At 45.0% G+C, this 66293-nt stretch overlaps 2 protein-coding genes across 2 annotated transcripts; one reads left to right on the top strand and one right to left on the bottom strand.

Annotated features, from left to right (window-relative positions):
* Positions 1 to 26347: 26347 nt before the first annotated feature.
* Positions 26348 to 26833, bottom strand: LOC310824062 (uncharacterized protein; the record flags this gene model as incomplete). Its single annotated transcript, XM_083696948.1, has 1 exon — positions 26348 to 26833. The coding sequence occupies one exon, from the start codon at positions 26831 to 26833 to the stop codon at positions 26348 to 26350; it is 486 nt and encodes a 161-aa protein (XP_083553074.1).
* Positions 26834 to 44922: 18089 nt separating this feature from the next.
* LOC310824060 (nectin 1a-like) lies at positions 44923 to 47379 on the top strand (the record flags this gene model as incomplete). The annotated part of the gene is made up of 3 exons (XM_083696946.1): positions 44923 to 44995; positions 46472 to 46854; positions 47320 to 47379. The coding sequence occupies 3 exons, from the start codon at positions 44923 to 44925 to the stop codon at positions 47377 to 47379; spliced, it is 516 nt and encodes a 171-aa protein (XP_083553072.1).
* Positions 47380 to 66293: the final 18914 nt, after the last annotated feature.

Here is a 66293-nt window from a genome sequence, read left to right as displayed (position 1 = left end):
ATGCTGGAGTGTCTCTGAGCAATGATGGGTCACTTGCTACTGCATTGATTTTTACAAATATATTACATACTGTGAATCTTATTGTTAATAAGACTGTCTACTGATCCTGTCAATTCAGAATTATTATTGTTTACAATATTTCTTTGGGGAAGATTGACACAATAACCATGTCATTTGAATGCATTTTTCTAAGAGAGTTAATAGAGATGAGATCTGTCTTATTTCAAGTCTGTCCATGTAACTGGACGTATGTACAGTGGGGGAAATAATTATTTGATCCCCTGCTGATTTTGTTAGTTTGCCCGATTACAAAGAAATGAGCGGTCTATAATTTTTATGGTACTTTTATTTTAACAAATAGAGACAGAATATCAACAAAGAAGTCCAGAAAAAACACATTATAAAGTTATAAATTCATTTGCATTTGATCGAAGGAAATAAGTATTTGATCCCCAAGCAAAACATGACTTAGTACTTGGTGGAGAAACCCTTGCTGGCAAGCACAGAAGTCAGATGTTTCTTATAGTTGGTCACCAGGTTTGCACACATCTCAGGAGGGATTTTGGTCCACTCCTCTTTACAGATCCTCTCCAAATCCTGAAGGTTTCAAGGCTTTTGCTTGGCAACTCGAAGCTTCAGCTCCCTCCACAAATTTTCTATAGGATTAAGGTCTGGAGACTAGCTAGGCCACTCCATGACCTTGGTGTGCTTCTTCTTGAGCCACTCCTTTGTTGCCTTGGCCGTATGTTTTGGGTCATTGTCATGCTGGAAGACCCATCCACGACCCATCCTCAGTGCTCTGGCTGAGGGAAGGAGGTTCTCGTCCAAGATCTTACGGTACATGGCCTCGTCCATTGGCCCCTCAATGCAGTGAAGTCGTCCTGTACCCTTAGCAGAGAAACAACCCCAAAGCATAATGTTTCCACCTCCGTGTTTGACGGTGGGGATGGTGTTCTTGGGATTGTAGCATTCAGCATTTCTCTCCCTCCAAACACGAAGAGTCGAATTCATGCCAAAGAGTTCAATTTTGGTCTCATCTGACCACATCACCTTCTCCCAAGCCTTCTCTGAATCATTTAGGTGTTCATTGGCAAACTTCAGATGGGCCTGTACATGTGCCTTCTTGAGCAGGGGGACCTTGCGGGCACTGCAGGATTTCAATCCGTTACGGTGTAGTGTGTTACCAATGGTTTTCTTGGTGACTGTGGTCCCAGCTGCCTTGAGATCATTACCAAGCTCCTCCCGTGTAGTTCTGGGCTGATCCCTCACCCTTCTCATGATCATCCTTACCCCACGAGGCAAGATCTTGCATGGAGCTCCAGGCCGAGGGCGATTGATGGTTATTTTGTATTTCTTCCATTTTCTAATAATTGCACCAACAGTTGTCTCCTTCTCACCAAGCTTCTTGCTGATGGTCTTGTAGCCCATTCCAGCCTTGTGCAGGTCTACAACTCTTACCCTGATGTCCTTTGAATGTTCTTTGGTCTTGCCCATGGTGGTGGAGAGGTTGGAATGGAAGAGATTGATTCTATTGACAGGTGTCTTTTATACCCATAACAAGCAGAGATTAGGAGAGTACTTTTCCTAAAGTGACAGGACTAATCTGTGTGCCTCATGGGCATATAACCGGTCTGTATGAGCCAGAATTCTTGCTGGTTTGTAGGGGATCAAATACTTATTTCCTTCGATCAAATGCAAATTAATTTATAACTTTATATAATGTGTTTTTTCTGGACTTCTTTGTTGATATTCTGTCTCTATTTGTTAAACTAAAAGTACCATAAAAATTATAGACCGCTCATTTCTTTGTAATCGGGCAAACTAACAAAATCAGCAGGGGATCAAATAATTATTTCCCCCACTGTATATCACCTTGAAACTTGCAAAGGACCTGCGAGGTTGAAAGTGCAGTCATTATTTAGGTTGGTAATGTTTGCAGAAACATGAACACGGAAATGAGCCAGCGGAGACACTCACATTCACTAAACCCGAAGTTTCTAACAAATCCCCTCATTCCCCAAACAACTCAGACAAGGCTGTAATGTGAAGCAGGACGTTTACTAGGAAAATCTTTTGAATAAATTTGACAAACATATCTGCACACGAAGGCTTCCGTTGCATTGGTCGGTTTCCAGTACTGAGAAATGCTTGCGGCTCCTAGGCAGTAGTTAGCCAGCCAATGAGCCACACACACACACGTCACAGGTTACACACCCACAGCAAGTGGTAGACACTCAGAAACGTCCCAAACCTTTTGGAAAAGCAAATTCAGGTAGATGGGCAGGTTGACTTGACAGGTGCACGCACTGTCACAGACTGCCAATGCATTATAAGTAATGATTCAGTATGGTTATTTAGTGACATTTTCAAGGGGAAAAATGCTACATATTGCACCTTGTTAATTTTGACATTATATGGATCTGTCTCATTACTTTTGCCCTGAAATAGGGGTACTATGTATAAAAAGTGTTGTGTACATATTGGTTTCACCATTTGTAAATAAATACCGTCAAACAAAAGCATGTATGGTCTAATATTTCATTGATCTTAGATGATAATTACAGTGCCCTGTGTACGTAATGGGACAGTGAAGCATTTTTCTTCTTTTGGCTCTACACTCCAAAAGTTTGGATTTAAAATCAAACAATTACTGTTTGGTTAAAGTAGAGATTCTCTTTTATGTGATGGTATTGGTGTACATATTGGTTTCACTATTCAGAAATTACACCACTTTTTATCCATAGTCCACCTATTTCAGGGTACCTGAAAGTAAGGGGACAGATTCATGAAATGTTGAAATTTCAATGAAGCACTTAGTATTTGGTCGACAATCCTTTGCATGCATACAACTGTCTGAAGTCTGCAACCCATTGACGCTGGGTATCTTCTCTTGTGATGCTCAGAGAATATAGTATACACTTTGTGACAAAGTGATGACGTCACATAAATTTAATCATCGAAAATAATACTTGAAAATTATGTCCCCGCCCCTTTGGGGGCGGATGTGGTAGGCTGTTGAGGCTTGCCCAATGAGACGCGTGTTTCCCGGGCATAAGGTGTATATATATATATATGAGCATGTGTGAGATCTGTAGTAGTAGTTGAGTCTATATGACAGGGTCTAAAATGGCGTCTACAAGTATGATGTGGGAATTGATGGATGGTTGTGTAGTGTATGTAGAGTTTGCAGCTGGAGGTGCACACCCCTATGTGGACATATACGCTTTCGAAAAAGAATCAGAGAATCGTCTGAGAATCTATTCATCAGAATTCGATACATTGAAGGCTTACATCCTGGAATTCATCCGCTACATGCAGTCTGTGCACGACACCCAAAACGTGGCCCTGGAGGGTATGAAAGCTTCTATAGAGATGGGCGTGGATCTCAGAGTACCGAGCCGTAACCTGCAGGAAGCTTTTCTTGTTGACTGTTCAAGATCTCACAAATGGCTGTTCCAGACAGAGGCAGAGTCTTCTGAAAGACCCAAGACGGTGATGGAGAAAGAGCGCTACTGGCCTATTAAACTGGCATTCAAAGTGGTAGACTTCTCAACCTTGAGAAATCTCCTGAAATCTATCACTGGGTTTTTCAAGCTGGAAAGTCAGAGACTGAGACTCCTCCAGCTGGCAAAAAGTCTGAACACGTGCTCAGGTAAACGGATCTCAGGCCCTTCCAGGCGTTTAACCCCTAGATCTCTGTCTGACTTAGAGTCATGCAGGCGTAATCTTTTTCCTGAAGACACGCTTGAAACAGACGGTGTTGAATCATAGTAAATCGTGCTAGACACCTCTACTACCCAGGCCTACTAGACACGCCTACTAGACACATGCCCCTTCCCCCGCCCCCTCACCTTCAATCTATATAAGAAGTTTGGAAAAACGAGTTTGTGCGACAATACTTATTACTTCAACATGGCTGATTTTTTCACAGTCAACGATTTGCCTTCCTCAAGTGAAGACGAAGGCTACTCTACAGTTGGGGAATGTAAACCCCTAGAATCTCAAGATGAAGAGTCTAAGCTTCTCAGCTATCTTCCGAGCCTTTCTCAGGAATCTGGCGGCTACGATGATTTGTATAAACCGGTTCTTGAAGACTACCGGAATGCACAGACGGACGACCTCACAAGGTGGAAAGCCCTAGAGCATCAGAGCGATTCCGAGGAGCCTATTAGCCCTGTCACCTACTCACCCGTCTCGCCCGACAGCGACGCGTCAAATACTCTGTTCGAGCCTCTTGAATTCCCCGTCAGAAGATATAGGCCGTATACCGGCAAGCCAACATTCGACAAAGCACCCGGTCTGTACACCCCCGGGGGCCAGGCTTCAGATTTTGCAGCACCCGTGGCTGAAGATCATTCTGTCCTCAACGGCTATCCAACACCTCCGACTTCGCCTAGCCTGCAAGTAGCAGGGTCCGCTGGGGTTCAGAACGAACCCGCTGCGGAAGCTAGCATCACTGCTCAGGGGACCCCTCAGAACCCTCCCTTGAATGATCCGATGGTTGTAGAGGTTAAAGAAATTCTAGAGAACCGGCTTCAATCTCAGCGCCAGGGTGGTGATGTTTTTCTGGACACGGTGAAGGCCGGCGTTGCCATGGTGTTAACATTGGTGATAGATGAACATTTAAAAAACGAATGTTATGGGTGTAAAACCGGTCATCCAAGCCAACGACGACATGCTTGTCTACCCTCTAGAGAGTGATTACTTTTACAACAACTTTGAGGCGCTGATGACCGCCCTGTGGACGTGGAAATTTCTCCCGACTCTTATGGTTGCTCTGGAGACGGTTGGATTAGGGGGAATAGCAACCGGCCGTGTTCAAGGAGCAGCCGAGGCCTTTCTATACGGTCTGAAGTATGAAGAAAACATCCAGGGGAAACTTAAAGAAATCATTGATGCGTATGTGGGGGTTAACATGGACCGGGATCATATGATAGATGAACTCGTATCCTACTGGAATAGTGTTGAAATAGTTCACACCCTCTTTTGAACAAGTCTAAACTGTTCAAAAATGGGGAATGCTTTCAGACTATTCTTTAACTTTTTAAATTCCGCTTCAGGTCATCCTGGGGTCAGCTCTCTTGTAAAACGGGCTATTGCTAATCGGGTTAATGATGAATCTTTATTTCAAACATGTAGCGATGTTGACATTGAACAAGTTGTCCGTTTTGAGAGGTCATTGGAAATTGTGAGAGGTTGTGTGTCTTTTAACCGTTGGAAGGAATTGGTGTATATTGGTTCAAATGCCTCGGATGCGGAGAAATTTGAAAAAACATTAGATGGAATTATTAGAGAAGTGTCTATGCATAGCTTCAAATTTAGTCATTTCATGGTGTTGTATACCTATATAATTGATGTAGCAACATATCGCTTTAAGAATGGTCTAGCATTTGATGTTGATAGGGCCCTAAATGTCTTACATACTTCTGTGGGGATGTATTAAAAACTTGTATTAATCATTCAAATGTAATGACATGTAATCATTCAGATGTAATGACTTGTAATCAATAAATAATTAAGCAAAATTGCCATTGTACTCAGATCTCGCATGATTGCTAGTCGTCATGACCTCAAAAAAGGCTGAGCGTGTAATGAAGAGAATATATTATGACCCTGCACACCCGGGATCTTTTGGGGGGGTAGAAAAACTTCAAAAAGCCGTCGAAGAGCAGACGGCTGAAAAAGTTAGCAGTGATCAAGTACGAGAATGGCTGTCTGGTCAGGAGGCGTATACCTTACACAAAACGGCTAGAAAAACCTATGCTAGAAATCGTGTTTTTGCGCCACGTCCTATGTATCAATTTCAAGCGGATCTTTGCGATATGGGTGCACTGTCTGAAGACAATGATAATTTTAAATTTCTGCTTACAGTAATAGATGTATTTTCAAAAAAAGCTTATGCACGCTCTTTAAAAAACAAGACGGCCGTCGTAGTTGCGGAGGCCTTTGCAGCAGTCTTAGAGGAGAGCGGTATACCAGTTAAAATCCAAACGGATGCTGGAAAAGAATTTTTTAACCGTATTTTTGAAAAACTAATGAAGAAACATAATATTCAACACTTTGCAACGGGTAGTGATTTGAAGGCGTCAGTCGTGGAACGTTTTAACCGTACGCTGAAGACAAAGATGTGGAGGTTTTTCACAGCTAAGAACACCCGCAGATATATTGATGTGATTCGGGATTTGCTTGATAGCTATAATAATAGTTATCATAGCAGTATCAAAATGAAACCTGTTGAGGTAACATCCTCCAATAGCATGCAAGTCTTTGAGAATTTATACGGGACTTTACCTCTGAACAGTATGACCCCTGTGTTTAAATTCAAAGAGGGTGACATTGTGCGGATTTCCAAATACAGGGGGATATTCGATAAAATGTACGAACAATCATTCACTGATGAATACTTTATCGTTAACGAATGTATCCCTAGACTCCCGCCCGTTTATAAATTAAGGGATATAAAAGGTGAAATTCTTACTGGCACGTTCTATGAGGCAGAACTGCAGAAGGTGAGAATCACCTCTGACACAGTCTTTCGGGTAGAAAGGATTTTAGACAAGAAAATTCAAAATGGACGGAAGATGGTTTTAGTCCACTGGCAAGGTTGGCCTAGTCAGTTTGACTCATGGCTGCCGGCTAAAGAGGTCATGGAGCTCGGGAGGAAGAAAAACAAGAAGCCAAACTAGAAGAAGCAAGCATGTCACAGCGTTTACCCTAGCAATAACAGTTCAAATTATACGATAACGCTGTCTCAGCCTATAGAGTTACATGGACCTTATGAGGTGGCGTTAGCAGAGATAATGTACTGTCATACATGGAATAATATTTTAAGTTTAGAAGATACCTATGACATGAAAGACCATTCGAGACCGAGGGACCCTCCAAACCACCTGAAAATCCCTACAGGTCATTATGACAATATCGAGGCGCTAGTGAAGGAGTTAAATACCGTATTTAAGAAACAAAAAACAGATCTACATTTACATTACTGTTCTATACATAAAAGAATTTCTATATTAGGACCAGACAAATATTCTCTCAGGTTCAAGGCTCCACTAGCCTACATGCTAGGGTTTGAACCTGACGCTTGGACACGGTCGGGTGGAAAACCGTTGAGTAAATATCCCAGCGATATTAATGCGGGGCAGTATAATTTTTTCGTCTATACGAATATCGTGGAAGCGCAGCATATTGGGGACTATGCGGTTCCTCTTCTAAGAATCGTTAAAAAAGAAGGATCTTACGGGGATGTAATCACTCTCTCCTACAGTAGGCTACACTACGTTACTGTTAATAAACAGCGCATACAGGATATACAGATTGAGCTAAAAACGGATTTAAACAAGCCGATTCGATTCACATACGGGAAGACAATTTGCAAGCTGCACTTTAAACCCAAGTCTCTCATCTGAATCTATAGAGCAAAGCAAAAACAGCAGCAAAAAAATAAATAAATAAATAAATAAATGGATTCACAAAGATTTGTGAATTATTACGTAAACCAAACAGGTCGCGGCAGTCTAAGTGGGTTTGTAGGTACTCCTGTGCAATATGGTCGAGGGTTAGGGTCTATCTTAAGTAGGGCGTTCAGATTTGTCCTACCGTTTCTTAAGCGAGGGGCATATATAGTTAAACCGCATTTGAAAACAGCAGCGAAGGGGATAGCATCTGACGTTGTGGGGGCCGTAACCCGTCATATCGCTGATCGCGCCAGCAGGTCTCAGGAAGGATCTGGAATAGGACGCCTTGCCAGAGGAAGAAGAAGAAAAAGATCTGTGGCATTGTTAGAGCATCGCACCTCTAAGAAACGCATATCAAAAAAACCCAGAAAGTCTAAAAAACAAAGTGACGGAAATATATTCTAAAAATAATAAGAATAAGAAGAATGTCTCTTGTACATCATCTCTCAGCAGAGTGCACCAAATCGGAACTTGACCTATTTGCACCGCCCATGACCCAATTGTCTATAGAACAAAGCGGTTACGTGGAGATCCATCCTCTAAACTCTATTGTGGATCAAGAGGTTCTGGATTTTCAGATATCAGGAAGTGGAAGTGCATATCTAGATCTAAACTCAACATTGCTATATCTACGACTCAAGATTACCAAGGCTGATGGAACAGATCTTGCTGGCGGTGATAATTGTGGAATAATACAATACCCCTTAAATACTATATTCTCCCAGGTAGATGTTAGTCTAAATGATGTTCTCATTAGCTCATCGTCCGCTACACATCCTTACAGATCTATTATTGAAACTCTGCTCAACTTTTCAAAAGAAACCTTGGAGAGTCAGTTTTCCGCGGGGCTATGGTACAAAGATGAAGGTGTAGATTTGGACTCTGTATCTATTGCCGCTGATGGTCCTAACACAGGACTTGTTAAGCGCGCGAGCTTCTGTCGAGGTTCACGCGCATTCGAACTAATGGGGCCTCTACACAGTGACATATTTTTCTCCGAAAGACTCTTGTTAAACAATGTCGATGTTCGTTTGAAACTGGTGAAAGCCAAAAGTGCTTTTACACTGGTGTCAGCTGCTGACCAGGAGTATGCATTAAAAATCCTATCTGCAAGTATTTTTGCGAAAAAAGTACAGGTTTCACCCGATGTCATGTTAGGACATTCGGCTGCTCTGATGAAATCCAATGCGTTATACCCTATAAACCGGGTAGGTCGTTAAGAATTATACAATCCCTAGAGGCTCCCGGGTGTGCGCGCAAGACAATTTATATTTAGGGAGGCTCCCTAAATATATAGTAGCGGGATTAGTTGATCATCGAGCTTTCGTAGGCGCAAGAGAAAAGAACCCATTCAGATTCCATCACTCGGATCTTGAATATCTCAGTCTCAGTGTAAATTCACGCTTTATCCCCGCAAAACCCTACCAACCCCACTTTGACACACATCAGAGTGTTCGAGAATTTTACAACTTATGTCGGTTTGTACCCACATATATCAGAGACTCTCCGCTCTGCATCAACCGTGACAACTTTGAAAATGGATACTCGCTGTTCCTGTTCAATTTGTCAAGGGATGATGAATTAGACAGTGAGGCTCTCTCACCCTCGGTGCATGGCACTTGTCGTCTGGATTTAAGATTCAGAATAGCCCTCCCTCAGACAATGACCCTGATAGTGTATGCCTGCTACGACAGTGTTATATTAGATTAGATTAGATTCAACTTTATTGTCATTGTGCAGAGTACAAGTACAGAGACAACGAAATGCATTATAGAGATAAACTCAAAGCGTCAAGTCCTGATCGACTATTAAAAAAAAGTGGAAACCTTTAAACCTGATAAAAGGATGGATAACCATCAGCTGGAGTCTATATTAAAGCCAATTTTAGGTGATGCTTTTGCAGGTGTTTGGCCTAGTGATTTACTACCCTCCAAGATAGCTAGACGCCCCAGCTATCTAGTCGTTAACACGCACGATCAGAACCGAGAAGGCGAACATTGGGTGGGTATGATTATCGAAGCTGAACCTGACAAGGCAACATTTTGATTCATATGCAAATCCTCCAGATCACAGATTCTACCCTGAAGCGTTTATGCGTTTTCTATCAAGGAATGCTCAAGAAATACTCTATAACAAACAGAAGGTTCAAGATGATTATTCAACGACTTGTGGAGCCCATGTAGTATTCTACCTATGTCATCGATTTAAAGGACTCTCCTTTCAAGAAACAATGCGATTGTATTCTGACCATTTAAAAAAGAATGATGTTATGGTCAGCAAGTTTGTCAAGAAATATGCTAAATGTATTTCACGGGTGAAGACTGTTAAAATGTATAATCAGAATGCCTGCTCTTTAAAACAGTTTAAAGAGTGTTATAATTGTCATGAATGAATACTCTTTTCGGACATATATTAATTTCAATAAATCATTTTATTGATTAAAACATCATACAGTCTGTTTGAATTCATTTTTTTCGATTGAAATCTAACCATCTAGGATGGATGGGTGTAGAGAGTTGCCATTCGGTGGGCGTTGACCATTCAGAGTCTGCAGATGTAGCCATCTGTAACATGTCCATTGGGGTTTTAGAAGGGGTCCTGGCGTAAGACATGTCTAATAATAATGATGTTGACAATGGAGATTTTTTTTTTTTTTCTCCACGGTTTCTCTTGCTATGACGTATCTGAGGAATTGATTCACTCGCGGTTTTGGAGGGTTTAAGTCGTAATTGCTGGCGAGCGTGTGTGTTCGTAACCGTTGTGATTGGAATATTTAATTCGGAAATTGTATTTAAAAAAACATCCCAGCCTCGCGGTAGAGTTCCGGAATGGAACCGGCGGTTTGACAGCGTCTTCATCAAATCGAAAATATGAGATCCTTTAATAGGGGTATCCTGGACAATTATCTCGCCTGAACGATTCCATCTTAGAAGGTTTGATTGACGAAGCTTCTGCAGAATGTAGGCGGCGTTTTTTCGATTGCGAGAACCTATATTCTCCAAAATCTCATCCTCCAGGTTGTCTGAAGCTTCTTCCTCCTCCCCCACTCTTATGTAACCCTCATCCGCTTCACCTGATTTCTCAGAGGGTTTGTCAGGTAGTTTAAAAACGATTTCGCGATCATGAGTCGCCCCCTTGCGGTGCAAGGTTAGATATTTATCGAGTAAATCATTGAACTGCTTGGCTTTAGTATGCGAGTCAACACTTGTCTGTTTCAGAACTCGTTCCATATTGTTTTGCAAGACATGTTGGGCTCGCTCACCAATGCTCTGTGAACTCTTTTGGGTTAAATTATCCAGCTGTTGTGGAGAAATCATGTACATTTTATTAAACGCTGCCATGCCCAGAGTGTCTATGACTATCTCTGACGAGAGAACAGACTAGTTATAAATGGTATTGCGGTAGCTAATAATGGCAGTAGGAAGCCCCCCGATTGCGTCAGCACTTTCCGCTTGTGTTTAAATCCGGTTTTACGCTGGGCAAAAAGCTTGATAAATTTTTTCTGTTTTTTTAATTTAGTGAACTGTCCAGGGGTGAGAGGTATGTTTCCCTTCAATATGTTTAATGCAATCTCACACAGGGCTAGTATGAGATCTTCCGACCCTCTACATAGAAAACTTCTTCTCTCCGAGGGTTTTAGAGCGAGCAAAGCTTTTAAAATGGGAAGGTTTCTTTTCATCCGTTGAGACATTGTTTATTTATTTAAAAAGTCTCTTGTCACTTTTTAGTTTGATAGACCACCGGCCACTCTCCAGGGAGTATTCCACTCCTCAGTCTTAGGGGTTCTGGACAATTAGGACGCAGGTCAACGATTAAATATGTATACGGTTCCCTTGTAGCATCTTCATAACTTTCTAAAAAGAATTTTTTCAGGCCGGGATACATTTGTTGAGCTAAAACCCGGATCTGCATTTTATCACGTGGTGATTTAAACAGCACCATGTAATTAGTGTTTAAACTAATCGTGCGCGAATGTTTCCCTTGATTAAACAAATTCTGAAGCAGATAAAATACGCTCAATTTTTTATGATGTCGATATTCTGTGAACGCTTTCATTAATTCTTCATGATTGCCACCCACATCCATGGAGTCATCTACCACTAAAAGATTGTGTTGGTTCCGTGGGAATAGATTTTCATCATTAAAGTTTGCGGGAATACCTTCTATAAATTCGATATTGACATTTTGACTGAGCTCGTCATACAATGGCTGGTATGAAGAGTATGCCCAGATTATACGAGCCGGCACTTTTGAAAATGTACTCTCCATGTTTTCAAGTAATTGTTTTACAAAAAAAGTTTTACCTGAGCCACTAGGCCCCACTATTAGCATGCTACATGGCATTTGGAATGCCAGATCGACAGTCACATCCATTCTTACAACTGTACTAAAACAGACTAACAGCATGGTTAACGATGAACCCTGATTATATCCAGCCCAGAATATGTAAAAAACGATGAGGTGGGGTGACGTATGAATAAGAATTTAATGAGATATACATTTTTCAAATACCATAAAACAGCATTAGGATACTTCGTAGAATACATTGCAGAATACATTGCAGAATACATTTTTCAAACACAATAAAACCCCCATTAGGACACTTTGTAGAATACACTGTAGAATACATTTTTCAAACACAATAAAACACCATTAGGACACTTTGTAGAATACACTGTAGAATACATTTTTTCAAACACAATAAAACACCATTAGGACACTTTGTAGAATACACTGTAGAATACATTTTTTCAAATACTATAAAACATCATTAGGATACATTGTGAACACAGGCTATTGTGAACCCAGGTAATAACAGATGATAACCGGTAATAACAACTCAGTAACCAAACGGCAATGTTCTACCCGAGGGGAGAAGGCGTCTCTTATCAAAAACAACTGAAAAGTTGATAACTTGATGTTTATTAGCGAGCGAAAAAGCTTTGATATCACGTTTAATTCTATTGTAACGGGCAGGGATCTCGCGTCGCGTGTTAGGATCTATAATATAGTCTTCTACCAGATCAGTCAAATTATTAAAGTTAAGTTTTTTACAATTTTCATAATTCTGGATAAAACCTTTGACTTTCAAACACACCTTTCCTTGCTGGGTGAGAAAGCCGTAGGATTTCGGACCCGCTGCGGTCCACTCACAAATATAATCATCAGCCGCTAATTCCGATGTCAAATCACCTAGATAATTGCCTGTCGGAGGGGTGTAAAGATCTTCAGGGGTGGAGAGGTAAACAATTGAGTCGGTGTCATAGTATAGTACTCGCTCTTGCAATAAATGTAACTGTTTGTATAATACACCTCTCGCATATGCTGTCGTAAACGCCGCTAAAAAAATATTTGATTCGCCGGGTGGTAAGACACACCTGGAATTATGACGCCATTGAATGATTGCAATATCATTATTTATGAAATGGAACTGGCTTATATCATACTTACTGCTAAAGAGGTACTGAAAAAACTCTTTGGGTTCTTTCACGATACTGGTTGTAAGTTGATTAGATCTTTGAGCCATTTTTCCCCAGAGGGAATTAAGTAAAAGTTTTGCGATCTGACGTTTCGCGGCATTGTACACAATTTTATGCGGGTCAAGTTGGATACCTTGATTCTCTCTATAATCGTTTATATAAGCCTGTTTACTAACCTCGTCTGTAGCATCATCAGGATACCCCGAGGCCTCCTGCTTCTGCTTAAGGAATGTATGGATGTAATCTTTAAACAATTTATCGGATCTCTGTTCAAAATGCCAGACCTCATAAATTTCAGCTATAATGTAACCTCTTTTTTGAGCTTCTAATAACTCAATGCTAACCCATACGCCTTGAAGCGCTCTCTCATCCAGAGAATGCAAACAAGCCGACGTTTGATTATTCTCAATCCCACATGTTCGACAGAGTGTAAAAAGCAATTTACCTTCGTCATTTTTCATAGGTAGCACAGGGAAAAACAAACACCTCGGCGGGTGAACTTTAGCATGTATAAAGCCAAAGTAATTTTCAACCGGTTTAAAATCTTTCCTGATTATAACCGGGTGACCAATTGGATATTCAAACTCTGCATTACAGTACGGATATAAGCTGGTAAAATCGACATATTGAATGGTCTGCCCTTGTTCAATTTTGCGTCTTAAGACAATAGCCTCCGTCCTGCCTCCAAATAGCGCGGCCCGAGGATTTAAAGGGCTCGGCTCCCGGTATCTCTCTAGGAATAATTTAACAGAAGGTTGCTGTTGTTTCATCGAATTCCATGTATGTTCCCATATAACCTCTGTTTTCAGCTTAAACTCTGTTTCTAACCGAGTTAGCCTTTTCAGAGTGTTAGAGTACATCACCCCAAACTCTAATCCTGTAAGCAGCGATATGTCATGAGGGTTATAACAAGTCGGACAACCATGAAAATAACATCCATAGAATTCTAATGCTGTTTTCACACCTTTTATCACGGCATATCCATCGACATGAAGAGGCCCAAAACAACGTTCACCTTGTGGTGTTAATGCATGTTCAATGTCAATGCAGCGTGAAAACGCTAGATACTCAAGCCACTGTATCGAAGCATGGGAATAGGCCTTGAATTGTCGTCTGTAGTTGTTAGCATCGGGTAATGCGATTGTGTTTTTGATTAAGAAGTTGGTTTGAAAAACAGCTAAAGCTGCTGACGCAATTGTCACGCTCGCAAAAGGATCGCATTGAGTTGTCTTTATAAATTCATTGCGGAAATTGGTGGCACCTTCGGCTAAAATCTCCACATCATTCTGACAATAAGCCTTTAACTCGGTTAAAAAGTCAAATTCCTGATCTTTTACTGTGTTATACCACTTAAAGAAACTGTTTCTCTGCTCTACAGACATCTCATCACACCCGTACATTTCAGCAGCTGGATATCGACCCTTGTACTTATTTAACATTTTTGAATAATCTGTCATTTTATGAGGGAAATATCCCTTTTTCGATTCAGTTTGACATCCTAGCGCTTTTGGAAACTGTCTTAAGGGTATGGGGATGAAGGAATATGTGTCAATGAATTTGAGCCGGAATTGTTTATCAATAATGAGTATGATTTTACTCCCTTGGGCTATGACGAACGGTGTTATCCCCTGTTTTACATATGCCTCTAAAATTAGATAACTGTCATAACCTTTGCTATAATGGGCTAAGAACACTGTGCCTTTGAATTTGTTTTGACGGTAATGCAATAAAAACTCTAGAGCACAATTAGGACCCTGGGCACACCATCGAGCCCCTTGCAGGGATTGTGTAGCCACATAGACAGGGATATGTGTTCCAGTTGTCTGGCTTGATTCAAAATCATAAAATACCAGCTTCTGATTAATCCTCTCCTCTGCTACACTAGGTTTAGATTGCATGTAACATTGATGAATATCCACGCACTCTGACACTTCTTCAGAAGTCTGAACAGTTGATAAAGATGGTGGTTTAGCGGGCTGAAGGTCTTGTTTACAGATGTGACAAACTTTAATTGAACAGACATGGGGTTTGGAGTCTATGAGGTTTATACGGTATGTAAATCCACATTTAAGGCATTTCTTATTTATTTGACAATTGCTAGCCATCTTTTTAGCTTTTGGGTGCCATCTGCACACTTTATGCGTCCTATAACACACACTATTTGAACAGTTACGATTGCAATCATTACAATGGACTTTTTGAAATGCAGCTTGTTGTTTACAGTCTGAAAGACAGACGTTGCAAGCTTTTTCACAATAGTGTCCTCCTTCACGGCTATACCCCGTGTAACAATGAATACAGAAAAATGCACAGCCAAGGAAGCCTTTAACATTTTTTATCCCGTAAAAATGATTGTCATGCAAAAGCATGTATCGGATTGTCTCTGACTCTGTTTCAGTATGGAACGTAATCAGATTAACTCTATCTGAGGCTCTGTAAAAAATAACGATTTTACAGTTTAACAGCTGTTCAAATTTGATCACATCTTCGAATGTGGTCCTATCATTAGGCCCGAGCCCGGCTTCGACATGAATATTGTAACCCTCCCTCCCAGCCTCTTCAATGGTTAAACCGGGATTTGCAAGTAGAGCTAGGTTTATTCCGAAGCATGCATGGTTCTGATTTGGAATTACAAATAAATGTTTGCTTTTTTTTTTTAGGGTCTCCGTAATAAATAATGTATTAATTTTCCGTCTACCTGAACCTCCTGGAGCCCTCACGAAATTCACAGAAAGTTCGATTCCGGAACCACTGAAAATAGCCATGTTAGACTGAACAAGGCGGTCAAGAATTTGGTTGAAATCTGTTAGCCTACCTTCACCGTAACGCACAGTCATTGAGACGTCATCTTGTAAACTATCAGCTCGTAAATTGAGCTGAATAATATCGCGAGGGTTTACACCAACTCTTTCGATTATCGCAGACATTCGGTTCTGAAAACCATTTACTACAGCGTGGTAAAACTCTCCAAAATTAGGGTTAGTATGTGCCCTATCTGGCATTGGGAAATTTAAAAATGATCTCACCTCAACATTATTGAAGCTATCTCTGTTTATTACCTGCATGCCATCAGGCGTGTCAAAAGAGACTCGGTCAATTTCCATACGCTCCGCAAAATCCTCCCCGTTACCTCCATTATAGGACGGTACAGACACTCCGGCTTCACCCTCCTCTGGTAATTGCTGGTTGTTATTACCCATTACATTATCAATAATTTCTCCATCTCCAACACCTCCGCCGCTCCCGTGTTGAGTTTCAACATCGTTGAGGGCTTGACAACATACATTATCAGCGGGACTCCAGGGGGTCTCATAGTCAGTTATCTGGGAAAGGGGTATTGGAGTCCAGGGGGTCTCATAGTCAGTTATCTGGGAAAGGGGTATAGGACTCCAATCCATGTCCATATCACGACTGGGCTCCATAACATCCGCTGTCGAATCAGCCCCTTCCCTCATACAGGTAGGCGACGGAAGCGTGTCAGATAAAGGATATCTATAAGCGGCGAGTATATCATCTAACGCCTCCTCGGTCGGGAGGAAGTAGTGCTCCTGAGGCCTGTTTACAGGGACATCGGGAAGCATCTGATGTATTGGACGGTCTACAGGATCAAACTCTCTAACAACACTAGACGTATTAAGATCATTGACCATTTGCCTGAGGTCATGAGGAATATCATGATGATTAACCCTGTCTGATTCAGCCATTTAAAAAAAAAAAAAATTTAATATTATTAATTTGAATGAAACTGTGACTTTTTAAGCAGTAAACAGACGTCTTGCGATACGTTTCAATACGCCTGTACGCCTTCGTATCTGTCTAAGCCTACTACGGCGATCAACAGGGTGTGCTATATTTCTGGATCTCACACATAACAACCGGGCCGTATGCAATCTCATTTCAATGCTGATCAAACTCTGCTCAAAATCTAGACTATTCACAGAATCAGTCTCTGAATCCTCATCTTCATCAGACACTTCTGCTAGAGCCAGACCTTCATCAAGACCTTCATAATAAGCTGAGAGAACCGCATCAGGGCGACCACCATCGTCATGCGCATCTTGACTGGGGACGGGAGACATTTGAACATCATCATCATCATAAAAACCTTGGCGATTCTCCTCAAGATGGTTCAGTCCAGGCAGCTGCGCATCCTCGCTGTGGAGAGAAGCTTGTGGTGACGTCGGCAAATACGCCTCACTGTCGCTCTCAGCCGATTGGAACAGCCTGAATGTGTCACGTGGTCCAGAATCTTCAACGTTGTAACCCTCTGGTTCCATTGTAAAAAGAAGAGAAGCAGGTTACAGATAGTTTTTATTTAATTATGTATTTAATAATTTGTTGATTTATTGATTTATTGATTTATTTAACATACCTGCAGCATCCCTCCAGGGACGATATGGAGAAACACGTGCTATTTGACGTTCACGATGAGGTGACGATTGAAGACTTGAAGAGTCAATTGTTTGATCTGGAAAGATTAAAGATTACCTCTCTTACAGAAACCCTCCCTTACACCCTCTGGATGGGAAACCCCATAGGAAAAACGTACGTACATCTTCCATGGCTGAGAGAGAGAGAGATTGGTCAGATTCAGCTGTCCCAAGTCTTCGGGCCTTTGTGACCAGCTCTCAGGGTCCCATATATATACATCTTTTTGTCCGGGAAACACATGCTCTTATCAGAGGCAAACTTTAGCAGGACCTCGGTCGGTCTTCAGACAGTTCAGGGCCCTGTGATTCCCCATAATCCAACCAATCCATTCTCACGGTTCTACATCCTACGGGGGTGACCCCATCCTCATAAAAATGTCAAGATGCTACAACTAATTTTACAAACAACAGAACACCTTAGCCTCACACCCACGTCTCATGGATCAATAAACACCCTTCCATTTCCCCCACCATCCATGTAGAAGCCATTTTAGACAATGTCATACAGCCACAACTACTACTACTACAGATCTCACACATGGGTCATATATATACACCTTTTTTCCCTGAGAAACACGTGATCTTATCAACGTCACGTCCGTGGCACTGGTCAGACCCACGTTTGAAACTAAACATTTTTAAAAATTGAACCTTTTTTTTTTTTTTTTTTTTTAAGCCCCCCTTTTACCAACCCTAACCCTTCATTATTGAACACAATACTAGCACTAGAGTAGCAGCCTAGCCATTTTTTAATTGCCTTTTTTTTTTTTAATTGCACATTTTAACCCCCAGTATTGAAGTTTTATTTTAAGCCTCATATGCAATTTTGACATAGCTGCCTGTATGCAGCATAAAGTCATCACCATCCCATCCCAACAGCCCTTATCAGTGACAAACTTTAGCTGAACCCCCGATGGTTCTTCAGACAGTTCAGGGACCCCTGGGGCCCCCCCCCTCCCCCCTAATCCATCCAATCCATTCTCACGGTTCTATAGCGCACGAGGGTGACCATATCCTCATAAAAATGTCAAGTTCCGACAAACCCCAGAACACCTTAGACTCTCACCCACGTCTCATAGGGCAATAAACACCCTTCCAATTCCCCCTCCATCCTTGTAGAAGCCATTTTAGACACTGTCATATAGCCACAACTACTACTACAGATCTCACACAGGATCATATATATATATATATATATATATATACACCTTTTGCCCGGGAAACACGTGATCTTATCAACGTCACGTCCGTGACACTGGGGCAGACCCTCGTTTGAAACTAAACATTTTTAAAAAATGAACCTTTTTTTTTTTTAAGCCCCCTTTTATTAACCCTAACCCTTCATTATTGAACACAATACTAGCACTAGAGTAGCAGCCTAACCATTTTTTAATTGCACATTTTAACCCCCAGTATTGAAGTTTTATTTTAAGCCTCATATGCAATTTTGACATAGATGCATGTATGCCCCATAAAGTCATCACCACCCCTCCCAACACCCCTTATCAGTGACAAACTTTAGCTGAACCCCCGATGGTTCTTCAGACAGTTCAGGGCCCCCTGGGGCCCCCTCCCTTCCCCCCTAACCCATACATTCCATTCTCACGGTTCTCCATCCTACGGGGGTGACCACATCCTCATAAAAATGTCAAATTCCGACAAACACCAGAACACCTTTAGCCTCTCCCCCCACGTCTCATTGGACAAGCCTCAACAGCCTACCACATCCGCCCCCAAAGGGGCGGGGACATAATTTTCAAGTATTATTTTCGATGATTAAATTTATGTGACGTCATCACTTTTTGTCACAAAGTGTATACTATATTCTCTATGCTCTGCCTGTACTGCAGCCATCTTCAGTTGTTGTTTGTTTTGATGTCTTTGTTGTGCTCTTTTAGATTTAGATAATGGTAAAATAAGAGATTTTAATGCTTATTTGAGATGCACTGACTTCCAAATAAGGAAAAATTGGATGACAACCACCAAATTGTTTGATTTCTCAGAAGTCTGAAACATGTCCCCGCAGGGTTTTTTGTGTGATTTGTTTGTGTGCCCGCTCCCAAATGAATGACAGTCACCATTTTGAAGATTGATGCTTGAATGGCTTTCCACCTAGCAGTATGCCAAAGTAACACTTCTTTTTTTGTATCTTAACCCTGATCTTCAGCTTCTTCTTTCCTTTTTCTTGTTTAAATTTTTTATTTGTTTTATGTAATATCACTCATGTAACAATAATATCGACCAGAAGACATTTTGACACACTATTAAGTTTATCCAGCAGATTAATTTCTTAACCAAGTCTGCCATTGTGATTGTGTCCTCCTCCTTGAGTTGGAATGTAGATTTATGATTCATATGTGTAGGACAATGTCAGAAGATGTCAGCCAACTATAAATCTACATAAGACATCAACCCAAAGGCTTCAAAGCTCAAGACTGCTCCGACTATAAATCAAAGAGAGGGCATGGAAACAATCCCAAGAAAATTATTTAAATTGATCAAATTAGTAGAAATGGTTATTCTATCAGGAGAGGACCGAATCAGAACAGACACCAATAACTCAACTGAATTGAGAGTTCAGTCTGTGTTTTCATGCCAAAATTCGTTTACACACTGGGGAGATTCTACTATGCAATCCTCTGGAGCATTGTTGCATGTGTATATGTATATTTAGTCATATGCACTCTGCTGCATGCTCTATGAGCAATCTGTGTTCGAATGAGATGTCAGGCCGGCATAATGTTAAGGGTTCACTCAGATGGTCATTAATCTTTTGCCCAGAACTTTGCAGACGGTGTGTACCCAGTGCTGGAGGAGGTCACGTGCTGACCTCTTTGTGCACCGCACGAGTAAGTGCACTCCGCAGCATGAGCCTCAGTACACCACTCCCCCCTGCATAATGAGAAAGGGACTTATCTGAGTGCTTACAGCTAATTGATTGATTTCACTGGTACAAATATCACATAATTTTGTTTACTCTGTGGAGGGGAAGCAGTGAAAAATAAGAATGGATCCTTCTCTGAGAAAGTAAAGATTTGATATTTGTATCCCTGCATGGGAAGGAACTATCCCCATCCCCCAGCAAGACTGACAATTAATCAAATAAGCACTACACGTTCCGATAACTTTTTACATGCTTGAATAATTGTCACCAATTCCCACAAGGAGGGGCACTACATCATTTGTGGGGGATGTTTACCATACACTTCCAAGCAAACATTTCAATGTCGATTGGCTGTTGTAGATTGGGTTCACCATTTAGACAGTACAATTTTTTATTATAAACATACTCCCCCCATTTCAGGGCTCCAAAAGTATTGTGTTTCGTATTTGGTCAACAATAACTGCCTGAAGTCTGCGACCCATTGACCCCACCAGATGCTGGGTATATTCTCTGGTGATGCTCTGTCCAATGCATGTTCAATTGAATTTAATTCTGAAGATCGGTGCCTTGAATTAGGGGGGCTTTGTATAAAAAGGGTTGTAATTTCTAAATTGGTTTCACAATCTGTGAAAGTAACTGTTTGATTTAAAATCCAAACTGTGCAGTATATGCAATCAATTTTATTTCTCTCTCGCTCTCTCTATATATACAGTGGGGGAAATAATTATTTGATCCCCTGCTGATTTTGTTAGTTTGCCCGATTACAAAGAAATGAGCGGTCTATAATTTTTATGGTACTTTTAGTTTAACAAATACAGACAGAATATCAACAAAGAAGTCCAGAAAAAACACATTATATAAAGTTATAAATTAATTTGCATTTGATCGAAGGAAATAAGTATTTGATCCCCTACAAACCAGCAAGAATTCTGGCTCATACAGACCGGTTATATGCCCATGAGGCACACAGATTAGTCCTGTCACTTTAGGAAAAGTACTCCTAATCTCTGCTTGTTATGGGTATAAAAGACACCTGTCAATAGAATCAATCTCTTCCATTCCAACCTCTCCACCACCATGGGCAAGACCAAAGAACATTCAAAGGACATCAGGGTAAGAGTTGTAGACCTGCACAGGGCTGGAATGGGCTACAAGACCATCAGCAAGAAGCTTGGTGAGAAGGAGACAACTGTTGGTGCAATTATTAGAAAATGGAAGAAATACAAAATAACCATCAATCGCCCTCGGCCTGGAGCTCCATGCAAGATCTTGCCTTGTGGGGTAAGGATGATCATGAGAAGGGTGAGGGATCAGCCCAGAACTACACGGGAGGAGCTTGGTAATGATCTCAAGGCAGCTGGGACCACAGTCACCAAGAAAACCATTGGTAACACACTACACCGTAACGGATTGAAATCCTGCAGTGCCCGCAAGGTCCCCCTGCTCAAGAAGGCACATGTACAGGCCCATCTGAAGTTTGCCAATGAACACCTAAATGATTCAGAGAAGGCTTGGGAGAAGGTGATGTGGTCAGATGAGACGAAAATTGAACTCTTTGGCATGAATTCGACTCTTCGTGTTTGGAGGGAGAGAAATGCTGAATGCTACAATCCCAAGAACACCATCCCCACCGTCAAACACGGAGGTGGAAACATTATGCTTTGGGGTTGTTTCTCTGCTAAGGGTACAGGACGACTTCACTGCATTGAGGGGCCAATGGACGAGGCCATGTACCGTAAGATCTTGGACGAGAACCTCCTTCCCTCAGCCAGAGCACTGAGGATGGGTCGTGGATGGGTCTTCCAGCATGACAATGACCCAAAACATACGGCCAAGGCAACAAAGGAGTGGCTCAAGAAGAAGCACACCAAGGTCATGGAGTGGCCTAGCTAGTCTCCAGACCTTAATCTTATAGAAAATTTGTGGAGGGAGCTGAAGCTTCGAGTTGCCAAGCAAAAGCCTTGAAACCTTCAGGATTTGGAGAGGATCTGTAAAGAGGAGTGGACCAAAATCCCTCCTGAGATGTGTGCAAACCTGGTGACCAACTACAAGAAACGTCTGACTTCTGTGCTTGCCAACAAGGGTTTCTCCACCAAGTACTAAGTCATGTTTTGCTTGGGGATCAAATACTTATTTCCTTCGATCAAATGCAAATTAATTTATAACTTTATATAATATGTTTTTCTGTTTATATAATATGTCTTTGTTGATATTCTGTGTCTATTTGTTAAAATAAAAGTACCATAAAAATTATAGACCGCTCATTTCTTTGTAATCGGGCAAACTAACAAAATCAGCAGGGGATCAAATAATTATTTCCCCCACTGTATATGCACTGGCAGAAAACTGTGATTATGGACAGTTACATGATGAACTTTTGCGGGACAGATTAGTTGTCGGTCTGAGGGACACATCATTGTCAGCGATAATGCAGTTAGGCAAAGATCTGACACTGGTTAAACCTATAAACATGGCGAGGCAATCTGAGGAAATAAAAAGGCAACAAACTGACTTGAGGAGTGTAATGGACAATGCTAGCAGAGCTACTGTGGATGCTGTGCATGCTAAAGGGAAGCAGCACAAATTCAACAAGTTCAAAAAAGGACAGGCCCACGGACAAGCTAAAGCTATGCGAGAGACACAAGGTGGAGCTGAACAGGGAACATGCTCAATGTGGAAAAGCCCCCTCTCATCTCCAGCAAAGAGTGCAGAATGCCACAACCGTGGTAAAAGATGACGTTATGGTAAAGTATGCAAGTCAGGTAAAGCAGTGAATGCTGTCACGGAGGACAGTAGCTTATTCCTAGGTACAGTTAATGCAGGACAAGATCCATGGTCAGTGGACATTTGTATAAGAGACATTCAAGTTAGGTTCAAAATTGATACAGGCGCTGATGTTACTGTTTATACCAGAGCAGGCGTACAGGGAAATAGCTCAAAAGGACAATGTGCACAAACTAACCACTGTCTGGGCCAGGAGGAGCTCAACTGAACATAGTGGCCGTGGCTAAGGAGATTCTGTGCTATGGAGAGAAAAGTGCAATAGAGGACATTTATGTAGTGAAAAACCTACACACAGCCCTGTTAGGCAGGCCAACTATATCTAAGCTGAAGCTAGTGGCTAGGCTAGATAGCATAGATATGGACACAGTAAAGCAGACTTACCCAAAGCTCTGTGGTGGTCTAGGTTTGGTGCAGCAGCCTTACACAATCAAACTCAAGCTAGATACCACACCATTCTCACTCAAAGTGCCACAACGGGTTCCCATAGAGTTTGAAAACTGGCCGTTGATGGAACACAGTAGAATGGAGCAGCTAGGAGTCATCAGCAGAGTTGAGGAACCTACGGACTGGTGCTCTGGGATGGTCGTTGTACCCAAAAAGACTGGTGCAGTTTGAATGGGTGTTGACCTAACTATACTGAATGAGTCTTCCATCAGTAGAGCAAACACTTGGCAGGTGCACAGCTATTCAGCAAGATAGATGCTAATATGGGCTTTTGGCAAATTCCATTAGCAAAAGAGTCAGTACACTACACTACATTCATCACTCCGTATTGGCGGTACTATTTCAACCGGTATTGCTTCTTTCAAAACAGGATGGTAACAGAGGGTCTTGATGGAGTCGTCTGTCCAGCCATGTTGGAACCAGCTCTTCCAGACATTAGAGCTGTTCAGAGCAAAGAAAGGGAGAGGAGGTGGATAGACGCTAAACACTTAAATCAGAGACATCGGGTGAGAGACCTTTCCAAACTCTTACCAGGAGACAATGTGTGGCTCACTGATGCAAAGTCTCAGGGCACTGTGACTTCTACACATCACAATCTGAGATCATACATGATCAGTGGGCCAGAAGTCACACTCAGGAGGGACCGCTATCACTTTGTGCCTATGCCTGCAACAAACAATGACTGTGGAGAAACACGAGTCAGAAGAGCAAAAGTTGCAATTATGCAATGCCCCATGATATGACAGCATATATTGATTCTACAGACTCTTCTGAGTATTTGCTACAATACACATCGCGGCGCCTAGAATAGTTTTTGCGCTATAAGCCCATATATATTTAATATACAGTGATTTGCATTGGCTGCATTTAATTTTAAGATGCAGCATAGAGTTTGAAACTGGCCTGTTAAGATGAGGCCCGACATTGAAGAAAGTGTTGAGCCCGAGCCCATAAAAAGCCAGAATTCAAGAAAACGGCGAAATTGCAGCACTGAAGAGTGGAGAGACTGACTACTTGAAAGCTGACCTTAGTTACTATTAACAACTGTATTTATTGCACCTGATTGTATAGAATACCTTATTGTATAGAATACCTTATATTTCCAGAAATGAGCCAGATCTTACTGTTGTTGCCTGTTTTGTGTGTTTGTAAGCGTTGATGCCAATAGTACTCCATAAAATAAGGCTTCAGGCAGCGGAGTTTGTTATGCTTTCAATTTATCTGGTGAACTATTTGTCAGGTGCAGGTGAAGAGAGCATGACAGAGCAGAGGCACATTAGCGAATTGGGAATGTTTACAACATGTTTTCGCAGCCTTGTAACAACATACTCAGGAGGCAGGATACAATTGCAGGCAATGGTGTTTATTAGGATCCAGGCAAAGGCACAAAAACACAGAGGGCAAATCCGTAGTCAGGGTTGGAAAAGAGTTTGGTAACAAAGTGGTCAAAGCTATCAAAGGCACGGGCGGAACCGTGAGGGAAACGGGCGTGAACGATAATACCGACGTGGGAAATTTAATACTGCCTAGGATGGAGTGAAACTGAAGGGAATACAAGGGGAGTGAGAACAAAGGGTGATGGGGAACTAATGAGAAACAGGTGAGGGTGATTAGTAGGCTAGGGATATGGACGCACGGCCCTGGCCGCAGGAGGACACCGGCCTGAGGGCCGACCCCAAGAGCATGGAGCGGGCCGATCTGGACGGCGCAGGTGGAAGTCCCGGATCAGTTTGGGATCCAGAACATCTGAACCCCTCCCAGTCCACCAGGTATTGAAGCCGACCCCCACGACATCTGGAGTTCAAGAGGGTCCTGACAGCATATGCGGGAGCTCCGTCAATGTCCAGGGGGGTTGCCGGGTTGTCAAGGGGGACAGCATCAGCCACGGGACCAGGAACCACAGGCCTAAGAAGGGAGACATGAAACGTTCTGGCGGCGGATGGCTCGCTGGAGTCGAAAATTAGCCATGCTCCACACCTCCTCGGAACGACGGAACCACTCATCCACCGCAGGGGCCTCCGTCTGGCTGGGATTCCAAGGGAGGCTGATAACTGAAGACACACTGGAAGGGGGTCAGGCCGGTAGAGGAGTGATGGAGGAAATTCTGGGCGTACTCTTCTCAGGGAAGGAACCGGGCCCACTCACCCTGGCGGTCCTGACAGTGGGAGTCAGAGGAACCTCCCTAGCTCCTGGTTGGTTCTCTCCACCTGCCCGTTAGACTGTGGCCTTCCACACTCGCAACGTGAATTGGGGGGCCACGTTCCGAGACGATATCGTCCAGCAGGCCGTAGCACCTCTGCAACCTGAAAGGCAGTAGGGAGACCAAAGAGAGGAAGAAAACGGCAAGTCTTGGAGAACCTGTCGACAATTACCAGTATCATGATGCAACCATTGGAAGAGGGAAGATCTGTGACAGTCGATGGATAGATGCGACCAAGTTCGCTGAGGCACTGGGAGAGGAAGAAGTTTCCCGGCTGGAGCATGCCGGGGGGACTTGGACTGTGCACAGACGGAACACGAATTAACATGGCTTGTGACGTCCTGAAAAGGTGGGCCACCAGTACCTCTCAGTGTGTGCTTGTGTAGTGCAGGTAATACCTGGATGTCCAGTTGCTAGCATCAACAACTAATCCCTTACCTCCATGGGAACGTAGGTGCGCTCTATAGGACAAGAGGCGGGAGCAGGATCCTCTACTTGAGTCCAGCGAATCTCCTCCTCCACATCCCACAGGATGGAGGCCACGATGCGTGGTTCAATGAATGGTTCCTCAGCTCTGTCACCCACATCGTAGTTCCTCTCTGCAGGGGAACGTTTTTTTAGAAAAGAAAGCACAAGGAAAACGGCTTCTGTGGGTCATCGCCAGGTCAGCAGCAGCACTGCTCCCACACCAACTTCCGAAGCTCCACCACAAACTGCAGTGTGGTATCTGGGTGTTTTAGTAGTGGAGCGGAGGTGAAGTACTCCTTCAGCCGGCAGAAGTCAGCGGCTGCAGCTCCGTTCCATCCCAGCTTGTGGGGACCACATTTGAGGAGAGCTGTGAGGGGAGCCGTTATAGAACTGAAACCCCAAATGAAATGGCGGTTGAAGTTGGCAAACCACAGGAAGCGCTGTAGCTCCTTCACAGTCGTAGGTTCCAGCCATGACAGGACTGCGTCGACTTTCTGCTCCTCCATCTTTACTCCCTCTGGGCTGATCACGTAACCAAGGAAGGAGATTGTGGACTGGTGGAACTGGCATTTCTCAGCCTTGACATACAGCTGGTTGTCAAGTAGACGCCCAAGGACTGCTCTGACATGTTTGACGTGGATCAGGATGTCATCGATGTATGCGACCACCTGGCGGCCAAGCATATCCCTGAAGACCTCGTTGACAAACACTTGAAAGACGGACAGTGCATTTGCCAACCCGAATGGCATCACCAGGTATTCATAGTGGCCAGATGGTGGTGCTGAAGATTGTCTTCCACTCAACTCCCTCCCGGATACGGACCAGGTTGTAGGCACTGAAGGTCCAGTTTAGTGAAGAAGCGGGACCCCCGGAGCTTTTCGATGGCTCCAGGCACCAGAGGGAGCGCATACAGGTACTTGGTGATGACTGAGTTAAGCCCTCGGTAATCGATACAAGGACGCAGACCACCATCCTTCTTGGCTATGAAGAAGAACCCTGCCGATGTGGAAGGTTGGATAAATCCCTGCTTCAGAGCCCCCTGGATATACTTCTCCATGGCCTTGGTCCCTGTGATGGACAAGGGATAGATGCGGTTGCGTGGAGGAACAGAGCTGGCAAGCAGGTCAATGATGCAGTCCCAGGAACGATGAGGAGGGAGATAGGTGGCTCTTGTCTTGGAGAACATCTCCCTCAGGTCCTGGTAGGCCTCTGGAATGACTGGTTGGAGAGAGGCCAATGGACTCTCCACTGTAGTGCAACCACAGGGTCGGGAAAGACAGGTTCTCTGGCAACGAGGTGTCCAGGCTGTGATCTCCGTCTTCGTCCAGGAGATGGTGGGATCGTGACGTTGGAGCCAGGGAAAAGCGAGGATCATTTTGTGTACCAGGGTTCTGATGACAAGTAGGGGGAGGCTCTCACGGTACACTGCTCCAACGGTGATGAGGGGATCCATGTGTGTGATGGTCCCGGCTCCCACTGGTCTGCCATCCAGAGTTTGGACAGAGATGGGAGAGGTGGGAAAGTGAAGAGGAAGGTGCAGAGACTTGGCGAGGTCCTTGTCAATAAAGTTCCCAGTGGCACCGGAGTCCACAAAGACTGTTGAGACAGCACATGGAGAGAAACAGGAACCAGGAAAGGATTAGTAGTGAGAGCTGAACGTGGGATGCTTGCCCTGGAAGTAGGAGCTTACGGTTTCCGAGGTGTGTGTCTCGTGCTGGTGAGCAAAGCAGGTCGCACAGGACAGTGCTGTAACAGATGATCCTCTGCGCCACAGTAACTGCATAGCCCCAGCTGGAATCTGCGACGCCACTCAGCCATAGAGGGATGAGTGAAGCCCAACTCTATGGGCCTGGGCTCTGACCCAGGACGGGTTGAGGCTGCAGGAAGGAGGCGAGAAGGACGTTCTCGGAGAAGGTTGTCCAGGCGCATGGAGTTATCTCCGATTTATCTCACACAGCCACACAAGATTATATCTAAAAAAAACTAAAAAACAGCTCTGTCACAGCAAAACCGAGCCAATACCCGGCCCGTCTAGTCCCGGCTGAAAATGTCAACTCTAATGCAGCAGATGCCTAGTTAGATCGCTAATGGGAGTGTTCAGGGCTGCAGTGTTGTGACACAGACTGTTTATTGGCCATGCAATCAATTCTCATCAATTGTTGGAATGTGGTAATTTTTGCACACACCCCCCTGAGACAACACACACGCACTGCACCCCCCCCCCCCCCTCCGAGACAACACACATGCACAAAGCTCTGGGCACAGGGTCAGCCATATTCTGGCCCCCCTGGAGCAGTTAGGGGTTAAGTGCCTTGCTCAAGGGCACGACAGCAGTGGTAGGCACCTGGATATGATCGCAGTAACCCTCCAGTCACCAGCTCACATCCGGCTGGAGCGGGAATCGAACCAGCAACCTTCCGATTGCTGGCTGGCTGGCCTCTCTAACCTCCAGGCTACCCCAGGCGTAAGCAGTGTGTGCCATTAGGACAGTCATCCCATGGCCCGGCTTGTCATTCTGTATCAGCCCAGCCCATGACTCACACATGGACCCCCTGAGTGCCAGAGCTCACCAGGAAGCCACTTCCTTAAAGACACTTATTGAAGTGAGAGGCGTAGCGTGAGTTTCATGTTTGGGGAAGCACATTTTTTTACGGGGGCCTGAGGGGGGGGGGCTACATTTTTTTCATAAATTGTAATCCATTAAATAAAACAGGGCAAAATTGGGTATATTGGAAATGCATTTTCATCCAATAGGCCTATGTTTTACATTGCTATTTGTTCCGTTCCATTTTGGCCACCGGATTCCTCTGAAAACAGAAGGGTTCCAATCCCGAAAACCAAAGATAGCCAAATTGCGTCCACTGCATGCTGCACACACTCGAGACCCGTTCACCAGCGGTTACTGTTTAAAAGATAGGGCATGATCAAGAACGGACAGAATTATAAAATGTCAGTCTTGCGGTTAAACTATAGGCCAGTCACCCTAACTACGTGAAGTTTGGTGAACACATCGTTTTGGAAAATCCATTGGTTCTGTAGCCTACACTTACAAATTACGTTGGTAAAGGAGACTAATGCAATGGTTGCGATAATAATGCCTCTGCGTAGTGTAAGAATAAATTACTGACTTTGATTATAATCACAGGAGTAATTACATAATTTGGGGAAATGTATTTTAATTTACTTTTAGGTCTATGGGACGCTACACCCATGACGAAAGTAGCCGCCCAAATCTCACTTGGCTTCTGTGATAGTCAGGCTGTGTGTGTGTATGTCTCTGTCTATCAGTGGCCTCTGATGCCTCCATCATGTGCACTGTGTGAGAAAACGTGTTCTTTATTTGAAGGAGAAGACAAACTACTTCTTACTTTTAGCTATTTATTTATATGTCAAAATTCTAGACTTGCACAAGGACCACTTTTGGCGAAGAAAATCACAGTCAGCAAGCTGTTAATCTGTAACCAACCTTCCAAAAATGGATGCATTCAAACAGTCAAACAAGGCATTTTACAGTAAACAGAATGATTGTGATTGGCTATTTGGTTGGGGAGGAGCCGCGGTTTAGACTTGGCTCTCCTCTCGTTGGTGTTTTAGGCTGGTCCCAGCCCCTGACACTCGATCCGTTCCAGGTAGAGATATCGCCGGTCCGTTCCCTCTGGGGAACGAGTTGACCTGCTGAAGAAAACATACACCTACTCTGATTTGTCCTTTCCTAGCCTAATATTTTCCATTACATCATTCTTAAGTTATGTGTGTGTTGCAGCATCTATCTTGATGACCTGACCCTTACCTCTTCATGTATTAATCCAAGTACCATGGAACTAATGCTTGATTCATCTCTCATTTATCAACAGGCCATCACATTAGTAAATTTCAGATGATTAAAAAACATATAAATTCAATTGATTTGCATATGGAATATCAAATACAATTAGTAAATTTAATCACCCTAAATAAAGAACTGAATAGCTTTATTTACTCGTCTGCTATTGAGCATTATAATGCAACTGTTTTTATAAAAATAATTTCTTATAATTTCTTATAATTCTAACAACTGACATGGCATAAACATGGCATACATGGCAGTCCTATCCATCAAAACTTTACTGGCTAACACATTGGCAGTGGTATAACATTATCTATCATCCAGGGGCCTTTGTTCAGCATCCTGTCCCAGCCAGCACTAGGGTGGCATTCTATCTGACAGGGCATGCACAGATGCTAAATGACAGTGACACAAAGAGGTGGCCTAGCATACAGGTCCTGACAGGGCTGTTTTCCACAGAATAGAGGCTTCGCTTGACTCTAGGCAGGAAAGTGGAGTTGGTTCTCCCCTTCTTTGAACCACAACAATGCATGCTAATGCTGTAATTCAGTTAAACCCAGAGAATGCAACGTTTCACTGTCCCTACTCTCCCAATACACTGCTGTGCTGCTCAGTGTGGTCAAATTGCACACCGTTTCAATACATGATACATGGATGGCTAGAACATGGCTATTTGTGACCTACATGTGCTATTATCTTGATCTTAATCTTGATTAAGAATGATTTTTTGTTATGATGGTCACAACCAACACCTTTAGAAACTGTTTGTATTGCTTCAATTCTTTCAGTATCCGTCTTTCCTTTGTCAAAATCTTGCGGCTCTTTCTCTGTGGTTGTGTCACACGTCTTGGGGTAGAGGGAAAGAAGAATGTTATTAATTTCTTATGAATTACACATTTTCCAGAGCCATATTACTCGCACTCTTCCAGTAAAAATATCACTTGACTGTTGAAGTGAGGGTTTAGACATCCATGTTTTATAATTTATCCTCAGCAATTTTGTTAAAGATTCTCTTGTTGAAGTTCACATAAGAAAGCATCTTCATATAACTAAACTGTTTTCTAAATTCCTATTCAAGCTAAACAGCTAACCCCATATGCAAAGACAATGAGGTTGGGTTTTCAGCTGTTTTAGTGTGTTTTATTCCAAATGTGTGGGTAGTGTCAGCATAGCCTTGAGGGTCATATTCATGGATTTGTTTCAATGAAAGCTTTCTTTATGCAACTTTGATGTCCAGTCACATTCTTTGTGATCTATTAGTAGAGTCAAAAACGTTTGGCTTATTTGCCTCTGGTAAAGTGAATGAAATATGAATGCATGATATACAGTGCCCTACGTAAGTAATGGGACATTGAAGCATTGTTTTCTTATTTTGGCTCTACACTCCAAAAGTTTGAAATCAAACAATTATTATGAGGTTAAAGTAGAGATTCTCAGCTTTTATTTGATGGTATTTGTGTACATATTGGTTTCACCATTCAGAAATTGCAACCATTGTTTATGCATAGTCCCCCTATTTCAGGGAACCCAAAAGTGGTGACAGATTTATCAAATGTCCAAATGTAAGCACTTATGTTTAGTAATTTGTCGACAATCCTTTGCATGCAATAACTGTCTAAAGTTGGCAACCCATTGACCCCACCAGACACGAGTTATCTTCTCTGGTGATTTTTCTGCCAGGCCTGTACTGCAGCCGTCTTCAGTTGTTATTTGTTTTGAGGAAGTTTTGCCTGAAGTCTCCTCTTCAGCAAATGAAATGCATGTTCAATAGGATTTAAACCTGGAGATTGACTTGGCCAGTCAACACTTTTTGGCCCTAAATAGACTAGAATTATAGTATATTTTCCTGTGCATGCCAGTATAATGTGAAGGAGCAGATGAGAGAAGGTGAGAATGTTCTAATAGAAGGACAGGTTAGAAGGGACTCAGAAGCCTGCCGAACACAAGTTGTTTCCTGTGACAGCTTCATCTGTGAAGCCATATTCTCAGAGGGCTCAAAGCCTGCCCAGGGATCACTGGGATCGTTTAAGATTACATGTCTGCTGGCAGGAAGAGGTAGATAGGTGAAAATAATTGGCTTGGTCACCCCTCCCCCACCTGCTCCAGGTCCTGTTGTGAGTGACGACAAACAGACTGACCTGGCGCAAGGTACAAGGAGGTCAGGCCAAACCTCCCACCCCGACATGTTCGGTCCTCTGCTGGGCTGCTACCAAGCTCCTGTGTTATATAATCAACAGCGGGACACCCTCTGTTAACCTAAAAGAGGTTAAGGACCCAGTTTCATGCAATTAGTGGAGGAATGCCAGACGCTAATGGAACACAGAAGTGTTAGCAAAGCACGATTATAGGATTGTTGGGGCCGGGGCAAAGACATGCAAGGGGCACTGGCCCCCAGGGCAGAGTGGCAGTGTATGTGAAACAATGAACTGGAAGGGAGGTAAGGAAGAATGTCTCTTCCCAGCATGCCTTTGGAATTCGGGGGGGCTTTTTGGGGAGGGGTATTATGGGAAAGTGAGGCTGCTCAGTGTAACATGATGATACATATTATGGAGTTGATGCAGATGGTTTTGAGCATAGTGCCCTCAAAAACAATATTGAATGGGCACTTCAGAAGTATTTTTTGCCAATATTCACTGAACATTACTCGTATAAAAACAGTCATGTTTAACCAGAATTTCAGCTGTTCAAGAGAGAGAGGCAAGAGCAGAGTCTTATTACATATTTAACAGTCTCAAATAATTGGGGTAAGCAAACTTCAATGAAATTAACCAGGCACGATATTGAAACCTTTACACATTCGGTTTTATGTAACATTCAGGTTTTTAAAAAGTGTTTTAAGAAAGCTTTAATTTCACCTGACCCATTAGCAACACATGGAATAAAGGGCTCCATATTTCAAATGGGATCAAGTAAGCAGATGTGAAAATAACTTATTTGAAGTTGAACATATCCTGAAAATATAGGATACTATATTCAGTTAAGATGTGACAAGTACCGTACAGTATGGCCTTCATAGTGGTGTGAGAGATTAGTCAGCAATGTGTTATTCATGAGAATGAATTATTTTATTCATTGACAATGAATCCTGAAACGAGCAGGCATGGCAGAAGTAAGGGTGCACCATGACAAATTTAACATGCAAAGCTAGATGGAATGAAAGTGTTACCACCTCAGATAAAAGAAGCACAGGGAATCTGAGTGTCTCTTCCATAAGGACACTCAGTTCGCCAACAGTTGTCTGGGAAGTTCAGATGTGAGCGAAGACAGGTAGGAAAAGTCCCTGCTCTACAGTATTTCCCCAAACTAACTTGGCCACTGTTCAGAAGCCACTACAAAACCTATTTAACCTTCTAGCCCCCAATAGAATGTTAGAACATACCTGTAGTTTGGGGTTTTACCTTCAATAATACTATTTCTCTAATGTCTGAAATAATGGTGAATAATATTAATAAATGTTCATTACAAGTTCATTTACTTTTGAAGATGAGAGGCTAACATTATTTTCATATTAAAATCCCCTTCACAATTTGTCATAAATCCTAAATTGATGGCTATGGCAATGGGACAGCAATACAGCTCATTATCATAATTAAAAGAAAACAATAAATAAACCTGGCAGTGTAGTCATTATTGATACCAATCGATTTGTGTGAAAACGTGTTCGTTTATTTGAAGGAGAAGACAAACTACTACTTACTTTTAGCTATTTATTTATATGTCAGAATTCCAAGCTTTTACAAGGACCATTTTTGGCGAAGAAAATCAGTCAGCAAGCTGTTAATCTGTAACCAACCTTCCAAAAATGGATACATTCAAAAAGTCACACAAAGCATTCACAGTAAACAAAGTGATTGTGATTGGCTATTTGGTTGGGGAGGAGCCGTGGTTTAGACTTGGCTCTTCCCTCGTTGGTGTATGGGCTGGTCACACCCCCCTGACACCCGATCCGTTCCAGGTGGAGATATCGCAGATCCGTTCCATCTAGAGATGTTGCCCTGCTGAAGAAAACATATACCTACTCTGATTTGTCCTTTCCTAGTCTAGTATTTTTCCATTACATCATTCTTGTGTTATGCGTGTGTTGCAACATCCATCTTGATGACCTGACCCAACCTCTCCATGTATTAATCCAACGTACCACGGGACTAATGCTTGATCCAGCTCTCATTTATTGACAGGCCATCACATTAGTAAATTTAGCACACTGCAGTAATATATTTTTTATTGTAAAAAATAAACTGTTTCCAACACTTCTCAATCAAGAGTTAATGATTACCAAAAATAAATGTTTCCTGAATCAGATGATTAAAAAACAAATTAATTCAATTGATTTGCACATGGAGTATCAAATACAATTTCCAACAACTTTTCAATCAAAAGTTAATGATTACCAAAGATAAATGTTTCCTGAATCAGATGATTAAAAAACAAATTAATTCAATTGATTTGCACATGGAGTATCAAATACAATTTCCAACAACTTTTCAATCAAAAGTTAATGATTACCAAAGATAAATGTTTCCTGAATCAGATGATTAAAAAACAAGTTAATTCAATTGATTTGCACATGGAATATCAAATACAATTGTTTTAATCACCCTAAATAAAGAACTGACTAGCTTTATTTACTCGTCTGCTATCGAGCATTATGATGCAACTGTTTTCATAAATATAATTTCTAACATTTGACAGTTCATAGAAAACAAATTTGGCGAAAAGCATCATCGACAGATGAAAACGTTAGCCAGCTACAGTATGGCTCTCACCCAAATTACCTGCCTACACTCACATCCCTGGATTACACACCACACTGGATTATTGGCTCTAATATGAAACATTACTGGACACAAATCGATCACCAAAGGTACAGTAATCTTGTCATGGTTTTCACCTGGATTTTGCTTTCGTTCGCTAACAGTTTAGTTTTTAGTCACTTTTGCATGGTTATTCCTGCAGCCAGATAGCTAGCACCGCTAGCTAGTTGCCTTTGAGTAATGACACACTTTAGCTATTTCGCTATTTCTGAGGCATACAACAACAATTTAAATTGCAAGGTTGACTATTCCTCTTGCTTATCTGCTACTCACTTTTGCTTTGAGATGTCAAACAAATTGGAAGATAGGTGTGATAGCCCCGGCGACGGCTGAAATAAACACTGAGAAGAATCTGTGCAAATTTGAATTTTGGTGCAGTATCGTCATTACATGAAAAAAACTTTTTTCCGATGGCAAACTATGTTTTTTCCACTCAAATGTTAAAATAAAGAATCATATGTTTTTGTTAAAGCGATTTTACCTTCCATGGTTTGACAATTGTATGCTTAAATTACTTTATTGTATGAGTGAAAGTGACGGCCGTCCGCGGGCGCTCTAGTAAAATATAGAACGGCCGCTATGGGGTCTAGAGGGTTAAGCAGGAGTTTGGTGATATGAATACAGTAGGTATGGGGTTTAACCCTCCCGTTGTCCTCACATTCTGTACACTTCCGGGTTGAAAGGTTGCGTGCTCACTAAACACTCAATTAGTCAATTAATTAATCAATTAGCGCATCTCGGGCCGTGTGCAAGTGCACAGCCTTTGCAGATATATCTGTTACACCTACAGCGCACAGTCTGTGTTTTGCAGTCCTTCTTCAATGGGCAGACCTGACACCTCTTCCTCTTAGTTGTTGTAGCAGCTGGTGCTGCGACCGAGTCAGCTGCGGCAGTCACATCGCCGGATTGGTCACGTGATCTTGCCATCTGAACAGCTTTCACAACTGCTACCGAGGCATCTGTGCGGGGGAGATGTTCCCGCCTTTTGATGAACGGGGTTACAAGGCTCTTGCCCAGCTGCTCTAGGAAAAACCTCCTCTTGTTGCGCTTACGCTGCATCCAGATGGGGTTGATCTCTCTCCATATCACAAATGCGTTGTATGCGGAAACATCAATGATGTTGTGGAAAATAACCAAAGGCCAGCACGCAGTCATCCTTCTGCAGCTGTATGTTCCAATCACCATATCTAGATTGTCTACACCTCCTTTGTTGCAGTTGTAGTCTAGTATGATGACCGGCTTCCTGTCATGTCTATAGCTGATTTCCGCCTCCTTGTGCAGTGTGCTCAGAAGTACAACATTCTTGTTCTTCTTTGGGAGGTAGGAAACTACAGCTGTGGTGGGGGTGAATACGAACTTCGAAGAGAAGACCTCTCGTCCCTTTGACGCGAGAAGTGGAGGGGGGAGCTCGGGTTTGTTCTTTCGAACTGTGCCAACCATGGTGATGTTCCTCTTCAAGAGCTGTTGTCCGAGTTCATAGGATGTGAAGAAATTGTCACGTCACATTGTGACCCATCAGCCCTTCTGTCACATCAAGGACAACCCGCATTCCCTGGTTCTTCTCCGGGCCTCCACTTGTCGACTTCCCAGTGTAGACTTGCATTTTCCAAGCGTAACTCGATCTCGCGTTGCAGGCCACCCATGACTTGATGCCATATTTTGCTGGCTTGCTGGGCATATTCTGCCGGAAGGGACAGCGACCTGTTTGACAGAACAATTAAGGATTATATGTAATTGTTATTGTCGATGTCACAACATTGAGTAGTGGAGATGACTTTATTGTAGATGTGTGTATGGATTTTTATATACACTACCTCTAAATGGGACGAGTTGCTCATCCACTGTCACGTCAGGGCCTGGGTTGTAGAGGCGTGGCAGTCTCTCCACCCACTTGTCCCAGACGTCTCTTATGGCTGCCAGTTTGTCTGTCGCGCGTCTTGCGGGTCTCGATTCACGGTTGTCGAATCTTAGCAATCTTGAGTATGTGTGAAAGAGTTTGAGTGGCATCGTGGCACGGAAAATAGCCCTTCCGCTCTCTCCGTCCCATAGACTAACTGTGGCCTCACCTCATGACCTGTATACACCTGCTAATATTAGACCTATGTAGGCCTGCAGGTCAGTCGCATTCATCCCCTTCCATCCGTCTCCGTATTTTTTAACCCCCTCCAAATTTGTCATTTCTAGAATTATTTTTTCAATTGCTGGTGTGATGAACAGGTGGAATGTCGAGGCGATATCGTGTACATGGGAAACAGCATATGCTGTAGGCCCTGGGGTGATCTCTATGACATTATCTTCTGCTATTCTACCATGTTTGTCATATGACACTGAGGACCATTTGACTTTGCGGTTTTTTGACATCAAAGTCTTTCTTTGGACTTGAGGCATCTCTTCTTCTTGCTCATCTTCCTCTTCTTCAGAGGATGCATCATGCTCTGGGTTGTATTCTTCTAGATCTTCTTCTGACACATCCTCAGCTTCCTCTTCTGAATCAGAGTAGTCGTGCTGGGCATTTGAGAGGCTCTGTGCAGCAGTGAAATGCTGCGCACTCATACTCATGGCTTCGCTTCCTCTGACAAGACCAACGCGAGGTGGCATGTCAAGAAGACACTGCCAACATGTCCGGACATGTACAGAATACGATATTACTTTTCTTACAGCTTAGATGGGTAATTGAATAAAGGCAACGTTTCAATTCTGTAATATTCGACTCCGGGGGAAATCTCATCAACTTTCAAGTAGAGTAATATGATAGAGGCAATTATTAGAGGGGATTATTTTCACTGCTGTCAAAGGAAACTCTCACCCTCGCCATCAATGTAGGAAAATCTCATCAACCTTCAAACATTCCGTAATACCATAGGGGTGTGAAATTGCCCCACTTTCGGTTTGGCCCAGAATACTGTGAGTGCCTCTAAAAAATAGAAACTCCATTTCACCACAGTGTGGGTAATTCTGACACGTTGACAGGCCGTGAGATCTACCAATAAAACCCAGCCAACACGGTGATGGACATCATGACCGGAAGACAGTGGGAGGGGTAAAAGCCCATCCAACACGGTGGGGGTCAGAATGACCCGAAGACAGCGGGAGGGTTAATAGGTCCAAGCCGACGCTTCAGCGGGGTACTTCTAAGTCCCGCAGCTGCAGAAATTTCATGGTGTGAAGTGTTGTCAAAAGCCACCACAGGGTGGTGACAAGAGCTGTGAAGGATGGGATATGCGTCTTGCACTTGTCAGTGTGCATTTCACAGCGCGCACAAACAATAACCATCATGGGATTATTTACATTTTCTGGAAAGGGTTTTAGTCAATTATTTTGATCACTAATGAGCTCACACATAATGTGATGAATTGAGAATTGTAATCGCTACATCGCGAATGGAGGGATGATCTCACATAAGAAGATATACCTTTGTCAAAGCCAAACTGTAACACCATGTTTTGAAGCTAATATACAGTATCATGGACAGGAAAATATTGTTAAACAAGCAAATCTGGTTAATTTTGACGAGAATAACGTAGTGGTTAGTGTGAGTGAAAAGCATGAAATGATCGGATTGGTTTATGGTTTATTCCTACAAACAGCTCTGATAAGCGTTGCATATATTTGTCATGCGCTGTAATCTACAGTAGCAGGCGCCTACTATATATCACCGCGCACCACCTCGCATTTTAGCTATTTGTCCCGATTCCAAGACCCCACAGCATGCTCACAAAGCAAATAGCGTTTAACACTTTAACACAAACTTTAACACTTACTCACTCCCACTCTGCTCAAATACTTGGGGGACCGACTGTAGGTCTATTTCGCGAGAAGGAATAATGCAATGACTCATGCAGTATAGGTTAGCTGCCTAAAATGCTGTGAAGGGGGGTGATGTCTTTGGATGAACCTTAATGTAGAAATAATTAATGTCTTCATGAACACTTCATAAAATGATGTCAGACATGGAATATACAGTGCCTTCGGAAGGTATTCAGACCCCTTCACTTTTTCCACATTTTGTTGTTATAGACTCAATTTAAAATGGATTAAATTAAAAGATTTTACCATCAATCCACACACAATACCCCAGAATGACAAAGCGAAATTTGAAATTTCTGTAAAGTGAAAACACGTTTTCACTTTACTGAAATTACACATTTCAGTAAAATTGAAATACAGAAATACCTCATGTACAGAACTATTGAGACCCTTTGCTATGACACTCTTAAAATTAGCTAAAATGCAAAAATGTCATCAATTAAAACTTAATGCAAGGATAATAATTCATGTAATTTTAGAATTAATATTTGTTTTTATCGAGTCTCTGGTTTGCATAGGAATCAATTACACACTGTGTAGATTAGGATGTCACTACCAACTCAGCAAATTCCATAATTTTCTCTTGATCCTGACAAACTCCCCAGTCCCTGCCAGTGACAAACATACCCATAACTTGATGCAGCTACCACTATTCTTTACACAAGAGATGGTGCAGAAACTGCATTTCATGTGCTGGATTTGCACCAAGCTAAATGCTTTGTAGTAAAACCACTTTCTTTGCTGTATCACTTGAATTCATTGTTGCAAACACAATTATGCATATGAGAGATTATTTTCCATTAAGGGATTTTTTTGGGCCACTTGGTTATACACCAATTTTGTAGAGTGACTGAGATAATGTTGTCCCATCGACTGTGCTTTTTCCTCTCCACCATTCAACTTTGTAGATTTTTGTAAGTCTCCCCAGGCCTCAGGGTAGCATTCCTGAGCAGTTTTGTTCATTTGCTCAGTTTGTAATGACAACCTGATCCACACGGTGTGTAATTGATTCCTATGCAAATCAGAGACCCTATAAAAACAAATATTAATTCCAAAATTACATGAACTACGTATTATCCTTGGACTCAATTCAACTTGAGTGATTTGTTGATGACATTTTTGCATTTTAGGTAATTTTAAGAGTGTCATAGCAATGTACATGAGGTATTTCTGTATTTCAATTTTAATACATTTACAGAAATTTCAAATTTCGCTTTGTCATTCTGGGGTATTGTGTGTGGATTGATGGTAAATTCTTTAAATTTAATCAATTTTCTCTTTCTCGTCTATAACACAACAAAATGTGGAAAAAGTGAAGGGGTCTGAATACTTTCCGAAGGCACTGTATGTGGCAGTGTGTCCGCGAAACTGCATATTAATTAACTCAGGATATAATGTTTCTCAGTTGATTCTGCGCATTTCAGCTACCTGGACATAAATATGCGCAGAGAAGCGGGGGAAATGTTTAGCGCAGTCTGACATGAATAAGCGTGAGTTTAATAATGCAATGAATTTTCATGCGAGACAGGAGTAAGGATTTTGGTGGATCGCTTGAAGTGGGGAGAGCGTGCTGGATAAATTGTCATGCCTTTGTTAATCGGAAACGATCAAGATAAAGATGACCCCCCCCCCCCCCATCAACAGTATATCACGATAAACGTTCAACTCCTGACTGGCTCGGGAACATCTCCCTTCAGTCACACTGGATTTTAGGTTTCGTCTGTGAATGGAAACACGCCAAAATTGAGATTTGTTGACACAGGTCTGTTTGCTACAGTTGTCATAGAGAACAACTACCAGTCGGCTAAATCTTGATTTTCGTTAAGACATAGAACAAATAAAATAATGTAATCTTGTTTTCTTCATACATATGATAAATAATGCCATTTCCTATTTGGGAGGAGCGCACCGGCATACATGCTCTACTGTATCCCCCTCCCGCTCTCTCTCTCCCGCTCTCTTGCCTGATCGTGACTGTGTGAGCGAGTCCGCTCTCCCTCCCCCTCCCATTGTGACTATACCTGCTCTGCTTTGATTGTTAATCTGAAACGATCAAGGAAGCGATTGTGAAAGGTTATCTTATTATGATGAGTACAACCTTCAAAAAAATATTTTATACACATCATACAGTGGGGGAAATAATTATTTGATCCCCTGCTGATTTTGTTAGTTTGCCCGATTACAAAGAAATGAGCGGTCTATAATTTTTATGGTACTTTTATTTTAACAAATAGAGACAGAATATCAACAAAGAAGTCCAGAAAAAACACAGTATATAAAGTTATAAATTAATTTGCATTTGAACCTCTCACAAAGGCCATCAGTGGCCGGGTGGTAAACACTGGTTCGAACCGCCTTAATGTTCAACAACCCGTGCAGTTCTTTGAGGGTGTGTGACATAAAATTAGTGCCCTGGTCGGTGAGAATCTCTTTCGGGATTCCCACGCGGGAGATTACTTGAAACAATGCCTGCGCTACACTCCTGGCAGAAATATTGCACAGCGGTATTGCCTCGGGGTATCGGGTTGCGTAATCTATCAAGACCAACACAAATTGATATCCCTGTGTACACCGATCAAATGGCTCGATAATATCCATGGCAATGCCGTCGAATGGGTTCTCAACCAATGGTAAGGGCCGCAAGGGGGCCCGTGGAATGGCTGGGGGATTTACCAACTGACATTCGCGACAAGAAGCGCACCACCTACTGCCCGAATTCCCGGCCAATAAAATCGAGCCATTATACGGTTTAGTGTCTTATCATAACCTAAATGGCCCGCCATGGGGTTGAAATGAGCCGTCTGGAAGACCATTTCCCGGCGGCTACGGGGAACCAACAACCGGGTTACTTCCTCCTGACTATGTGAGTCACGACTTACTCTGTATAACCTGTCGCTGATAATCGCAAAATAGGGGTGAGCGCGCACTGTGTCTGGCCGTACCAAAGTACCATCAATTGCTATCACTTGGTCATAGGCCGATCGTAGGGTCTCGTCACGAGACTGCACGAGGGGGAAGTCACCTAGCAGCGGATAGTTCGGCGGGGAAATCTCGGGTTGAGACCCCCCCCGCTGGCTCCGGCTCCTCGGCAGTGTCGCGAGGCGCCGCCTCAGCGCAGAGCGCCTCACACCTCCCTCTCTGTCGTGCACGCACCCCGGTAGCCCGCTTTACCGCTTGAGGAAACCCCTCCCAATCTACACCCAGAATCAGGGGATGCGTGAGGCGCGGGCTAACCGCCGCCTGTACACTATGTTTTTTTCCCTCATAATGAATTTCGATAGCGACCACAGGATATTCGTGGATGTCCCCATGCACACACTTCACCAACACCCTCGATGCCTTTAACAATGCCCCCGGTCGAACCAGGCGCTCCTGGATCATGGACTGCATGCAGCCCGAATCCAAGAACGCCTGGTGCGTATCATGCTGTATCCTTACCGGAACACGATACGCCGCTCCTGGTCCGGGGGGAGGGCCCGGTATGTCGCCGATGCGGACGACCTGCCCCACCTCCATCACTGTGCACTCGGCCTGAACATGGCCCGGCCGTCCGCATCGCCAACACACCCCCCCTGTCGCTCGGGGTGCTTCCTGCGGGGCCAGGGCTGGCTCTCGATGTGCGAGCCTCTGCCATCTCGTCCTCGGAGCGACGGTGTTCCTCCGGTGTGAGGCCCAGGCGGTCTCGAATTGCCTGGGCCAGGGATGGGTAGTCCCGTTGGGCGGCCGCTGGTAGGCTGTGGGCAGCGAGCTGCGCCTCATCTGACAGGAGGGGCAGCAGATGGTATGCCCACTCGCCGTCCGGCCGTCCCCTCAAACACCGCCAGGAACGCCTCCGGGTCGTCCAGGTCCCCCATTTTCTGGAGGTGGACCTTGGGGGGACCTTGTGCCGACCCGGGCGCCGGCCCTGCCTTGATGGCCCTGACGAGGTCCCGGAGGAGGGCACGGTCCTCAGCCCTCGCCGTCGTCAGTTCTCCCACCGCGGCCTGCTGGTTCTGCTGCAGGAGGGCCTGCTGTTCCAGGATCATCGTCATCCTCGAAATGGCCGTAGTCAGTGTCTCCATACCTCTGTCCCAGGTTGGGCGCCAATGTAGCAATGGTCCGGACACAGAGGTAGTGGTCTGGGAATCAACCCGTTTATTGTTCAGTCTTAATTTAGTGGTTTACTTTCTGCTCTGCGACTTTCCAGTCTGCGTGTCTTCCGCCCCTTCGTTCCTCACCGCCACTCTCCTACTGAAAAGCAGAGGCACACACATCTTACGCCATTTGGTAACGAGGCTTCATTCGCAACAGGTGTGCGACAAAACCTCGCTCCCGCACCCTGGCCACGGTCCTGTAGCACCCTCTACAGGCCGAACGCTGCATGTCCCCCCACACACCTCTTGATATCACTCCCTCCATAAATCAACATCTGGTTGTCTCTTGATTTTACTCCCTCTCTACATCAACCTGTTTTCTTATGGAACATTTATAATTGGTTTTCATAACTCACTTTTGGCCTTTTTGTCCTGTCCTGTGTGGAATGTTTATAATTGGTTTTCTCAATTTCCCATACCTCACTCTTGGCCTCTTTGTCCTGTCTTACTTGTTGTGTTCTCTCTTTATTTGCTATAGAAATTTACCAGATTAACCGTCTACTTCCTATAGTTTCCCCTGCTTCAGCTTTCAGCTATGCTCCATAAGTGACCCTCAACGGAAACAAGGCTTAGGAAAGCACCTATAGTTAATGACGGCTCTATTCTAATATGAGTGCCAGTTGGTGTGGTTACAGGATTCTGTTTATTCATCCAAAGGGGATATTCATTTTGAGGCTAGAATAACCATTTAGATTTTAAGATGTTATATGCACAGTAAATCTATCTTTTTACTATTAACAGAGAGAATAATATAACCTTTGGTGACTGAATACTATTCTAACAACTCCTCTAACAGGAACTAAAATACTTATTTGTTTTTAAATGCATGTTTGTACTTTTATTTATGCTTTAAGCGTTACAGCATAGCAATGCAGTAAGGCATCAAAGTTACATGAAGTTTAAATTAAAGTATATAAAGATATCAGAGATAGTAAGAATCATTTAATGATATAAAGGAAGTAGAAAAATCAAATCTTACCCTGTCTGTCCCTACTCTGTCTGAATAAATCTAAATTTAGAGAGGCCCCATCCAGCATCGGCATTTGCAACCACCGAATACCCTCGGTTCCTCTATCAGCCCAACTGATTTCTCCGGAGCAGCACCGAGGGATTTTGACGACCCACACTTCCTAGTACTAGTAAAGCGGTCACTCGACCTCTCGCAAGCCTGTTTAAGGTAGCTTAAGAGGGAGCCTACTCCGATACTGATCAGCCTCCTCTCTCCTGAGAGGACTTTGGTCGTGGATACCCCGATTGGGCTAGACCTCTTGGTCTCTTTGGGATCCGTCCTCCGAGGGGTCTTATGGAAAATGCCCATTGAGATGCTCTTCTCCTCCTCAGTGAGCCCTCTAACACTGGATCCTCCAGTGCCCTCACGGGCCATACTCCTTGTTTCCACCCCAGATTGCTTAGGCCCGCGGCCTTCTCCCATAGGACCACTTCTCCCTCTCGTTGCTGTACTCTCCCTTCGTTTCCTGATCGTAGCAGGTTGTGGGCTAAGCCTAAGCCGAGGATCAAGAATGAGGCCTCCCGGTGGGGTCACCTCTCTCTTACGTTGGTGTACGGAGGTGAACTTACGCTGATATTGCCTTGGCGGGGTCACCTCACCTTCCTCACGTGGGTATTGCCTGGGATCCGTCCAAAGACGTCTCCTCCACACTGGCGTAGTTATCCCCTGGGGTGGTGTGGTTTCCCCCTTGTCATCCTCTCTCCTATATCGTACCCCACTCCAGGACGATGACGAGTACCACCCAGGTAGTAGAGCAGGTCGAGGGAGGTCCAGAGTTTCGACAAGTGAAGCTTCTGTAGTTCAGCTGGTGACGTATTTTGTGGATGGTAGTCTCTGACACATTTACACCTACCTCCTGGAGAGTGTTCCTGATCTGTGGGACAAGAGAACAGGGCGTGGCTGCAGTCCCTGATGATCTTCCCAGCCTTCCTTGGCCTTCCTCTTGCACCAGTAGATGTCCTGCACGGCTGGGAGCTCACAGCCCGTGATGACCTGGGCCGTTTTCACCACCCTCTGCAGAGCCTTGCGGTCGAGCAGTGCAGCTACTGTACCAGGTGGTGATGCAGCCGGACAGGATACTCTCTATGGTGCACCTATAGAAGTTTGAGAGGATCTGGTGGGCCATAAGAAAAACGTCTTGATCACTGTGTGGGTGTGGTGTAACCATGTTAAGCTCTCAATGATGTGGACACCGAGGAACTTGAAGCTGCTGACTCTCTTCACTGCAGCCCCACCGATGTGGGGGTGTGAGGCAGGTAGTGTGGAGTTGATGTGGGTCTTAACCAGCCTCTCAACGAACTTGATGACAGACGTGAGTGCAACAGGCCGATAGTCATTAAGGCAGTTTACCTTGGTCTTTTTGGGCACGTAAAACAGGTAGGGATTACAGACTGGGACAGGGAGAGGTTGAATATGTCTGTGAAGATCTGCCAGCTGGTAAGTGCATGCTCTGAGGACACGGCCAGCAATGTCGTCTGGGCCGGCTGCTTTGCGGGTGCATTTCATGAATCTGTCCCATCACTTTTGGGTACCTTAAAAATTACACAGTAAATCCTTGCAATTTTTTTGGCAAAGCTGACCACCGACTATCTACAATGACATTGCCATATCTAATCAATGACAAATGAGGAAGTTAAAAAGTATACAAAATGAACTTCAACTGTCAATAGTGGATTTGTTATCACTGGCTGGTACACTTTTATCATCTCCCAAATATTAAATCATGTCACCAATTATGATAGAAATGTGTTTGATTGAGTGGATGAGAGAAGGCTACCCTTGCCCCCCAGCTGAAAATTTAAATGGTCGCACCGTATTATGATGTTTTTAATGATGATAACTATTGGCTACTTTTCTATTAAGTCTCAATCCCACTGAAACCCAAAATCCATAGGCCTACGCCTACCAATTCCACTCTTCATCTCTGTAATTTATGAGCTGCTATAATCAACTTGATTTTGCCAATCTGTCTGATAAGGCAAGCTGTAAAGGCAAACCATCACAAACCATTCTCTTTTCAAACATCCTTCACAGCTCTTGTGGTGGCTTTCGGCAGCACTTCACACATCTTCACAACTCGTGTCTGTCACAGCAGCGGCATTGAGGTGGTAATATAGAGTAATATGAAGAAGAAAAAAAAAAAAGATCTATTCTCGTGGTCACAGACCCAGAGTCTAAAGCATTTGGTTTTGAATCACTCAGCTTTCTTGCCTGCATATGTATTGAGCCTTGAGTGAATGAGTGTATCTATGTGATTTAAGAAGTGAGCCTGAGTGTGCTTGTGTGTGTGACTTTTGTGCACTGCCTAGTAGGCTGAATTGACTTGTTGACTTGCAGTGCATGTGTGGGGGGACATGCAGCGTTTGGCCTGTAGAGGGTGCTACAGGACCGTGGCCAGGGTGCGGGAGCGAGGCTTGTCGCACACCTGTTGCGAATGAAGCCTCGTTAACGAATGGTTTAAGATGTGTGTGCCTCTGCTTTCAGGGAGAGACCCGAGAGAAGGTCGACTGAAAAGTCGACGAGGGGTTTGGAGGGCTGGAAAGCCAGAGAGACTTAAGAAGAATAACAATTAATAATCTAAATAAACGGGACCATTCCCTTATCATAACACTGCGTCCGCCTCTGTGTACAACGGATCCCGTTACAGCCTGATTTTTGTACGCTTTGCTTGGCCGTGGTTTCTTGTAAATAGAAATAACATTTATTATTTTTTTCTTCTCTGTATCTTTCAGCTGGCAATGGACAGATGGTGCAGATGGACTCCATTAAGTCAGGTTTCGTGAGCTCTCAGGTGGAACTCCGCTGCATCTTCGTCAACAGTAACCCACCAGTGAAGATCTCTCAGGTGACGTGGCAGAAGTTCCTCAATGGCACCAAGCAGAACGTGGCCATAGCCAACCCTGCCCTGGGCGTCTCAGTACTGGCACCCTTCAAGGAGCGGGTCACCTTCAAGCAGGCGGCTGTCCATCACCGCACCCCCTCCCTTGAGGACACCACCATCATGTTCTCCAACCTGCGGCTGTCTGATGAGGCGGCCTACATCTGCGAATACACCACCTTCCCCGCTGGGAACCGTGAAAACATGGTCAACCTCACTGTCTTTGGTAAGGCTATAGTATACAGTGGGCCAGTGTTTAATACGAGCACACCAACATCGCAGCAGGGTATACCTCAGTGCTGCTGCTGCAGCAGACACACAATGTGAGGTGCTGCCAAAAGCCACCACAGGGTGGTGACGAGCTGTGAAGGATGTTTGATTAGTGGTTAGTAGAGCAGTCTTATGGCCTGTGCGTAGAAATTGTTCCGGAGCCTGTTGGTCCGGGTCTGGATGGTCCGGTACCTTTTGCCAGAAGGCAGCAGAGAGAACAGGGCGTGGCTGGGGTGGCTGGTTCCCTAATGATCTACCCAGCCTTCCTCTTGCACCTGGCTGGTAGGTTGTGGCCCGTGATGTACTGGGCCATTTTCACCACCCTCTGAAAAGCCTTACGGTCGAGGGTGGTGCAGCTGCCATACCAGGTGATGATACAGCCGGTCAGGATTCTCTCTGTGGTGCATCTGTAAAAGTTCCAAAATTCCTCAGCCGCCTGAGGAAGAACAGGTGCTGGCACGCCGTCTTGATCACAGCGTGGATGTGGTGTGACCATGACCAAGTTCTCGGTGATGTGGACACCAAGGAACTTAAAGCTGCTGACTCTCCACTGCAGCTGTAAGCAGAGCTCAAGCAAGCACACACAGACATTTAATTCCCCCTTCACCTTCCCCCACCCATTTCTTAACAATGGCCAGTAACTGGACACAATGTGCTGGTTTGTGCTGTTATTTGATTTTTATTCAACACTGACATTCTTTATCACGTTCCGGTTGATGGGAGAATAACGTAGTGGTTAGTGCGAGTGAAAAGCATGAAATGATCGGGTCTCCAGTAAATGACACAAGGCCTACAGCTGATTCACCTGAGTGCACCCGTCCAGACTCGATAAACAGCTCTGATCATGAGAGCATTGCATATACACTCACCGGCCACTTTATTAGGTACACCTGTTCAACTGCTCGTTAACGCAAATGTCTAATCAGCCAATCACATGGCAGCAACTCAATGCATTTAGGCATGTAGACATGGTCAAGACAACCGAGCATCAGAATGGGGAAGAAAGGTGATTTAAGTGACTTTGAACGTGGCATGGTTGTTGATGCCAGACGGGCTGGTCTGAGTATTTCAGAAACTGCTGATCTACTGGGATTTTCACGCACAACCATCTCTAGGGTTTACAGAGAATGGTCCGAAAAAGAGAAAATATCCAGTGAGCGGCAGTTCTCTGGGCGAAAATGCCTTGTTGATGCCAGAGGTCAGAGGAGAAGGAGATGATAGAAAGGCAACAGTAACTCAAATAACCACTCGTTACAACCAAGGTATGCAGAAGACCATCTCTGAACGCACAACACGTTGAACCTTGAAGCAGATGGGCTACAGCAGCAGAAGACCACACCGGGTGCCACTCCTGTCAGCTAAGAACAGGAAACTGAGGCTACAATTCGCACGGGCTCACCAAAATTGGACGATAGAAGATTGGAAAAACATTGCCTGGTCTGATGAGTCTCGATTTCTGCTGCGACATTCAGATGGTAGGGTCAGAATTTGGCGTAAACAACATGAAAGCATGGATCCATCCTGCCTTGTATCAACGGTTCAGGCAGGTGGTGGTGATGGTGTAATGGTGTGGGGGATATTTTCTTGGCACACTTTGGGCCCCTTAATACCAACTGAGCATTGTTTAAACGCCACAGCCTACCTAGTATTGTATTGAGTATTGTTGCTGACCATGTCCATCCCTTTATGACCACAGTGTACCCATCTTCTGATGGCTACTTCCAGCAGGATAACGCGCCATGTCACAAAGCTCACATCATCTCAAACTGGTTTCTGGAACATGACAATGAGTTCACTGTACTCCAATGGCCTCCACAGTCACCAGATCTCAATCCAATAAGGCACCTTTGGGATGTGGTGGAACGGGAGATTCGCATCATGGATGTGCAGCCGACAAATCTGCAGCAACTGCGTGATGCTATCATGTCAATATGGACCTGTCACGCCTGAGGTTGCTTTCTGGTGACTCTGGTGCCCCCCTCTGGCTATACGGGTCAGTGCCTCCCAATCTACCTTAAATCATACCGCCTGTGTGTTCCCCATGTCTTCGTCCGAGATTCTCCCCGTCGTTTGTGAGTACCCTGTCTGTCTGCTTGTATCGCCAGTCCCAGTGATTCCAGTTTGTATTATCATTCCACTTGTTAAGTGAGTACTTTATTTACGGAGCTTGTTTTCTCCACCTTTGTTTTACCGTTTGGTCCCTGTGTTTGTTTGTTCCCGACTCCCTACTTTTGATATTAAAACCCCCGCTTAAGAACACTTTACGCTGTTGTCTGAGTATCTCTCTGCTCTTGGGTCCACCACACTACCACCCACCCTAACAGAATCTTGGACCAACATGGACCCAGCGGAGATACTCAGGCTGCGGGAGGACGCCGCAGCACAGCGTGAAGTTTTAGCTCAGCATGAGCAGGGGATGCAGCAGGTGGCCGAGAGCCTCCGCCAACTCACCGTCATGGTCCGCTCCATGTCGGAGGCTCGGGAGGCCGCCGCTGCACCCGCACCGACACCACCTGCTCCAGCTCCCCAGATCCCAGCACGGGAGCCCCGCCTACCACCGCCTGAACACTACGGCGGACGTCCGGAGGGCTGCAGAGAGTTCCTCACCCAATGTTCCCTGGTATTCAGTCTGCAGCCCTCATCCTTTCTCACGGAGCGCTCCAGGGTGGCTTACATCATCACCCTGTTGACGGGCCGCGCTCTCTCTTGGGCTACGGCCGAGTGGGAGCGTCAGACGCCGGCATGCTCCGACGTCGCTTTCTTCACCCGGGAGATACGGAAGGTTTTTGACACCTCCCGGGCGGTGTCGGGGCAGGAGGCCGGCCGTCGCCTCACGGCCTGTCGGCAGGGTGAGCGATCTGTGGCGGACTACGCCGTGGAGTTCAGGACCCTGGCGAGGGAGGCAGGTTGGGAGGAGAGCGCGCTGGTCGTCCTTTTCGCCCAGGGGCTCGCGGAGGTGATGAAGGACGATCTCGCCTTCAGAGAGCTCCCGGAGCAATTGGACGACCTCATCGACCTCTCCATACGCGTGGACAACCGTCGCTGGGAGAGATTAAGGGAGCGACGGTTGACACGCGGTGCGCCTCCTCCTGAGCCTCCCTACCCAGAACCCTTTCCCCGTCCCCATCCCCTGGGGGAGGACCCTCAGGAGGAGCCCATGCAGTTGGGGGCAGCACACCTCTCGAAGGCGGAGAGGCAGCGCCGCCTGAGCGAGGGGCGCTGCCTGTACTGCAGCCGGTCGGGTCACCGCTGCGCTGCCTGCCCGGAGAAGTCGGGAAACGCAGGGTCCCGCTAGTATATTGGGGGGTGCTAGCGGGACGAGATTCCCGGACCTTTCTCCGGAGCGCAGTGCAGTGGGGCTCCAGCACGCAGAGGGTCCTCGCCCTGGTCGACTCTGGAGCAGCGGGGAACCTGATGGACACGAGCCTGGTGGCTGGATGGGGAGTCCCGGAGCCCATCCCGGTCCGGGCTCTGGACGGTCGGCCCCTGGGAGCCGGCCTCATCACCCAGCGCACTATCCCCGTGTGCCTCCAGGTCGAGGGGGCCCCTTGGGAGGAGGCCCATTTTTTCATCATTGAGACTCCTGACTGCCCCCTCGTCCTGGGTCACCCCTGGCTGGCTTCCAGCAACCCCCAGATTAACTGGGCCACCGGGCAGGTTGTTCTGGGGGTACGATCGACCGTCCACCCCTGTCCATCTGGTTCCCTTACCCCCATTCCCCACCCACTGCCACCCACCTCCCCTGTTCCCGATCTAACCGGTGTTCCCCCGGAGTATTGGGACCTGGCGGAGGTCTTTAGTAAGTCACGGGCCAAGAGCCTGCCACCTCACAGGTCCTACGACTGCGCTATTGACCTCCTGCCGGGTTCCACGCCTCCTAGGGGCCGCTTGTTCTCCCTGTCCCGACCTGAGACATTGGCCATGAGGGAGTACATCGAGGAGACGCTCGCCGCGGGACACATCTGACCTTCCACGTCCCCGGCAGGTGCAGGGTTCTTCTTCGTGGCCAAGAAGGACGGAGGACAGCGGCCCTGCATCGATTACCGGGGCCTGAACGCCGTCACCGTCAAGAACCGCTACCCACTCCCCCTCATGACATCGGCATTCGAATCCCTGCAGCAGGCCCGGGTCTTCACCGAGCTGGACCTACGCAACGCCTACAAACCTGGTGAGGATCCGGGAGGGGGATGAGTGGAAGACGGCGTTCAACACTCCAAGGGGCCACTATGAGTACCGGGTCATGCCCTTCGGGCGTTGGTCAATGACGTCCTTTGGGATCTCCTGGACCACATCCTCATTTTTTCTAAGGACCTGGCCCAACATCGGCTGCACGTTCGCCAGGTCCTGCAACGCCTTCTCCGCCATCAACTTTTTGTCAAGGCGGAGAAGTGCGTGTTTCACCAGGAGACAGTCTCCTTCCTGGGATTCATCGTTTCCAGGGGGGAGCTGCGCATGGACTCTGCCAAGGTCAAGTGTGGACGGACCACAAGAATCCGGGGGGCCAAGCGGTTGAACTCCCGTCAGGCGAGGTGGGCGCTCTTCTTCACCAGGTTCACCTTCACCATCTCATACCGCCCAGGGGCGAAAGAGTCAAACCGGACGCCCTCTCCCGTCAGTTTGACCCGGTGGACCTGGTGGAGACCCCCGACCCCATCGTTCCGGAGGCTCTCATCCTCGCCCCTGTGTCCTGGGACATCGAGAAGGTGGTCAGAGCGGCCCTGGGGCGGGAGCCAGACCCCGGGGGGGGACCGCCGGGGAGACTCTACATTCCCAAGGCTGCGCGTGCGCGGCTGCTCCTCTTGGCACACGCGTCCTCCCTCACGTGTCACCCAGGGGCCGCCAGGACCTTGGAATTCATCCGGAGGAGGTTCTGGTGGCCCACGGCAGAGGGGGATACGCGCGCCTTCGTGGCAGCGTGCGCGCGCAGCAAGAACCCCCGTCTGGCCCCGGCGGGTCTCCTCCGGCCCCTTCCCATCCCCAAGCGTCCCTGGTCCCACATCTCCCTGGACTTCATTTCAGGCCTTCCCCCCTCCGACGGGTTCACCACTATCCTGGTAGTGGTGGACCGGTTCTCCAAGGCGGCCCACTTCATCCCCCTTCCCAAGCTGCCCTCGGCCCAGGAGACCGTCTGTCTGCTTGTATCGCCAGTCCCAGTGATTCCCATTTGTATTATCAACTCACTTGTTAAGTGAGTACTTTATTTACGGAGCTTGTTTTCTCCACCTTTGTTTTACTGTTTGGTCCCCGTGTTGGTTTGTTCCCGACTCCCTACCTTTGATATTAAAACCCCCGCTTAAGAACACTTTACGCTGTTGTCTGAGTATCTCTCCGCTCTTGAGTCCACCACACTACCACCCACCCTAACAGGACCAAATTCTCTGAGGAATGTTCCCAGCACCTTGTTGAATCTATGCCACAAAGAATTAAGGCAGTTCTGAAGGCAAAAGGGGGTCCAACCCGGTACTAGCAAGGTGTACCTTATAAAGTGGCCGGTGAGTGTATGATACCTATATGAAAGTACTTCATTTGGACAGGGGTGAAGAAGTACAGTCAAATACAGACAATAGGCAACTACAAATGACTTGTTGGAAAAGAGGTGCAGCAAAGGTTGGCAATGGCATTCTGAATGCCAAATACGCTACAATTCGCTCACCTTTTCCAACTGTGGTAATGTTTGGAATGTTGCACGCCGCCATACCCACTAATTTTATTCAAATGTATTTGAGCAGAATGGACAGTGTTATTGTTTAATGTCTCCCATGACAGACAGGGGCGAAAAAGAGCAGTCAAATACAGACAGTAGGTAACTACAAATTACTTGTTGAATAAGTGCAGTAAAACAAAATATAATTTGTTTTATTCTTGTCATTGCACATAGCATGTAAACATTTTTGATTGATTCATGAAAGCTCTCATTTCAAGCATTTGAATTACAGTATGTTCAATGTGAACTCGCAATGCCAGAGCAGATAATTATTGACACTAACTGCACTCTTTGCTTTGTGAGTGTGCTGTGTCCATATAGCCTAGTGCTGAAACGCGCGGGATCAACTGAGAAACATTATATCGCTATGAGTTAATAATATGGAATTTCACGACACACACATTCCATGTCTGACAAAATGTTATAAAGTGTCCATGAAGACATGATTTGTTCGAAATTAAGATTCATCCAAGGACATCATTTAGAATTTCTCCAACCAGGCAATAATTTGTCCTTTTCCAAATTGAAACAACAACTCATAAGCTACTCTTCACATAATTCATCAGGCGGCAATGTTTGTAAACACACGATAACACACTGTAAGCATATCCATTATTATGTGATCTCAGTCCTTCATTACCGATTTATCATGGTTATAATCTATATACTGGACCGTAAGTGCTTTTTATTTAATTTAATTTATTTATCCTTTATTTATTCAGGGGAGTCTCTTTGAGACCAAGGTCTCTTTTTCAAGGGTGCCCTGATTACAAAATATATTCACATCACTATTATTTACGTCAAGATTTTAAAAGGACACATTTGCACAGACAATCTTTTTTTTTTTTTTTTTTTTTTTACAGACAATCAGTTTTAACAAGAGCACTCCTCCACTGAGGAATCCTTAATCAAGGTTGTAAAATGCCCCAATGATACTCTAAAACTTGCTGCTTTCGTATCCTGCAGGTCATTCCATGCCCGAGGAGCACAATGACGAAAGGCAGTTCTACCCAGAGATACGTGGGACCTCAAGGACTAACCAATCTTGAGACCGTGTCTCATAAGTTCAAGGTCTCCAGGTGATTAGGGATGTAACATAGTATGGGACTTTATGGAGAATTCCCTACTGATTTTGTTAGTTTGCCCGATTACAAAGAACTGAGCGGTCTATAATTTTTATGGTACTTTTATTTTAACAAATAGAGACAGAATATCAACAAAGAAGTCCAGAAAAAACACATTATATAAAGTAATAAATTAATTTGCATTTGATCGAAGGAAATAAGTATTTGATCCCCTACAAACCAGCAAGAATTCTGGCTCATACAGACCGGTTATATGCCCATGAGGCACACAGATTACTCCTGTCACTTTAAGAAAGTACTCCTAATCTCTGCTTGTTATGGGTATAAAAGACACCTGTCAATAATAATAATAATAATAATGCATTTTATTTGGAGGCGCCTTTCAGGTCACCCAAGGTCACCTAATAGAATCAATCTCTTCCATTCTCTTCCATTCCATTCCAACCTCTCCACCACCATGGGCAAGACCAAAGAACATTCAAAGGACATCAGGGTAAGAGTTGTAGACCTGCACAAGGCTGGAATGGGCAACAAGACCATCAGCAAGAAGCTTGGTGAGAAGGAGACTGACTGCAACTGTTGGTGCAATTATTAGAAAATGGAAGAAATACAAAATAACCATCAATCGCCCTCGGCCTGGAGCTCCATGCAAGATCTCGCCTCGTGGGGTAAGGATGATCATGAGAAGGGTGAGGGATCAGCCCAGAACTACACAGCTTGGTAATGATCTCAAGGCAGCTGGGACCACAGTCACCAAGAAAACCATTGGTAACACACTACACCGTAACGGATTGAAATCCTGCAGTGCCCGCAAGGTCCCCCTGCTCAAGAAGGCACATGGTACAGGCCCATCTGAAGTTTGCCAATGAACACTTAAATGATTCAGAGAAGGCTTGGGAGAAAGTGATGTGGTCAGATGAGACCAAAATTGAACTCTTTGGCATAAATTCGACTCGTCGTGTTTGGAGGGAGAGAAATGCTGAATGCTACAATCCCAAGAACACCATCCCCACCGTCAAACACGGAGGTGGAAACATTATGCTTTGGGGTTGTTTCTCTGCTAAGGGTACAGGACGACTTCACTGCATTGAGGGGCCAATGGACGGGGCCATGTACCGTAAGATCTTGGACGAGAGCCTCCTTCCCTCAGCCAGAGCATTGAGGATGGGTAGTGGATGGGTCTTCCAGCATGACAATGACCCAAAACATATGGCCAAGGCAACAAAGGAGTGGCTCAAGAAGAAGCACACTAAGGTCATGGAGTGGCCTAGCTAGTCTCCAGACCTTAATCCTATAGAAAATTTGTGGAGGGAGCTGAAGCTTTGAGTTGCCAAGCAAAAGCCTTGAAACCTTCAGGATTTGGAGAGGATCTGTAAAGAGGAGTGGACCAAAATCCCTCCTGAGATGTGCGCAAACCTGGTGACCAACTACAAGAAACGTCTGACTTCTGTGCTTGCCAACAAGGGTTTCTCCACCAAGTACTAAGTCATGTTTTGCTTGGGGATCAAATACTTATTTTGTTCGATCAAATGCAAATTAATTTATAACTTTATATAATATGTTTTTCTGGACTTTTTTTGTTGATATTCTGTGTCTATTTGTTAAAATAAAAGTACCATAAAAATTATAGACCGCTCATTTCTTTGTAATCGGGCAAACTAACAAAATCAGCAGGGGATCAAATAATTATTTCCCCCACTGTATATATATATATATATATATAAGAGCCAGTGTTGGGTCCTTCTAGCGGTTAGGGACGACCACCCCACTGCCTGATTTAAAAGAGTACGAAACTTATCACCTAATAAGTTATAAAACAAAGTGCTGAATGATAGACTGAATCTAATTGTTTCAATGTGGAGGAGGTCGCATGCATATAAATTATGTCCCCATAGTCGAGGACTGATTGGAACGTTGATTGTACAATTTTCTTTCTACTGTCAAGTGAAAAGTATGGCCTGTTCCTACAGAAGAAGCCAAGTTTAACTCTCAGCTTTTTTCTTCATTCATCTAGTTGTGTTTTAAATGACAACTTATCAATCCAGATACTTGTATGAGGGGACTCTCTCAATTTGGGAACCATCTTTGAATCCATGGCCTCAGACTTGCGAGCTCTAGAGAAAAGTATATACTTCGTTTTGCCTACATTTAGTACTAATTTGAGGTCCACAAGTGAGCATTGAATGGCATCAAAAGCGGTATGTAGGTTAGACAAAGCTCCATCTGCAGAGGAGGCAGTATCATCTGCATAAAGTGCAATTTACAGTCCTTAACTAAGTAGCCAATATAATTTAAACACAATGTACACAGTAACAGACCTAAAATGTAACCCTGAGGCACTGAACATTGTCAGCAACTATACACTGAGTTCTATTTGTGAGGTAGTGGTCGCACATGGGCTGCATTCCAGATATTGGGGATAGTCCCAGAGCTAAGCGAGAGATTAAAAATATGAGCAAGGGACCTAGCTCTAAGAGGCGCCGCAAGCTTCAGCAGACCACGGTCCAGTAGGTCAACCCCTGTTGACTTGTTTACATTTGTTTAATGGAGCATCAAGCACTTCTAAATCTGAGAACTGTCTAAAGGAGAATATAGGCTTAATGTCACTGCAAAGCTCAGGCTGGCAGACAATTGTAACCTCCTCATTCCCCACAATTTTAGGGGCACCCTATAAACCTAATTTATCAAACAAGTATTCTGCGGACACAAGTGTTGATTAAAAGCATTACTAATTTTCCTTTTGTCATTTATGGGGCCAGAATCTGACATGATTTGTTGTGACAGTGCAGGGGCAGAGCTATGTTTCAGGGATTTAACCATTTTCCAAAATTTTGCTGGGATTCCACCACTACTATACATAGAATCCAGGTAATAAGCAGATTTTGCTTTCCTGGTCATAACAGTGCATATATTCCTCAATTGTATGAATGACTGCCAGTCCGCAGTAGTCAGTTTGTCTAGCTTTGGCCCAGGCAGTATTCCTTGTATAGATAGCCTCTGACAGTTCATTAGTAAACCATGTCTATCCTTTATCCTTAGGTTTTTATTTTTTTAATAGGAGCATGTTTGTCTGCAACAAGTTAAAGGCAGGGGACGAATAGGCAAGGGCTAATTTAGGGTCAGGGATGTGGGACACATTTTCTAAATCAAACAGACACATATCAAGCAAAAAACTTTGGTCATTGAAGTTTCTAAAATTGCAAATTTTTCCTCATTAATCTACACACAATACCCCGTAATGACAAAGTGAAAAACATTTCTAAAAAGCTGTTGCTAATTTATTCATATAAAAAACAATGACAAAATATAATAATAAAAAACGGATATAAACTGATAATGACATTTACATAAGTATTCAGACCCTTTGCTATGACACTCGAAATTGAGCTCAGGTGCATCCTGTTTCCATTGATCATCCTTGAGATGTTTTAAGACTTGATTGTAGTCCACCTGTGGTAAATTCAATTGATTTGGAATGGCACACACCTGTCTATATAAGGTCCCACAGTTGACAGTGCATCTCAGAGCAAAAGCCAGGCCATGAGGTCGAAGGAATTGTCCGTACACCTCCAAGCCACTACGGCTGGCCGCCTGGCACTGCCGCCTCTACGTGGATGCAGCAGCCGCACTACTCAGTCACGGCTTTTCACTGTCCTGGCGCCCCGCTGGTGGAACGAGCTTCCCACTGCTGTCATGACTGTAGAGTCACAACCAATCTTCCGCCGTAGATTGAATGTATTTGTTGTAAGTCGCTTTGGATAAAGGCGTCTGCTAAATGCCATAAATGTAAACGGTTCACCTTCCAACAGGACAACGACCCTAAGCACACAGCCAAGACAACGCAGGAGTGGCTTCGGGACAAGTCTCTGAATGTCCTTGAGTGGCCAAGCCAGAGCCCGGACTTGAACACTCAAACATCTCTAGAGACCTGAAAATAGCTGTGCTCCGACGCTCCCCATCCAACCTTGAGAGCTTGAGAGGATCTGCTGGGAAGAATGGGAGAAACTCCTCAAATACAAGTGTGCCAAGCTTGTAGCGTCATACCCAAGAAAACAGGCTGTAATCGCTGCCAAAGGTGCTTCAACAAAGTACTGAGTAAAGGGTCTGAATACTTATGTAAATATGATATCAGTTTTTTATTTTTAATAAATTAGCAAACATTTCTAAATGTTTGGGCTTTGTCATTATGGGGTATTGTGTGTAGATAAGATTTTTTTATTTTTTATAAATCAATTTAGAATAAGGCTGTAACATAACAAAATGTGGAAAAAGTGAAGGGGTCTGAATACTTTCCGAATGCAATGTATTTCTGGGGTCTGTTTGTCAATATAATGTCAATCGGGGTAGATTTCACTTGGTTTGTGGGACTAGGCCATGTGGGTTTGGATATTAACTGTGTCAAATTTAGAATACTGCATACATTTGAGTTTATCAGAAAGGTGCGTCAACCAATCCAGGTTTAGATTCCCCATAACAAAAAATTCTGATACTCCAAGAAGGAACAGCTCAGCCAGTGTAATCCAGAGCACAGGACTCAGCGGGGGGGGGGGGGGAATAAAACCCCTATCACCGTTAAACTGGTGGCTCCAAGCAACATACTTAATGCAAGGTATTCAAACTGTTTGGGTAGAGTTGAAATTTAAAACCGACACGGTGCTGGAACCACAGAGTCCAGGCAAGGTGTGGGGGACAGCCAGAGATGGATGGAGCCGGGGCATCAGGGTCCAGCAGGGCGAAACCATTGGCCACCAGGTTGTCTTTACTGGGGGAGAACTTGGGAAGCCTCATCCCTTTGCCCGACCTTTTCGTCCTGGTCACTTGGGACCACCGATTCGGGGGCCAGTCAAGTGGGGGAAAGGTACCCAGGCTAAACAGCTTCCCTCCCCCAAGGGCCGAACTGTGGGAGGTCTGCTGTATTAGCTGGTCCTGAAGAACAATAATAAAATCGTCTCTCTCTTTTATCACCTCTGTGAGGTGGAGGATATCGGCCTGCAGTTCAATAAGATGATTTCATCTATCACACACAAAAGGGTCATCCAAGAGCAAACAAGCATCTCCTTTCACTGTTACCAGGAACATCAGACACATTCCACACTTCAAGGAATCCAAGTTACTTTGGTTGACACTGGAGAGTGAGAGGGGCTGCTCGTCAGCCAAACCCCCCTCTGTATCCCATTCGAAGGAGTGAAAGGGAGGCATATTCCAGTGGGTAGTATCCAGTGTCCAGTACAGTATTATCCAAACAGCGGCAGGGGTAATTATCGTCACACCCGGGTTAAAGGTCTGTGCAGGTAGGCTACCTAGGTTACAGAATAGAACTGTATTCTTCCTGACCTGAACAGGCCGTCTGTGAGTACACCCAAAATAAATACAAAATTAAACATATGTACTTATGTCTGTTTTACTGCAAACAACTTAGCTACCTTGCTTCTGCAAACAATTTCACAAACACTGTTTGTGATTTTTAATTGCAAGTGTCATTACCTTAGAAAACACGACACGCCACAGTGAGACTGTGTTTGTTTCATGTGTTGGAGATGTGATAGTCATTTACAGTAGATTTTCCACATTCAGCACTTAATCAGAGCAAAGGGCCAGATTGCCTTCATGTTGCTGTAGAATGCCGCAGAGAAAAAAAAAAAGTGTATACAGTGCCCTGTGTAATTATGGGACAGTGAAGCATTTTTCTTCTTTTGGCTCTACACTTTGATTTGAACTAAAACAATTACTATAAGGTTAAAGTACAGATTCTCAGTTTTTTTGATGGTATTGGTGTACGTATTGGTTTCACCATTCAGAAATTATACCACTTTTTGTGCATAGTCCCCCTATTTCAGGGTACCCAAAAGTAATGGGAGGATTTATGAAATGTCCAAATTATGTTTAGTATTTGGTCAGTAATAACTGCCTGAAGTCTGCGACCCATTGACCCCACCAGACGCTGGGTATCTTCTATGGTAATGCTCTGCCAGGCCTGTACTGTAAAATCTGTTGTCTTTTTGCCAAAAATCTTATCATGAAATGAAATGCATGTTCAATTGGATTTCAATCTGAAGATAGACTTGGCAAGTCAACCTTTCCACTTTTTGGTCCTAAAAAACTCCCTAGTTGCTATGGCAGTATGTTTTGGGCCATTGTCTAACTGTATGATGAAGCACCATCCAATGAATTTGGAGGCATTTCCTTGCACTCGAGCAAACAAGATGTTTCTATACACTTCAGAATTAATTGTGCTGCTGCCGTCAACAGATGGTGATGATAAGATTTTAGGCAAAAAGAGCTCAAAACAAACAACAACTGAACATGGCTGCAGTACATTCATCACCAGAGAATATACCCAGCGTATGGGTTGCAGACTTCAGGCAGTTATTGCATGCAAAGGATTTGTGGGGGGACATGCAGCGTTCGGCCTGTAGAGGGAGCTACAGGACCGTGGCCAGGGTTACGTCAGCGAGGCTCCGTTGCACACCTGTTGCAAATGAAGCCTCGTTGACTAGATGGTTTAAGATGTGTGTGCCTCGGCGTTCTAGAGAGGAATGGCGACTGGAAAGTCGCCGAGTGTTTGGAGGAGTTTGGGAAGCCAAAAGGAATAAATGACAATCATTATTATATTAAATAAACAGGATTTCCCTCATCACCACACTGCGTCCACCTCTCTGTACAAGGGACTTGTTACAGTGGCGCCCAACGTGTGGCACAGTGAAGGCGGAAGAAAGGGAAATGGAGGCGTTAAGCGCGGCCATAGGAAGGATGGCCCTTGTACTGCAGCAGCAGGCACACCTCCAGCAGGAGCACCAGGCCGTGGTGAGGGAGATGGCGACGGCAAGGGCTGAGGACCGTACCCTCCTCCTGGAGCTCGTCGGGGCCCTGACGATGGAGGAGGGGAGCCGGCCCTTTGCCTACGCCCAGCGGCTGCAGGACAGCGCGCGGCGGTGGCTGGACCCAGGGAACAGCTCGGCGGAGGAGGTCGGGGACCGGGTGGGGTTGAAGCAATTCCTCACAGGGCTCCCGGCCCGGACCTCCGCCTGGGTCCAGAACCACCAGCCCCAGGATCTCGCGGCCGCCGTTACCTTGGCGGAGGACCATCTCTCCCTCCCGCCGCAGGAGCCCCGACGACCAACCCCGGCCCCGCGCCAGGGGGCGGGGGTCCGGCGCCCAGAAGGAGCCATGGTGACGGAGGAGGAGAGACTGGCGCCCGCCCCGAGGACGAGATGGCAGGGGCAGGCATGTCGAGAACCAGCCCTGGCCCCACAGGAAGCACCCCGAGCGACAGGGGGGGTGTGCTGGCGATGCGGACAGCCGGGCCATGTACAGGCGGAGTGCCCAGTGAGGGAGGTGGGGCAGGTCGTCCGCATCGGCGACATACCGGGCCCTCCCCCCGGACCAGGAGCGGCGTATCGTGTTCCGGTAAGGATACAACATGATACGCACCAGGCCTTCTTGGATTCGGGCTGCATGCAGTCCATGATCCAGGAGCGCCTGGTTCGACCGGGGGCATTGTTAAAGGCATCGAGGGTGTTGGTGAAGTGTGTGCATGGGGACATTCACGAATATCCTGTGGTCGCGATCGAGATTAATTTTGAAGGGAAAAAGCATAGTGTACAGGCGGCGGTTAGCCCGCGCCTCACGCATCCCCTTATTCTGGGTGTAGATTGGGAGGGGTTTCCTCAAGCGGTAAAGAGGGCTACCGGGGTGCGTGCACGACAGAGAGGGAGGTGTGAGGCGGGTAATGTGCTCTGTGCTGAGGCGGCGCCTCGCGACACTGCCGAGGAGCCGGAGCCGGCGGGGGGGTCTCAACCCGAGATTCCCCCGCCGAACTATCCGTTGCTAGGTGACTTCCCCCTCGAGCAGTCTCGTGACGAGACCCTACGATCGGCCTATGACCAAGTGATAGCGATTGATGGTACTTTGGTACGGCCAGACGCAGTACGCGCCCACCCCTATTTCGGGATTATCAGCGACAGGTTGTACCGAGTAAGTCGTGACTCACATAGCCAGGAGGAAGTAACCCAGTTGTTGGTTCCCCGTAGCCGCCGCGAAATGGTCTTCCAGGCGGCTCATTTCAACCCCATGGCGGGCCATTTAGGTTATGATAAGACACTAAACCGTATAATGCCTCGATTTTATTGGCCGGGAATTCGGGCAGAGGTGCATAGGTGGTGCGCTTCTTGTCGCCAATGTCAGTTGGTAAATCCCCCGGCCATTCCACGGGCCCCCTTGCGGCCCTTACCATTGGTCGAGAACCCATTCGACCGCATTGTGATGGATATTATCGGGCCATTTGATCGGTGTACACAGGGATATCGATTTGTGTTGGTCTTGATAGATTACGCAACCCGATACCCCGAGGCAATACCGCTGCGCAATATCTCTGCCAGGAGTGTAGCGCAGGCATTGTAATCTCCCGCGTGGGAATCCCGAAAGAGGTTCTCACCGATCAGGGCACTAATTTTATGTCACGCACCCTCAAAGAACTGTATGGCTTGTTGAACAATCGGACCTTGAAGTCAATGATCCGGAAGTTTGTGCACGAGGATAGTCGGAATTGGCATAAATGGCTAGATCCCCTGTTGTTTGCGGTACGGGAAGTCCCCCAAGCTTCCACCGGGTTTTCCCCGTTTGAATTACTCTACGGGCGTAAGCCCCGGGGTGTCCTAGACCTTCTTAAAGAAAATTGGGAGGAAGGGTCTAGCGACAGTAAGAATGAGATTCAATACGTCCTGGACTTGCGCACAAAGCTCCACGCCCTAGGGGTTATCTCACGCGAGCATTTCCTGCAAGCCCAGGAGCGTCAAAAGCGACTGTACGACAGGGGAACTACCCTACGAGAATTTACACCGGGAGATAAGGTGCTCATACTGTTACCCACCTCCAGCACGAAATTACTAGCGAAGTGGCAAGGGCCGTTTGTGGTCACACGTCGCATGGGGGACGTGGATTACGAGGTAGTACGCTCGGACCGGGGGGATAGCTTGCAGGTGTATCACGTAAATCTCCTAAAAAAAATGGAACGACGTGGTCACTGTTGCTCTGGCTTCAATAATTCCAGAGAGAGAGGAGTTCGGCCCGGAAGTCCCAAAATCTAAATTTAGCACTCCGGTCGGTATTGATAACCATCTCTCTGCTAGCCAGGCCACGGACGTTGCAGATTTGCAAGCTAGGTTCGCTGACGTGTTCTCTCTCCTGCCCGGTCGGACCACGCTCATCAACCACCATATAGAAACGCAGCCGGGTTTAACGGTGCGCACGCGTCCCTATAGGTTGCCGGTACACAAACGAGACATTGTGTGCAAGGAATTGGAAGCCATGCTGGAGCTGGGTGTGGTCGAGGAGTCCCGCAGTGACTGGTGTAGCCCCATCGTGCTTGTCAACAAGCCGGATGGGTCTATACGGTTCTGTGTGGATTATAGAAGGGTTAATGCGGTCTCCAAATTCGATGCCCCGGGTTGACGAGCTCTTGCACCGGCTTGGCACGGCCAAATATTTTACGACATTGGACTGTTCGAAGGGATACTGGCAGATTCCACTCTCGCCGGTATCCCGGGAGAAAACTGCATTCTCCACTCCGCTCGGCCTATTCCAGTTCATGGTGCTCCCTTTCGGGTTGTTCGGAGCCCCAGCCACTTTTCAGCGCCTCATGGACCGCATTCTGCGGCCGCACTCTGCCTATGCTGCGGCCTATCTGGATGACATTGTCATTCACAGTGACACCTGGGCGCAGCATGTGCAGAGTGTGGCGGTTGTTCTGCGGTCCCTGAGGCAGGCGGGGCTGACGGCCAACTCGAAGAAGTGCGTGATCGGGCGGAGGGAGATCCGGTATCTGGGGTACCACTTGGGTCGAGGGGAGGTGCGGCCGCAGATTGAAAAGGCTGCGGCCATCGCCGACTCTCCACGGCCCAAGACTAAAAAGGAGGTGAGGGCCTTCCTGGGGCTGGCTGGCTATTACCGGCAGTTCGTGCCGGGATTTTCAGAGCTGGCCAGTCCCTTGACGGACCTCACCCGGAAGGGTGCCCCGGATCCGGTCCAATGGTCGGGCCAGTGCCAGGGGTCGTTCGAGGCCCTTAAGGGTGCTCTTTGTGGAGAAACGGTCCTGTATGCGCCTGATTTTAACCTCCCTTTCTCCCTACAGACCGACGCATCGGATAGAGGGCTGGGAGCAGTGCTGACCCAGCGCGTGGAGGGGGCTGACCGGCCGGTGCTGTACCTGAGCCGCAAACTATCGGAGAGGGAGGGCCGGTACAGCACGGTGGAGAAGGAGTGCCTCGCCATTAAGTGGGCGGTGCACAGACCGGGGGCGCAGATGGTCGTGGCAGACTTCCTCTCCCGTGCAGGGGGGGGGGGAGTAGGCTGTCGGCCGGTGTGTCCCCGGCCTGTGTCGGGCGGTGGGGGGACATGCAGCGTTTGGCCTGTAGAGGGAGCTACAGGACCGTGGCCAGGGTTACGTCAGCGAGGCTCCGTTGCACACCTGTTGCAAATGAAGCCTCGTTGACTAGATGGTTTAAGATGTGTGCGCTTCGGCGTTCGAGAGAGGAACGGCGACTGGAAAGTCGCCGAGTGTTTGGAGGAGTTTGGGAAGCCAAAAGGAATAAATGACAATCATTATTATATTAAATAAACGGGATTTCCCTCATCACCACACTGCGTCCGCCTCTCTGTACAAGGGACTTGTTACAGGATTGTCAACCAAATACGAAACATTTATTTGGACATTATGTGATTGTGAGCCCTGAAACAGGGGGGAGTATGTTTAAAAAAATGGTGTACTTTCTAAATGGTGAACCCAATCTGAAAAAAAACTCCATTGAATTAAAGCTGAGAATCTCTATTTTGACCTCATAGTAATTGAACAGAAATCAATAAAGCCACTTCTATTCGTTCTGTGTGCATGGCGTTGCCTGGATGCAGTCTAAAGTGTGGTAATCCCATTGTTGTGGACAGGTAGAGGCAGAGGTGTAGTTTTTATCTTACAGAGAGTCAGCTTTGAAAAGGTTGTGTGCTGACTCTGATTAGAGATCTAATTAGAAATTGAGTGTTGGCGTGTTTTCCATTGAGCCCCAGCAAAAGAAAAGGACTTGGCTTAAGTAGTCCCTGTTGCCAGCGTGTCATGTCAACTACAAACCCCCATTTTGTGTCAGCGAGCTTCCCAGTTACTTTGAGGTCTCGGCAGCTCATGGAATGCCAGGAATGTGTGTAGATAACAGACTGACAGCGTTCAAAGAGGGCTCTTCATGTCGTATCTGCAACTCGCACAGACCTGCTATTCATATCTCCTTGCAGTTATGCATTTACTCAGGCTCAAGCCTGCCTTTTGATGTAGCACTAGTAAATTGCTAATTGGCAGCTCATAAAGGATTAAAATTGGATGACGTGTGCATTTGGAAAGGCAAGTGGCTTCTGCATCTATTTAAGCTTTGACAACTGCTCTTGCTTTGAGTATGTAAGAAAAAAGTTCAGTTGAACCACCACAGACAATGTTTTCATCTTACTGCCTTATATTCATAAGTCATTTAAAGTTATCAGCACATCTTAGGCTGGCAGTAGGTGAAGTAGATATAATTATACTCAAGATGAGAATTATATTAGGGAAAAAATACACAAGCAGAAAATGTTATTTACTTCATAATCAGAGCTATTACTTTTAATGAAGGTCATTGACATGATTTCAAAAAGGGCTATTAGTATTACGTATTATTTTCATTTTCTTTCTCACTCTCCACTCTTTTTTTTGTTAATATTTTGTATAATTTTTAAAATAATAATAACAACACAATTTACACACTCAGAAGTAAAACAATAACCAGCAGACAAAATGAACATACATGGATGAAAAATAAATAAATAAATAAAAATAACAAACAAGAAACTACAACAACAACAAACACTGACAAAAAACAACATTAACAAAAACACAACAGCCAAAATACAGTAAACATTATTATTCATTGAATAGGTCTTCCTATATGGGATGTTATTAAGATGATAGCATTTGACCAAGCGGACACAGTGCTCTGGCTCTGTGAATCCTGGCAGTGGACCTCTCCAATATTAGTATCTCCAGGTAATAAAGCCATACTACTTTACGGCTGACTCTCCCCACTTTTGATGAGATCTAATCACCCCTTATAATCACTGTGCTTCGATTTGTTTTCTCCCACTGTTTATTGTTACTATCTTTACATGTTGTTGGATAACGATGAGTTAATAATTTACCTTTCATTAGTCATTGATTATGCAAAGCAAGCACTCCGACTAACATTGATGAGCCTCAGCGTAGACCTATTTATTGTAGCTCAAGTGCTCAATGTGTGGCCATTGCTACGGTATGACAGAATTTTGTCGCTCAATTACTGTTGTCTGTCTAGGAAAGTATCCAATATTATTATAGCCCTCTTCTTACCCCCACTGAAGCAGCCTAGTTTCTAAGATGGTCGTGAAGCTATCTTCGATAGCTGTAGGATCCAAAGTCAATAGGAAATGGCCATTTTTAATTAATACCTCTTTCACCCTTCAAAGGCATCCCTGATGTAAAAGGTATCTGCTATGTATAATACCTTATGAATTATCAATATCCAATTTGGTTACGATTCATCTGCTTTTATTCCAATCAAACAGTAACT

This window comes from Argentina silus, assembly GCF_951799395.1.
Source record: "Argentina silus genome assembly, chromosome: Y".
Lineage (NCBI taxonomy): Eukaryota > Metazoa > Chordata > Actinopteri > Argentiniformes > Argentinidae > Argentina > Argentina silus.
The sequence above is the reverse complement of the archived record's forward strand: the minus strand, read 5'-3'. Positions and strand labels throughout refer to the sequence as shown.